At 47.8% G+C, this 60,948-nt stretch overlaps 1 protein-coding gene across 1 annotated transcript; it reads left to right on the plus strand.

The window, feature by feature from the left end:
• The first annotated feature begins 22,092 nt into the window (after nt 1-22,092).
• LOC137317675 (NACHT, LRR and PYD domains-containing protein 3-like) lies at nt 22,093-44,401 on the plus strand. Its single transcript, XM_067980844.1, has 14 exons — nt 22,093-22,125; nt 24,734-24,836; nt 26,956-27,051; nt 32,093-32,259; nt 32,576-32,747; nt 32,853-32,918; nt 37,582-39,319; nt 40,864-40,950; nt 41,107-41,277; nt 41,441-41,611; nt 41,764-41,934; nt 42,087-42,257; nt 42,399-42,566; nt 42,739-44,401. The coding sequence occupies exons 1-14, from the start codon at nt 22,093-22,095 to the stop codon at nt 42,824-42,826; spliced, it is 3,402 nt and encodes a 1,133-aa protein (XP_067836945.1). The 3' UTR covers nt 42,827-44,401.
• Nucleotides 44,402-60,948: the final 16,547 nt, after the last annotated feature.

Below are 60,948 nucleotides of genomic sequence, written 5' to 3' on the forward strand. Positions count from 1 at the left end.
CCTTCATCTAAGTCATATAATCATAGAATGGTTACAATACAGAGGGAGGCCATTCGGCCCGTCGACTCCGCGCCGACTCTCTGCAAGAGCAATCCAGCTCGTCCCACTCCCCTGCCCTATCCCCGTAGCCCTGCAATTTTTTTCCCTTCAAGTATTTATCCAATTCCCTTTTGAAGGCCATGATTGAACGGGGACGGGCCCAGAGAGAGAAGTGTGAGTGAGAGTGGAGGGCGGAGGATGTGAGTGATGATGAAGGGAGTGGGGTGTAAGTGACTGTGGTGGGAGCAGGATGTGAATGATGGTAGAGGGAGTGGGATATGTGAGTGAGGGTAGAGGGTGGAGGATGTGTGAGTGACGGTGGAAGGAGGGGGGTGTATGAGAGAAGGTGGAGGCAGGGGAATGTGTGAATGAGGATGAAGGGAGGGGGATGAGTGATTTAGGTTGGGGGTTGGGGATGTGAGTGAGGGTGGAGGGAGGGCGATGGGAGTGAGGGTGGAGTGAGAGGATGTTTGAGTGAGGGTGGAGGGAGGGGATATGTCTGAGTGAGGGTGGAGTAAGAGGTATTTGCGAGTGAGGGTGGAGGGAGGGCCTATATGAGTGAGGATTGAGGGAGGGGGATGTGTGAGTGAGGGCGGTGGGAGGGGGATGAGTGAGTGAGGGTGGAGGAGGGTGTGCTGAGTGAGTGTGAAGGAAGGGGAATATGTTTGAGTTAGGGTGGAGTGATGGGGCGATGTGAGTGAGGATGGCAGGAGGGGGATGTTTGTGAGGGTGGAGGGAGGGGGATGTGTGAGTGAGGGTGGAGGGAGGGGAATGTGTGAGTGAGGGCTTGGGGAGGGGAAGAGTGAGTGAGGGTGGGGGGGCATGAATGAGTTTGGATGGAGGGTGATGTGTGAGTGGCGGTGCGTTGAGGGTAATGTGTGATTGAGTGTGGAGAGATCAGGATTTTAGAATGAGTGTAGCGGGAGGGGAATGCTTTAGTGAAAGTGACTTGAGGGTGATGTGTGAGTGAAGGTGGAGGGAGGGGGTCTGAGTGCAGGTGGAGTTTGAGGGATGTGAATGAGGGTGGACGAAATGGAATGTGAGAGTGAGGGTGGATGTTGGGAGATGTGTGTGAGGGTGGCGGGTGGAGAATGTGAGTGAGGGTGGTGGGAGGAGGATGTGTGTGTGAGGGTGGAGGGAATGGGAGCTGTGAGTGAGCGTGGAGGTCGGGGTAGATGTGAGTGAGGATGGAGGGATGGTGTGTGAGTGAGGGTGGATGGAGGGGGATGTGAATGATGTTGAAGGGAGGGGGGTGTGAGTGACGGTGTTGGGATATTGATGTGAATGATGGTTGTGGGAGTGGGACGTGTGAGTGAGAGCGGAGGGAGGGGATGTGTCAGTGAGGGTGGGGTTGTGGGATGTGAGTGCGGATGTAGGGGTGTGCGATGTGAGTGGGAGTGCGGGGAGGGTGATATGTGAGTGCGGATGGAGGGAGGGGAATGTGTGATTGTAGGTGGAGGGAGAGGGAGGTGTGAGTAAGGGTGGAAGGCGTGGGATATGTGAATGAGGTTGGATGGATGGTGTGTGAGTGAAGGTGGAGGGAAACGAATGTGAATGAGGGTGGAGGGAAGAAGTGTGAGTGAGCTTGGTGTGTGAGGGTGTTAATGGGGACGGGGGAGGGTGATGTGCGTGAGGGTGGAGGGAAGGAGTCTGAGTGAGTGTGATGTGTTTCGTTGTTAACGATGATGGGGGAGGGTGTGATTGACGTTTGAGGGTGGGAGATATGTGAGTGAGGGTGGGTGACGTGAGTGAGGGCGGAGGGAGGAGTCTGTGTGAGTGACGTAGGAGGGAGGGGTTGTGTGAGTGAGGCTGGAGGGAGGGGGATGTGAGTGAGGGTGGAGGGAGTTGGTTGTGTTAGTGACGGTGGAGCTAGAGGTATGTGTGAGTCAGGGTGGTGGGAGGGCATGTTACTGCGGATGTAGGGGGATGTGTGTGAGGCTGGAGGGATAGGGATGTGTGTGAGGCTGGAGGAAGGGGTTGTGGGTGAGGTTGGAGGGAGGGAAATGTGTGAGTGACGGTGGAGCGAGGCGGATGTATGAGTGAAGGTGGTGGGAGGGTGTGTGAGTGAGGGTAGAAGGGTGGATGTGAGTGAGGCTGGATGGAAGGGGTTGTGAGTGAGTTTGGAGGGAGGGGATGTGAGTGAGTGTGGTGAGAGGAGGATGTTTTAATGATGGCGGAGTGTGGAGATGTGTAAGTGAGGGTGGAGTGTGGGGTATGATTGTTAGAGGGTGAAGGGAGGAGGATGTGAGTGACAGTGGAGGCAGGGTGATGTGTGAGTGACGGTGGAGCGAGCTGGATGTGTGAGTGAGGATGGTGTGAGGGGAATGTTTGATTGAAAGTGGAGTGAGGGTGATGTGTGAGTGAAAGTGGAGGGAGGGTGATGTGAGTGAGTGTAGAGGTAGGGCGATGGAAGTGAGGTTGGAGGGTGTGGGTTTTGAGTGAGGGTGGATGGAGGGGGATGCGAGTGAGTTTGGAGGGAGGGGGATGTGAGTGATGTTGGAGGGAGAGGGAGGTGAGTGACGCTGGTTGGGATGCCGATGTGAATGATGGTTTTTGGAGTGGGATGTGTGTGAGGGTGGAGGGAGGGTGATGTGTGTGAGGGTGGAGGGAGTGTGATGTGTGAGTGAGGATGGAGGGAGGGGTATGTGTGATTGTTGGTGGAGGGAGCGGGAGGTGTGAGTGAGGGTGGAGGACGTGGGATGTGTGAGTGAGTTTGGAGGGATCGTGTGTGCGTGAAGGTGGATGTAGAGGGATGTGAGTGAGGGTGGATGGAGGGGGATGTGAGTGAGCGTGGAGGGAAGGGGTTGTGCGTGAGGGCAAGGGAGTGGGTTGTGTGAATGTGGGTTTTGGGAGCGGGGTGCATGAGTGACGATTGAGGATGGGTGACGTGAGTGAGTGTTAAGGGAGGAGGCTATGCGAGTGAAGGAGAATGGAGGGGGATGTGTGAGAGAGGCTGGAGGGAGGCATGTGAGTTAGTTTGGGTGGAGCTTGATATGTGTGAGTGAGGGTAGAGAGAGTGGGATGTGTGAGTGAGTCAGGAGGGGGAGGGGTGTGAGTTACTCTGGAGGGAGGGGGATGTGTGGGTGACAGTGGCTGGAGGTGGATGTGTGATTGATGGTGGAGGGTGGGCTGTGTGTGAGTGAGGGTGAGGTGAAGGGATGTGAGTGCGGGCGGAGGCAGAGGATATGTGAGTGAAGTTGGAGGGAGGTGGATGTGTGATTGACTCAGGATGGATGGGTGGTGGGAGTGGATTTGTGAGTGAGGATGGAGGGAGGGGTATGAGTGAGTGATGGTAGAGAAAGGAGGATGTGTGAGTGAAGGTGGAGGGCGGGGAATGAGTGAATAAGGTTGGAGGAATGGTGTGTGTTTGATGGTGAGTTAGTGGGTATGAGGGTGGAGGGATGGGATGTATGAGTGAGGGTGGATGGGGATGTGTCAGTGAGGGTGGATGGAGGGGGATGTGAGTGAGGTTGGTGGTAGGTCAATGGGAGTGAGGTTGGAGGGAAGGGGATGTGAATAATGGTGGAAGGAGGGTGAAGTATGTGTGCAGGCGGACGGAGGGGATGTGAGTTAGGGCAGGGTGTGGTAGTTAGGGAGGAGGGCGGAGAATGTGAATGAGCGTGGAGGGTGTGGGATGTGTGAATTAGGGTGGAAGGAGCTTGATGTGTGAGTGAGGGTCGAGTGAGGGGGGTGTGTGAGTGAGGATGGAAGGAGAGGGATGTGTCAATGAGTGTGGCAGGAGTGGAATGTGAATGACTCTGAGGGGATGTGAGTGAGTTTGAAAGTAGGGGATGTGTGAGTGAGGCTGGAGAGAGGATGACGTGATTGAGCGTAGAGGGAGGTGAATATGTGATTGATGGAGGAGGGACGGGGAAGTATGTGTGAGGGTAGAGGGAGGGGGATGTGGGTGAGGGTGGGCTGTGTGAGTTACGGTGAAGGGAGGGGAATGTGTGAGTCAGCGTGGAATGAGGGGGATGTCTGAGTGAGCGTGGAGCGAAGAGGTTGTGTGAGTGAGGGTGGTGGGAGTGGGATTTGAATGAGGGTGGAGGCAGGGAGATGGAATGAGGGTGTAGGGAGGTAGATATGTGAGTGAGTGTTGTGGAAGGGGGTTGTGTGTGGGTGGTGGCTTAGGGGGGATTGTGTGTGGGGGGTGGCGTAGGGGGGGAAATGTGTGAGTGTGGGTGAAGAGAGGGGGTTATGTGAGTCAGGGTGGAGGGAGGGGGACGTGAATGAGGGTGCACTAACGGTGATGTGAGTGAGAAGGGAGGGAAGGGAATGTGAGTGAGGGTAGAGACAGGAGGATATATGATTGAGTGTGGAGGGAGGGGAATATGAGTGAGGGTAGAGGGAGGCGAATGTGAGTGAGAAGGGAAGGAGGTGGATGTGAATGAGGTTGATAGGAACGATGTGAGTGAGTGTGGATGGAGGAGTTTGTGTATGATGGTGGAGGGAGGGGGTTGTGAGTGAGGATGCAGGGAGGCGGATGTGTTAGTGAGAGTGGAGGGAGGGGATTGTGTGTGATGGTGGAGGGAGGGGGATGTGTGAGTGAGAGTGGAGGGAGGGTGTTATGAGTCAGGGTGGAGGGAGTGGGATGTGTGTGAGGATGGAGGGAGTGGGGTGTGTGTGAGGGTGGAGGGAGGGTTATGTGAGTGAGGCTGGACGGAAGTGGATGTGAATGAAAGTGGGTTGAGGGTTATCTGAGTGAGAGTGGAGCGAGGGGGTGTGAAAGAGGATGGAGGGATCGGGATATGAGTGAGTTTTGAAGGAGGGTGATGTGAGTGAGAGTGGAGTGAGGGGCATATGCGTGAGGCTGGACGGAAGTGGATGTGAGTGAGAGTGGAAGTAGTGGGATGTGAATGAGTGTTGTGGGAGGGTGAGGTGAGTGAGAGCGGAGGGAGGGGATCTGAAAGAGGGTGGACGGATGGGGATGTGGGTGAGGGTGAGGGTGGGGGATGTGAGAGACGGTGGAGGGATAGGGATGTGGGTGACTGTAGAGGGTGAGGCACGTGAATGAGGGTGCACGGAGGGCCATGTGAGTGACTGTGTTGCTCCTCTCTCTGGGCCCGGGAACGTGTGGCAGCTCCGGGGAATGTGCTTGTGGCTCAGATAAATCTCCCCCTCCTTGAACCCCGGGCCTCAGTCAGTGAGGAGCTGCACTACCGCACTCCCCGCCCGGTCTCACTGCCTGGTCTCACAGCCCGGTCCATCCCCTGGGTCACCTCATTAGAACATAAGAAATAGGAGCAGGGCTGGGCCATACGGCCCCTCGCTCCTGCTCCGCCATTCAATGGCTGATCATCGACCTCAACTCCACTTTCCCGTCTGATCCCCATATCCCTTGAGTCAATTTCAGTCCAAAATTCTCTCAACCTCAATCTTGAATATACTCAACGACTGACCATCACAGCCCACTGGGGAAAAAGAAATCCAAAGGTTCACAACCCTCTGAATGAAGAAATTTATCCTCATCTTATTCCTAGAAGTCCGACCCCGTATCCTGAGACCATGCCCCCTTGTTCTAGACTCTCCAGCCAGGGGAAACAACCTCTCAGCATCGACCCTGTCAAAACCCCTCAGAATCTTATATGATTCAATAATATCACCTCTCATTCTTCTAAACTCCAGAGAGTATCGGCCCATTCTACTCAATCTCTCCTCATAGGACAACCCTCTCATCCCAGGAATCAATCCAGTGAACCCATCTTGCACTGCCTGTAAGACAAGTATATCCTTCCATAGATAAAGAGACCAAAAGTGTACACAGTACTCCAGGTGAGGTCTCACCAAAGCCCGATACAATTCTCGGAAGAATTCCTTACTCTTGAACTCCAACCCCTTGCAATAAAGGCCAAAATGCTATTTGCCTTCATGATTGTTTGCTGTACCTGCATGTTAACTTTCTTTGTTTCTTGTACGAGGACACCTCTGAACGCTAAAATGTAACAGTTTCTCACCATTTAAAAAATATTCTGTTTTTCTTTGCTTCGGACAAAAGTGAATAACCTCACATTTCCCCACATTATACTCTATCTGCCATATTTTTGCCCACTCACTGAAGCTGTCTATATCCCTTTGCAGACTCTTTGTGTCATCCTCATTGCTTACTTTCCCACCTAGCTTTATATCGTCAGCAAACTTGGATACACAGCACTCGGTGCCTTCATCTAAGTCATTAATATAGATTGTAAATAGCTGAGGACCCAGCACTGATCCTTGTGGCACCCCACTAGTTACAGCCTGCCAACCTGAAAATGACTCGTTTATCCCGACTCTCTGTTTTCTGTTCGTGAACCAATTCTCAATCCTCAATATTAGCCCAACCCAATGAGCCCTTCTCTTGTGTAACAAACTATTGTGTGGCAATTCATTGACTGCCTTTTGAAAATCGAAATAAGCAACATCCGCTAGTTTCCCTTTATCGACCCTGCTCGTGACATCCTCAAAAAACTCCGATAGAGATTCGCATAGGCGAGTGACTTCCGCCCGTTCTATTATTTTTTTATTCATTCATGGGATGTGGGCATCGCTGGCGAGGCCAGCATTTATTGCCCAGCCCTAATTGCCCTTGAGAAGGTGGTGGTGAGCCGCCTTCTTCAACCGCTGCAGTCCGTGTGGTGAAGGTTCTCCCACAGTGCTGATCGGAAGGGAGGTTCTATTCTATTGGTTCATAACAAGCGGGCGTGGGGCTGTGTGTGGGACCAGGCCCTGATTGGCGGGTGGGGTTATCAATCACTTGTTTTGAACCAAAGGATGGGGCGGACTCTATGAGCGGCATTAATTTCTGCAGCGAGGGAAAGTGCAGATTAGATTCTCCTTCACACCGTCAATATTGGTCTCATTTTCTATCCTGCCATCATTAGATCTCCCGGTGAATGACGGAGTGATTGAGAAAAGTCCACAGCTGGAAGTAAACAGGGATTGTCGACTGAGGAACAACAGCAGGTGAATCAGCACAGCATTGTGAGAGCAGCAACCAGAGAGAACCCTTCCGATTCAAAGAGCTTCCATAGATCGACTGGGGAGAAAGGGAAGAGAAAGTCCCATTTGCTCAGATAAACACTGGTCCTGTAGACAGTCCACAAAGGTTACAAGGTAAGGAGGGAAATGGTGAGAATGAGACTGGGAGAGTCTGATCACCGAGTACAATTATCCAGCATGAGGCCGTGCAATGAAATGTGAAATGAGATCAGTTTCTGTCTCAAAACACACAGTCACAAATGAATCTTGCGTGTGTTTTAGAGAAAAGGGGTTTGATCGAAGAGGTGACTCCAGTCTGAGGCAGAGCCCATCAGGTTTACAGTGTCTCCCCGCCCCCAGCACCAACTTGGAAAGAACCCACCTTTCTTGCCTCCATAATATCGATATTATACTGTGTATTAATGTAATGCCAGACAGTGTTACTGAATTCAAATATATTTCATATCCATCAAAATCAACCATCTTACAATTCTGAACTAGATACTGGGTTTTGCTTAATATTATTTCTCATTGGTAAATTTATTTCCGGACTTCACACTTGCAGTTGAATTAAATGATTATCATTTAAATATAAACTGGTGATAAAATGATACGCAAATCTTATTTAATGGATTGTAAAAATTCTTCCAATTGATTATTTTGTGTGTTGTCAGAATAATGTTCTGGGTGATCACCTGATCCAGCCTCGGCCGAGGGTTCTTTTTAATGAACTGAGAGCGATGTTTGTCCCCATACAATCCAGATTCATTTCCGTGCTCTTTGATTCGATAGAAGTGTTCAAAATCATGGCGATTTAGATTAAGTAGATAAAGTGAAACGGTTCCCATTGGTGGAAGGGTCACGAACCAGATGACACACATTTAAGTTACTTGGCGAAAGAACCAAATGCAGTGAGTTTAATGATCTGGAATGCGCTGCCTGACAGGATGGTGGAAGCAGTTTCAAAAGCGAATTGGATAAATTGTGCAAGGGAAAATATTTGCAGGTCTACGTGGAAAGAGCGGGTGAATGGGATTAACATGAATGCTCTGACAAAGAGCCGGCACAGGCTCGATGGCCTGAATGGCCTCCTTCATAGAATCATAGAATCATAGAAGTTTACAACATGGAAACAGGCCCTTCGGCCCGACATGTCCATGTCGCCCAGTTTATACCACTAAGCTAGTCCCAATTGCCTGCACTTGGCCCATATCCCTCTATACCCATCTTGCCCATGTAACTGTCCAAATGCTTTTTAAAAGAAAAAATTGTACCCGCTCTAATACTGCCTCTGGCAGCTCGTTTCAGACACTCACCACCCTTTGAGTGAAAAAATTGCCCCTCTGGACCCTTTTGTATCTCTCCCCTCTCACCTTAAATCTTTGCCCCCTCGTTATAGACTCCCCTACCTTTGGGAAAAGATTTTGACTATCGACCTTATCTATGCCCCTCATTATTTTATAGACTTCTATAAGATCTCCCCTTAACCTCCTACTCTCCAGGGAAAAAAGTCTCAGTCTATCCAACCTCTCCCTATAAGTCAAACCATCAAGTCCCGGTAGCATCCTAGTAAATCTTTTCTGCACTCTTTCTAGTTTAATAATATCCTTTCTATAATAGGGTGACCAGAACTGTACACAGTATTCCAAGTGTGGCCTTACTAATGTCTTGTACAACTTCTACAAGACATCCCAACTCCTGTATTCAATGTTCTGACCAATGAAACCAAGCATGCTGAATGCCTTCTTCACCACCCTATCCACCTGTGACTCTACTTTCAAGGAGCTATGAACCTGTACTCCTAGATCTCTTTGTTCTATAACTCTCCCCAACGCCCTACCATTAACAGAGTAGGTCCTGGCCCGATTCGATCCACCAAAATGCATCACCTCACATTTATCTAAATTGAACTCCATCTGCCATTCATCGGCCCACTGGCCCAATTTATCAAGATCCCGTTGCAATCCTAGATAACCTTCGTCACTGTCCACAATGCCACCAATCTTGGTGTCATCTGCAAACTTACTAACCATGCCTCCTAAATTCTCATCCAAATCATTAATATAAATAACAATTAACAGCGGACCCAGCACCGATCCCTGAGGCACACCGCTGGTCACAGGCCTCCAGTTTGAAAAACAACCCTCTACAACCACCCTCTGTCTTCTGTCGTCAATCCAATTTTCTATCCAATTGGCTACCTCACCTTGGATCCCGTGAGATTTAACCTTATGTAACAACCTACCATGCGGTACTTTGTCTAAAGTCCATGTAGACCACGTTCCTCCTTACTTTAATCTGAGATATTTATCTATTTACTCTTTTAAGTGAATTTTGTGCTCATCCAGGTGCGGGAATATTTGTGCTTGGGATTTCCATTCTGGACATTGAATATCAACATCAAGCATTCCCAAGCCAGGTATAAAGTTTCTTTACCCTGCCCAGACAACTTGGACCTGAAATCCTGGGAGTCCCACTCCACCGTAGGAAATGCAGCTACCGCTGTAGACCCCATCCAAAATCACAGAGAAAGGGTCATTTAAATAATCAGGGTGCGTGGTACACACTTATACAGGCACAACAGGGCCACCTGCCCCGATAGCTGGCAGGAAAATTGGAGTGCCGCCATGCTGTTTTAATTGTGATAACGATTCATATATTTCATTGTATCCCAAGTAATTAATATTAAACCAATTATGTAACTTGGATAGAATCATAGAATCGATGCTGTAATCATTCCGTTATTCTATCTAATTCCTTTTTCAAGTTACTATTGAATCTGCTTCCACCACCCGTTCATAGTGCATTCCAGATCATAATATCTGGCCACATCAAAATGAAAATCTCTCCATCTCCCCCCGCCTGCTTCTTTGTCAATTGTCTTAAATCTGTCTCCCCTGGTTATCGACACATGTTAATCTTAAAAGCCTTTTTTCTAACCATCCGTTTATCGATTTATAATTATATTTAATCCAACTTAACAGGTATAAATAGAGGACCGTGTTTTCAAAACATCAGTGAGTGACAGGCCCTTTAGATTAATGTACAATCTGACGTGTCATGTAACTTTCATATTACAAATTGATCATTATAAGTAATACAGTTGTTAAGAAATGGCGGGTTTATAAAATGTTCTATGAAAAACAAGCATAATTGCAGCGACACAAAGTTCAAAACACTTTTTTCCATTTGGCAGCTGTAAGTTGTCAGCGAGCTCAAGGAACGGAAACGAGATCTGTTGCATTGCCCGCCTCTGCTGATAAAGGTTTGTAACCTGGAGGCTGGGGGGTAAAGTAGATCTGTTGCATCGCCCCCCCCCCCCCCCTCTGCTGTCAGCGGTTTGTAACATGGAGACTGGGGGGTAAAGTAGATCTGTTGCATCTCACGCCTCTGCTGACTGAGGCTTGTAACCTGGAGACTGGGGTTAATGTAGATCTGTTGCATCGCCCGCCTCTGCTGACTGCGGTTTGTAACCTGGAGAATGGGGGGTAAAGTAAATCTGTTGCATCGCCCCCCTCTGCTGACTGTGGTTTGTAACCTGGAGACTGGGGGGTAAAGTAGATCTGTTGCATCACCCCCCTCTGCTGAATGGGTCAATATGAGGAAGAGGTTTGTGATCCTTTGTCCCGAGACACCACTTGCTGTGTCTGATCCAACCTGTGTTATGGACACGTGTCTTCTGGGAATTTAACTTGTTCAGTCCCAGTCTGTGTCGGATTTTACAAGTTGTTGATGGTTTAAGGTCGGGTTGCATCATCCTGCCACTTATACCCAACACAAAATACACACACATACTCACTCGCTCACTGACATACAGAGGCATCCTCTCTCTCACACACTCACTGAAATACAGAGGCATCCTCTCTCTCACACACTCACTGATATGCAGAGGCATCCTCTCTCTCACACACTCACTCCGAGTCACTCACTGATATACAGAGGCATCCTCTCTCTCTCACACACTCACTCATTCACTGATATACAGAGGCACCCTCGCTCACACTCACTCATTCACTGATATACAGAAGCATCCTCTCTCTCACACACTCACTGATATACAGAGGCATCTTCTCTCACACACTCACTGATATACAGAGGCATCCTCTCTCTCACACACTCACTGATATACAGAGGCATCCTCTCTCTCACACACTCACTGATATACAGAGGCATCCTCTCTCTCACACACTCACTGATATACAGAGGCATCCTCTCTCTCACACACTCACTGATATACACAGGCATCCTCTCTCTCACACACACTCACTCATTCACTGATATACAGAGGCATCCTCTCTCTCACACACTCACTGATATACAGAGGCATCCTCTCTCTCACACACTCACTGATATGCAGAGGCATCCTCTCTCTCACACACTCACTCCGAGTCACTCACTGATATACAGAGGCATCCTCTCTCTCTCACACACTCACTCATTCACTGATATACAGAGGCACCCTCGCTCACACTCACTCAATCACTGATATACAGAAGCATCCTCTCTCTCACACACTCACTGATATGCAGAGGCATCTTGTCTCACACACTCACTGATATACAGAGGCATCCTCTCTCTCACACACTCACTGATATACAGAGGCATCCTCTCTCTCACACACTCACTGATATACAGAGGCATCCTCTCTCTCACACACTCACTGATATACAGAGGCATCCTCTCTCTCACACACTCACTGATATACAGAGGCATCCTCTGTCTCACACACACTCACTCATTCACTGATATACAGAGGCATCCTCTCTCTCACACACTCACTGATATACAGAGGCATCCTCTTTCTCTCACTCTCACTCACTGATACACACACACATCCTTTCACACTGTGTCTCTCACACGGTACCCTGCCATTGTGTGGTGACCCAGTGCCTTCCACAAAGTGTTTGATACTGTATCATTAACCGTGTGTTTCACAACCCAACCAATGACATTATATAGGAACAGGAGGAGCCTATTCAGCCCCTCGAGCCTTTTACACAGGAACAGGAGGAGGCCGTTCAGCCCCTCGAGCCTGTTACACCGGAACAGGGGGAGGCCGTTCAGCTCCCCGAGGTTGTTACACAGGAACAGGAGGAGGCCATTCATCCCCTCGACCCTGTCCCCCATTTTATTAGATCGTAGCCGAACTGTACCTCAACTTCCTATCACCTCGATCCAGCTAATAAAAGGGTAGATTTGATTCCCTGTTACTTTGTACTGAAAACAGAATCGGACCCTATTGGGAAACTGGAAACCAGGGACACACAGACCAACTAAGTGAGTGAGGAAAACTGTGGGAGATGGTGTTTAATGAGGTCATCCACTTTCGATCAGAAAAAGACAAATCGGAATATTTTCTGAATGGGAAGAGTGTGGGAACTGTGGATGAGCAGAGAAATTTAGGGGTCCAAGTACACAAATCTCTAAAAGCTAGTGGGCAGGTACAGAAAGTAATCAAAAAGGCAAATGTAATGTTGGCCTTTATCTCATGGGCTGGAATATCAAGGGGAGGACGTTATGTTGCAGCTGTACAGAGCTCTGTTCAGAGCCCGTCCAGAGCTCGGTCAATGAGATAGGTTTTAAGGAGCGTCTTAAAGGAGGAGAGAGAGAGAGGTGGAGAGGTTTCGGGAGCGAATTCCAGAGCTTTGGGCCCCAGCAGCTGAAGGCACTTCCGCCAATGGTGGAGCGATGGAAATCGGGGGATAGGCAGGAGGCCAGAATTGAAGGAGCGCAGAGATCTCGGAGGGTTGTAGGGCTGGAGGAGGTTACAGAAATGGGAAGAGGGGCGAGGGTCGGAGAGGGATTTGAAAATCAGGATGAGAATTTTAAAATGGAGGCGTTCCCGGATCGTGAGCCAATGCAGGTCAGTGAGCACAGTGGGTGATGGGTGAACGGGACTTGGTGCGAGTTCTGTCATGGGCAGCAGAGTTTTGGATGTTTATGGAGGATGGAAGATGGGAGGCCGGGCAGGAGAGTATTGGAATAGTGGAGTCTGGAGGTGATAAAGGGATGGATGAGTCAGATTAACCACCTGATTCACACTTCCGCCCAGAGGTGAATGGTGGTGGATTGAGATGATGGCGGTGGATGGGGACCGGTTGATCTTCTCCAGGGGGAGGATGGCGGTGGATTGAGATGATGGCGGTGGATGGAGACTGGTTGATCCTCTCCAGGGGGAGGATGGCGGTGGATTGAGATGATGGCGGTGGATGGGGACCGGTTGATCTTCTCCAGGGGGAGGATCGAGGTGGATTGAGATGATGGCGGTGGATAGGGACCGTTTGATCTTGTCCAGGGGGAGGATCGCGGTGGATTGAGATGATGGCGGTGGATGGGGACCGGTTGATCCTCTCGAGGGGGATGATGGCGGTGGATGGGGACCGGTTGATCTTCTCCAGGGGGAGGATGGCCTTGGAGTGAGATGATGGCGGTGGATGGGGACAGGTTGATCTTCTCCAGGGGGAGGATGGCGGTGGATTGAGATGATGGCGGTGGATGGGGACCGGTTGATCTTCTCCAGGGGGAGGATGGCGGTGGATTGAGATGATGGTGGTGGATGGGGACCGGTTGATCCTCTCCAGTCCCCTGGACTCTCCAATCAGTCAGGTCGCGACCCCACCCGATTGCTGACATCACACAAGCGCGCTGCATCCGGGCCCGCGCTGAGTCGGTGAAACGGCCGAAAGGGTTTAAAAATCTGGAGACACGTGACCCTTTCTGCGGTCGATCAAGTGAAAGAGGGCGGTGTATGTGGGTTCGGCGTTCATTTGTCCCGAGCACGCAGTGCGCAGATCCCGCCCCGGATGGGCCCAGGGGGAGGAGTCGGTTAGGGAGGAAATGGGGACGGACTTGTCAATCGGGATTGATCCAAAAGGGACCAAATCTATGGGGGGAGTTGGAGAATGAGAGAGAGCCCCTTACTTTAATCAGTGATGGGTGGGGGGAGGGGGGAGAGGGAGAATGAGAGAGAGCCCCTTACTTTAATCAGTGATGGGTGGGGGGAGGGGGAGAATGACAGGGAGCCCCTTACTTTAATGAGTGATGGGTGGCGGAGGGGAGAGAGGGAGAATGAGAGAGTGCCCCTTACTTTATTCAGTGATGAGCGGGGGGAGGGGGGAGAGGGAGAATGAGAGAGTGCCCCTTACTTTAATCAGTGATGGGTGGGGGGAGGGGGAGAGGGAGAATGACAGTGAGCCCCTTACTGTAATCAGTGATGGGCGGGGGGAGGGGGAGAGGGAGAATGAGAGAGAGCCCCTTAATTTATTCGGTGATGGGTGGGGGGAGGGGGAGAATGACAGTGAGCTCCTTACTTTAATCTGTGATGGGCAGGGGGAGGGGGAGAGGGGGAATGACAGGGAGCACCTTACTTTAATCAGTGATGGGTGGGGGAGGGGGAGAGGGAGAATGGCAGAGAGGCACGGAATTTAATCAGTAATGGGCGGGGGAGGGGAGAATGAGACAGAGCCCCTTACTTTAATCAGTGATAGGAGGGGGAGGGGGAGAGGGAGAATGACAGAGAGCTCCTTACTTTAATCAGTGATAGGAAGGGGGAGGGGGAGGGAGGGGAGGGGGAGGGAGGGGGAGGGGGAGGGAGGGGGAGGGGGGACGGGGGGGGGGAGGGGGAGGGAGGGGGAGGGGGGACGGGGGGGAGGGAGGGGGAGGGGGGAGAGGGAGGGGGAGGGGGGCAGGGGGAGGGGGGGAGGGGGAGGGGGGGGAGAGGGGGGAGGGGGAGGGGGGAGGGCGAGGGGAGAGGGAGGAGGAGCGGGGGAGGGCGAGGGGAGGGGGAGGGGGAGGAGGGGGAGGGGGGGGAGCGGGAGGGGGGAGGGGGAGGGAGAGGGGAGGGGGAGGTGGAGGGGGGAGGGGGGAGGTGGAGGGGGGAGGGGGAGGGGGTCGGGGGAGAGTGTGAATGACAGTGAGCCCCTTACTTTAATCAGTGATGGGTGGGGGGAGGGGGAGAATGACAGAGAGCCCCTTACTTTAATCAGTGATGGGTGGGGGGTGGGGGAGAGGGAGAATGAAAGAGAGCCCCGTACTTTAATCAGTGATCGGAGGGGTGAGGGGGAGAATGACAGAGAGCCCCTTTCTTTAATCAGTGAAGGGTGGAGGATGGGGAGAGGGATAATGAAGGATTTCCCCTATATTTTAGCAGTGATGTGTGGGGGGAGAGGGAGAATGACAGAGAACCCCTTACTTTAATCAGTGATGGGCGGGGGGTGCGGGAGAGGGAGAATGACAGAGAACCCCTTACTTTAATCAGTGATGGGCGGGGGGTGCGGGAGAGGGAGAATGACAGATTGCCCTTTAATTAATCAGTGATTTGTTGGGGTGGGGGAAAGGCAGAATGACCGACAGCCCCTTACCGAAATCAGTGATGGGTGGAGGGAGGGGGCGAGGGAGAATGACAGAGAGACTCTTACTTTAATCAGTGATGGGCGGGGGGAGGGGGAGACGGAAATGACAGAGAGCCTCTTACTTTAATCAGTAATGGGCAGGCGGGGGGAGAGGGAGACTGACAGGAAGCCCCTTCCTAAAATCAATGATGGGTGGAGGAGGGGGAACGGGAGAATGACCGAGAGCCCCTTACTTTAATCAGTGATGGGTGGAGGAGGGGAGAGGGCGAAAGACAAAGAGCCCCTTTCTTTATTCAGTAATGGGCGGGGGGAGGGGGGCGAGGGAGAATGACAGTGAGCTCCTTTCGTTAATCAGTGATGGGTGGGGTGGGGTGGGGGGAGAGGGAGAATGACAGAGAGCCCCTTCTTTAATCTGTGATGGGTTAGGTGGAGGTGGGAGAGTGAGAAGGTCAGGGAGGCCCTTACGATAATCAGTGATGGGCGGGGTTCGAGGGAGAATGACAGAAAGCACCTTACTTTAATCAGTGATGTTTCGGGTCGGGGTTGGAGGGAGAATGACAGAGAGCAACTTATGTTAATCATTGATGGGCGGGTGAGGTAGAATGAGAGAGAGCCCCATACTTGAAACAGTGATGGGTGGAGGAGGGGGAGAGGGAGAATGATCGAGAACCCCTTACATTAAACAGTGATGGGTGGAGGAGGGGAGAGGGAGAATGTTATAGAACCCCTTACTTTAATAAGTGATGGGTGGGGGGCGGGGGAGAGCGAGAATGACAGAGAGCCCCTTACTTTAATCAGTGATGGGCGGGGAGAGGGGGAGAGGGAGAATGAGAGAGAGCCCCTTACTTCAATCAGTGATGGGGCGGGGGAGGGGGAGAGGGAGGATGACAGGTTACCCCTTAAATTAATCAATGATGCGTGGGGGGAGGGGGAGTGGGTGGATGAAAGAGAGCCCCTTACTTTAATCAGTGCTGGCCAGGGAGAAGGGGAGAGGTAAAATGACAGAGAGCCCCTTGCTTTAATCAGTGATGGGCGGGGGGAGGGTGAGAGTGAGAATGACAGAGAGCCGCTTACTTTAATCAGTGATGGATGGAGGAGGGGGAGAGGGAGAATGACAGAGAGCCGCTTACTTTAAACAGTGATGTTTCGGGGAGGGGTTCGAGGGAGAATGAGAGGGAGCCCCTTACTTTAATCATTGATGGGCGGGGGGAGGGGGAGAGGGAGAATGAAAGAGAGCACCTTATATTAATCAGTGATGGGTGGGGGAGGGGGTGAGGGAGGATGACAGAGAGCCCCTTACTTTAATCAGTGATGGGCGGGGGATGGGGGTGAGGGAGAATGACAGAGACCGCCTTATTCAAACAGTGATGGCCGGTGGGTGGGGGGAGAGGGAAAATGACACAGAGCCTCTTAATTCAATCAGTGATGGGCGGGGGGAGGGGTGAGACTTAGAATGACGGAGAGCCCTTAACTTTAATCAGTGATGGGCGGGGGAAGGGGGAGAGGTAATATGACAGAGAGCCTCTTACTTTGATCAGTGAGAGTCAGTGGGAGGGGGAGAGAGGCAGAATGAGAGGGAGCCCCTTACTTTAATCAATGATGGGCGGGGGGAGCGGGAGGGTGAGAATGAGAGAGAGCCCCTTATTTAATCAATGATGGGAGGGGGGAGAGGGTGAATGACAGAGAGCCCCTTACTTTAATCAATGATGGGCGGGGTTGGGGCAGAGGGAGAATGAGAGAGATCCCCTTACTTTAATCAATGATGGGCTGGGGGAGCGGGAGAGGGAGAATGGGAGATAGCCCCTTACTTTAATCAATGATGGGCGGGGGGAGCGGGAGAGGGAGAATGAGAGAGAGCCCCTTACTTTAATCAGAGGGGGGAGGGGGTGAGGGAGAATGAGAGAGAGCCCCTTCATTTAAACAATGATGGGCGGGGGGAACGGGAGAGGGAGAATGACAGATTGCCCTTTAATTCAATCAGTGATTTGTTGGGGTGGGTGAAAGTCAGAATGACCGACAGCCCCTTACAGAAATCAGTGATGGGTGGAGGGAGGGGGAGAGGGAGAATGATAGAAAGCCCCTTTCCGAAATCAGTGATGGGTGGAGGGAGGGGGAGAGTGAGAATGACAGAGAGCACCTTACTTTATTCAGTGATGGGTGGGGGAGAGGGCGAAAGACAAAGAGCCCCTTTCTTTATTCAATGATGGGCGGGGTGAGCGGGAGAGGTGAAATGACAGAGAGCCCCTTACTTTAATCAGTGATGGGCGGGTTGAGGGGGGCGAGGGAGAATGACAGAGAGCTCCTTTCGTTAATCAGTGATGGGTGGGTTGGGGGGAGAGGGAGAATGATAGAGAGCCCCTTACTTTAATCAGTGATGGGTGAGGTTGAGGTGGGAGAGGGAGAAGGACAGGGAGCCCCTTACGATAAACAGTGATGGGCGGGGTTGGAGGGAGAATGAAAGAAAGCACCTTACTTTAATCAGTGATGTTTCGGGGAGGGGTTAGAGGGAGAATGACAGAGAGCAACTTATATAATTCATTGATGGGCGGGTGAGGGGGGAGAGGGAGAATGACAGAGAGCCCCTTACTTTAATCAGTGATGGGTGGGGGAAGCTGGAGAATGACAGAGAGCCCCTTAATTTAATCAGTGATGGGCGGGGGGAGGGGGAATGACAGAGAGCCCCTTAATTTAATCAGTGATGGGCGGGGGGAGGGGGAATGACAGAGAGCCCCTTAATTTAATCAGTGATGGGCGGGGGGAGGGGAGAGAGATAGAATGACTGAGAGCCCCTTACTTTAATCAATGACGGGTGGAGGAGGGGCAGAGGGAGAATGGCAGAGAGCCCCTTACTTTTAATCAGTGATGGGCGGGGGAGCGGGAGAGGTGAAATGACAGAGAGACTCTGACTTTAATCAGTGATGGGCGGGGGAAGGCGGAGAATGGGAGAATGACAGAGAGCCTCTTACTTTGATCAGTGATGGGCGGGGGGAGGCTGAGAGAGGGAGAATGAGAGAGAGCCCCTTACTTTAATCAGTGATGTTTCGGGGAGGGGTTCGAGGGAGAATGAGAGAAAGCCCCTTACTTTAATCATTGATGAGCGGGGGGAGAGGGAGAATGAGAGAGAGCCCCTTTCTTGAATCAGTGATGGCGGGGGACGGGTAGAAGGAGAATGACCAAGAGCCACTTACTTTAAACAATGATGTTTCGGGGAGGGGTTCGAGGGAGAATGAGAGAGAGCCCCTTACTTTAATCAGTGATGGTCGGGGGGTGGGTGTGAGGGAGAATGACAGAGACCCCCTTATTCAAACAATGATGGTCGGGTGGTGGGGGGAGAGGGAAAATGACATAGAGCCTCTTACTTCAATCAGAGATGGGCGGGGGGGAGGGGTGAGAATTAGAATGACAGAGAGCCCTTAACTTTATTCAGTGATGGGCGGGGGAAGGGGGAGAGGTGGTATGACAGAGAGCCTCTTACTTTGATCACTGTTAGTCAGGGGGAGGCTGAGAGAGGCAGAACGAGAGGGAGCCCCTTACTTTAATCAATGATGGGCGGGGGGAGCGGGAGAGGGAGAATGAGAGAGAGCCCCTTACTTTAATCAGTGATGGTCGGGGGGAGGGGGAGAGGGAGAATGAGAGAGAGCACCTTATATTAATCAGTGTTGGGTGGTGGAGGGGGTGAGGGAGGATGACAGAGAGCCCCTTACTTTAATCAGTGATGGGCGGGGGGTGAGTGTGAGGGAGAATGACAGACACCCCCTTATTCAAACAGTGATGGTCGGTGGGTGGGGGTAGAGGGAAAATGACATAGAGCCTCTTACTTCAATCAGTGATGGGTGGGGGGAGGGGTGAGACTTAGAATGACAGAGAGCCCTTAAATTTATTCAGTGATGGGCGGGGGAAGGGGGAGAGGTAATATGACAGAGAGCCTCATACTTTGATCAGTGATAGTCAGGGGTAGGGGGAGAGAGGCAGAATGAGAGGGAGCCCTTTACTTTAATCAATGATGGGCGGGGGGAGCGGGAGAGGGAGAATGAGAGAGAGCCCCTTACTTTAATCAATGATGGGAGGGGGAGGGGAAGAGGGAGAATGAGAGAGAGCCCCTTACTTTAATCAATGATGGGCGGGGGAGGCGGAGAGGGAGAATGACAGAGAGCCCCTTCCCAAAATCAGTGATGGGTGGAGGGAGGGGGAGAGTGAGAATGACAGAGATCCCCTTACTTTAATCAGTGATGAGTGGAGGAGGGGAGAGGGCGAAATACAAAGAGCCCCTTTCTTTATTCAGTGATGGGCGGGGGGAGCGGCAGAGGTGAAATGACAGAGAGCCCGTTACTTTATTCAGTGATGGGCAGGTTGAGGTGGGCGAGGGGGAAGGACAGGGAGCCCCTTACGATAAACAGTGATGGGCGGGGTTAGAGGGAGAATGACAGAAAGCACCTTACTTTAATCAGTGATGTTTCGGGGAGGGGTTAGAGGGAGAATGACAGAGAGCAACTTATATAATTCATTGATGGACGGGTGAGGGGGGAGAGGGAGAATGACAGAGAGCCCCTTAATTTAATCATTGATGGGTGGGAAAGGGAGAAGAGGGAGAATGACAGAGAGCCCCTTAATTTAATCGGTGATGAGCGGGGGGAGGGGTTGAGGGAGGATGACAGAGAGCCCCTTACTTTCGTCAGTGATGGGCGGGGGAGGGGGAGAGGGAAAATGACATAAAGCCCCTTACTTCAATCAGTGATGGGCGGGGGGAGGGGTTGATGGAGGATGACAGAGAGCCCCTTGCTATAATCAGTGATGGGCGGGGGGAGGTGGAGAGAGATAATGACAGAGAGCTCCTTACTTTAATCAGTGATGGGCGGGGGGAGGGGGAGAGGGAAAATGACAGAGAGCCCGTTATATAATCAGTGATGGGCGGGGGGAGGGGGAGAGGGACGATGACAGATAGTCCCATAATTTAATCAGTGATGGGCGGGGTGAGGGGAGACAGATAGAATGACAGAGAGCCCCTTACTTTAATCAGTGATGGTCGGGGAAGCGGGAGAGGTGAAATGACAGAGAGACTCTTACTTTAATCAGTGATGGGCGGGGGGAGGGGGAGAGGGAGAATGACAGAGAGCCACTTACTTTAATCAGTGATGGATGGGAGGAGGTGGGTAGAGGGAGAATGACAGAGAGCCCCTTAATTTAATCAGTGATGGGCGGGGGAAGGGGGGAGTGATGGAATGACAGGGAGGCCCTTATATTAATCAGTGATGGGCGGGGGAAGACGGGAGAGAGAGAAAGACAGAGAGCCCCTTACTTTAATCAGTGATGGGCGGGGGAAGGGGGGAGGGATAGAATGACAGGGAGGCCCTTACTTTAATCAGTGATGGGCGTGGGAAGGGGGGATAGAGAGAATGACAGAGAGCCCCTTACTTTAATCTGTACAATTTGTTTCCGTGTTTTAATGTGAATTACTGACTGCTCAGAATTCTCACATCACTGAGCTGCTTCGATTGACTTCAATAAAATTAACTTCCAGCGAATATCCTGCAATTTTCTGCGTCTGGCCCAGGGACTTCAAAGCTTGGGTTGCTCTACTTGTCGCAGATTTAATCGAGGAGTTTTGATCGGGTGGATCGGGGGAAACCGTTTCCACTGGCAGGAGGGTCGGTAACCAGAGGACGCAGATTGATGAGAATTGGAAAAATCCAGCGGGGGAGGGGAGAGATGAGTCGAATAATCTTCACGCAGCGAATTGTTCTGATCTGGAACTCAATGCCTGAAAGGGAGGTGGAAGCAGATTCGTGTTTAAAATCTACCCCAATGTCTCTGTGTATAACTGATGGTCTGTCTGTCCAGTCGCTCACGGTGAACTTTCAAAAAGGAATTGGATCAATACTTGTAAAGGAGAAAGGAGAAAGGTTGCAGGACCATTGGGAAAGTGCAGGGGAGTGTGATTAAATGGATAGCTCTTTCAAAGAACCAACACAGACACCAGGGGCCGAATGGTCTCCTTCTGTTTTGTTTGATTCAAATCAATGGGGGGATTTTTAATCGAAGCACTTACATCATTTGAGCACTTAATACGAAACTTAACTCACATCAAACCCACGTGAATTAGCTGGTAGGAAGAGTAAAGGCAACGCGAGGTTTCGGGTTATGCCCCACACGAACTTTATATGTCAGTAACATTTAGCGGAAGAGGTGACAGCGATATTGGTGTGCGCTGACACTTCCTGGAGCGCTCCACCCAAATTGTGTCGAGCAGAGAGCAAGGCGGGGAGATCAGCCGAATCCCCGAGTATCAGAGTCCTGACTGGGGACAGGGAGAGCAAGGCGGGGAGATCAGGCGAATCCCCGAGTACCAAAGTCTTCACTGGGGACAGAGAGAGCAAGGCGGGGAGATCAGCCGAATTCCCGAGTAGCAGAGTCCTGATCGGGGACAGGGAGAGCAAGGCGGGGAGATCAGCCGAATTCCCGAGTAGCAGAGTCCTGATCGGGGACAGGGAGAGCAAGGCGGGGAGATCAGCCGAATCCACGAGTACCAGGGTCCTGACTGGGGACAGGAAGAGCAAGGCGGGGAGATCAGCTGAATCCCAGAGTATCAGAGTCTTCACTGGGGACAGGAAGAGCAAGGCGGGGAGATCAACCGAATCCACGAGTACCAGAGTCTTCACTGGGGACAGGGAGAACATGGCGGGGAGATCAGCCTAATCCTTAGGTATCAAGTCCTGACTGGCGACAGGGCCCGTGCGGACCAGATCACATGTCGCTTCAGTCTTTTCAAAGGACGAATTGGGTGAGTGACTGAGAATGTCTGAGAGTGGGGGATGATATAGAAGGAAACACATTTCTACATTAAGTGCAGATCTCGTCACACACACGGTTCTGGGTGGAAACCAGATGGTGATCAGAATTAACGATAAAACCTAATGCAGAGAATTAATCAACACCAAATGCGGGTGACCCCATTATTCTCAGGTGGATGTTCGGGTCGAATTGAAACCCAAAGCTACTTTAATCAGAACTAATGGGATTGAATAAACCTCTGCTAAAAAAATCTAACTGAAGGGGGTACTGAGTGAGTCTCAAAATGTCTGCCCCTGAGTGACACAAAGTAACAGCAAAATGCTGAAACTTGCAGACACAGAGCTGAACGGTTTCCGTTTGTGGGAACTCACTTCCTCCAACTTTTAATCTATAAGAGCAAGAGGTTTTTGCACTTTGCATGTCGTCTGCCCTTGCTGTGTCTGATTGAACGTTTGATATGGACACGTGTCTTCTGGCAATTTAACTTGTTAAATACCGGTCTGTGTACGATCTTAGAAGTGGTTGATAGTTAAAGGTTATATTTCATCATCCTGCCGCTTCTCCCCCAACAGAAAATACACACAGTCAGTCACTCACTTATATACAGAGGCATCCTCTGTCTCCCTCTCTCACACACACACTCACTCAGAGTCATTCAGATATGCAGAGCTATTTTCTCTCTCTCTCTCTCTCTCTCTGCCTCTGACATACACAAACACTCAGTCAGTCCCTCACTGATACACAATGTGTCTCCCTCCGTCACGTAGACACACACCTGCTCAGAGTCACTCAGATATACAGACACATCCTCTCTCTCTCTCTCTCTCTCTCTTTCTCTCTCTGTCTCTCTCTCACACACACACACCCACTCAGTTCTTCACTGATGCACTATGTATCTGGCCCCCTCACATAAACACACATTCAGAGTCTCACAGTTAGACAGAGGCATCCATTGTCTCTCTCTCATACTCGCACAATCCTCAGTTGCCCACTGATAAAATCTGTTTCACTCTCCCTCTCTCTCATGTACACACAAACATTGAGATTCACTCACTGATATAGACACACATTCACTTCCCCTATCTCTCGCTGTCAAACACACAAAGAATCACTGACTGATATACGCACGCCTCCTCTCTATCTCATATGGTACATTGCCATCTTTTGTGGTCGGTAGCCTCGAGTGCCTGCCCAGCCCCTTGTGTAAGGAACGGTAAATTGCCATCCTGTGGTGACACGGTGCCCTCCCAGCTCCCTTGTGCCATATACGGTACACTGCCATCCTGTGGTGACAAAGTGCCCTCCCCACCCCGTTGCATCAGACACGGTACAATGTCATCGTTTGGTGACACCGTGCCCCCCCCCCACGTAAAGTGTGAGTCCTTCGATCATATCCATTGTGATTGGACAGTGGCCCCGATAAATCTTTCAACTCCAATTCCCCATCAACTACTGATATTTTTGGAGATGGTGATTTGATTTATCCTAAAACCAAGAGTGGGCCATATTTGTTCACACATTCTACTTCAAATCATTCAGTTACTGATCCTGATTTTATCTAATCAGAGATATTTTATTACAGGCATGAGAATGAGTTGTAATCTATCGTCCAGTTGTGTGCATCAATGACTATTTATAGCAAAATAGAAACAAGTTAATTGCTGAGAGCTTCTATTTTCTCTTGTTCTCTTAAATATGGTCAAATTTCCCACCACATTCCCACACTGAGGTGTTGTTATTACAGTTAATATCTATTTGATGGTTAAATATTCTAATTAAAATGTCTCACTTGTAGTTACAAACGTTCCAATCCCCACATGCCAGAACTTTTGAATTTGCAGCGAACTGGAGACACATCCAGCCTCTGAGTCAGGAACTGTCAATTCAAGACGGTCAGAAACCCGGTCCACAGTTGTTAATAGGACTTATACTCATCGGAGTGTCCACACGAAACAGTAACACTCACAGCAAGGGAAATCTCTTCTTTTTGTGATAAATCAGTCCCATGTTATGTTGTGTTTTGTAAATATTCAGTGAAGTGAACTCACTACAATAGTCACACTTCCCAGTCACGGTGTTGTGGCAGTACAGATGCCTTCTGTGGGTAGAACCATATCCCTGAGGATATTGCCCCATCAACTCTCCCTGTTTGTCGATGATGCCACTAAAATACACTTGGAAGCTGGGGGTCTCGCCCCTGGATGGAGTTCAGCCAGAAAATATAAAGGAATGGTCACTGATTCAAAAATACCAAACGTGATTCTAAAAACAGGGGCGGGGCGTGGAGAAGGAATTGTCTCTAACTGGGGCAGGAGAATGAAACGATCACATATTGGGGTCGGGGTGGTAAAGAGACATGGAATGTGAGAACAGAGTTAATCAAACATTGTGTTTATTCAATCAAATATTTGTAGTTTTTTAATTGTTTAAGTTTAAATTACTTTTGTTCCAATTAAACATTGGAGGAAAAATGTAGATTACATTCCAGTTCACATCGTCAATATTGGACTCATTTTCTGCCCTGTCATAATAGATCGCCCGGTGAATGACGGAGTGATTGAGAAAAGTCCACAGCTGGAAGTAAACAGGGATTGTAGACTGAGGAACAAAAGCAGGTGAATCAGCACAGGATTGTGAGAGCAGCAACCAGAGAGAACACTTCCGATTCAAAGAGCTTCCATAGATCGACTGGGGAGAAAGGTAAGAGAAAGTCCCATTGACTCAGATAAACACTGCTCCTGTAAATATGAATTGGTGATAAAATGATGTTTAAATCTCATTTTTAAAATAAAGATTTGTAAAATTTCTTCTATTTGATTATTTTGTGGGTTGTGTCAGAATAAAGACCATCCTAAAACCCATTTCTTTTACCAGAATTTTGACCATTTTCTGTCTGATTCGGCTTCTGTGAAACGCCTTGGGATCTTTTTTTCAATGTTAAAGGCTCTGTGGCAATGCAAGTTGTTGCTGTTGTGTGTTTATTATATGAGTGTCATTGTGAGGGAAACAGCGGTAACTCAATTTTACAAAGTCCCAAACGTGGTTATAAATTAATGCCGGAGAATAACTTCAACTACAGTTTGGAGAAATTACTGATCCGTAACTTATTCACTTTTACATTTCCACAGTGGGGAAAGGAAAGGACACTAACTGATAGTTCGATTGGACGCACGTTCGTGAGACACACGCACCACAGCGAGACACACACGTGATTGGATAACAGCAGTCAAATCTACCACTTGAATATTTATGGTGTTTATTGAGATTGTAAATTCCCTGACGACATTCTGTAAATAAATACTGTGCAAAACCTGAATGTTTAAAGTTAGACATTCACAAGTTATACATTAGTGTTAATATTAGAATAGTGGGAAATCACCTCACCTCCGACAGTGCTCATTAGTGTTAATATTAGGATAGTGGTAAATCTCCTCACCATCTACAGGGCTCATTAGTTTTAATATTAGAACAGTGGTAAATCTCCTCACCTCCTACAGTGTTCATTACTGTTAATATTAGAACAGTGGTAAATCTCCTCACCTCATACAGGGCTCATTAGTGTTAATATTAGAACAGTGGTAAATCTCCTCACCTCCTACAGTGCTCATTAGTGTTAATATTCGAACAGTGGTAAATCTGCTCACCACCAACACTGCTCATTAGTTTTAATTTTGTGACAGTGGGAAATCTCCTCTCCTCCTACTGTGCTCATTAGCGTTAATATTGCAACAGTGGTAAATCTCCTCACATCCAAGAGTGTTCATCAGTGTTAATATTAGAACAGTGGTAAATCTCCTCACCTCCTACAGTTCTCATTAGTGTTAATATTAGAACAGTAGTAAATCTCCTCACCTCCTACAGTGCTCATTACTGTTAATAATAGAAAAGTAGTAAATCTCCTCACCTCCTACAGTGCTCATTACTGTTAATATTAGAACAGTGGTAAATCTCCTCACCTCCTGCAGTGCTCATTAGTGTTAATATTAGAACAGTGGTAAATCTCCTCACCTCCTACAGTGCTCATTAGTGTTAATATTAGAACAGTGGTAAATCTCCTCACCTCCTACAGTGCCGATTCATGTTAATATTAGAACAGTGGGAAATTCTCCTCACCTCCTACAGTTCTCATTAGTGTTAATAGTAGAACAGTGGTAAATCTCCTCACCTCCTTCAGTGCTCAGTAATAATTTTGCTGACACCGTGAGGAATGTGGTAATTACATTCTAATAGAGGCATCAACCAGGACACTTCTCCATGAACACACGGACACTGTCACTGCCGATAGAGACCAGACGAATCACACCCAGCTATATATTGTATATGTGCTTGGTATCATAAAGATACCTGAAATTAAAATCAAAATTCAACAAATCCAAAATATTTCATGTAAATCTGTGAGTAAAAATAATCCAATTGCCCCAGACTGTCTAAAACCGAGTGAAGGGTCATTGAATTCATCAATTCATCCAGATTTCCTTCCAGAATATTCACTACCTCAGGAATAAAGTTATTGCTGGCATGTACTGTGAGTTAATCTTACCAATCGGCCCTCCCATTGCAGAATCTCTGCCGACAGGAGCCCGTCTGGAACTGGGTTGTGGAGATTAGTGGGACTCACTGGATTTCACTGGGCAGCTGTCTGTGTCACTTCTGATGTGGAGTGTTGATCATAACACTTGGCAAATGCTCGAGCCCAGAGCTAACAGCTGTTGTACTGATGGGGGAGGAAGGACTTGATATCATGTTTAACAAGGCAACGTTCTCCTGCACATTTTAATATTTCTGTCTAACCCTCCTATTAATATTATATTTATTACAGAGCAACAGAATCTGGGAACGTCTGTCACCACAATTGCTGATGGTTCAAACAGGGGAGAAGATCCAACATCTTCAACAAGAATGAGAATGGAAACAGGTAGGTTCAGAAAATTCTTTGAAATATTATTTCTGTCCTGACAAAGGGTTCAGATTACGAGCAGGAATCTGCAGCTCACACAGGAAGAGGTAACAGCACAGACACGGAGTAGCTAGAGGGAAGTGAGTGACCATCTAGAAGGACGTTGCAGGAACAGCTGGACGGATCTCCTGAGTACTGGAACTGTCCAATAGATACCTGGTGTTACATACGAACATGCGAACATATGAATTAAGAGCAGGAGAAGGCCATTCGGCCCATCGACACTGCTCTGCCATTTGATAAGATCATTGCTGATCTGATTGTGACCTCAAACCGACTTTCCCGTCTACCTGCTCTAAACTTTGACTCGCTTGTTAATCAGAAAACTGTCGAACTCAGCCTTAAAAATATTCGCCAACCCTGCCTCCACCGCTCTCTGGATAAAAATAATTTAATAGTACAAAGTCAGCATGGCTTTATGAAGGGGAAGTCATGTCTGACAAATTTGCTTGAGTTCTTTGAGGACATAACGTACAGGGTGGATAAAGGGCAACCAGTGGACGTAGTGTATTTAGACTTCCAGAAGGCATTCGACAAGATGCCACATAAAAGATTATTGCTCAAGATAAAGAATCACTGGATTGGGGGTAATATTCTGGCATGGGTAGAGGATTGGTTATCTAACAGGAAGCAGAGAGTTGGGATAAATGGTTCATTCTCGGACTGGCAACCAGTAGCCAGTAGTGTTCCACAGGGGTTGGTGCTGGGTCCCCAACTCTTTACAATCTATATTAATGATTTGGCGGAGGGGACCGAGTGTAACATATCAAAGTTTGCAGATGATACAAAGATGGGAGGGAAAGTAGAGAGTGAGGAGGACATAAAAACCTACAAGGGGATATAGACAGGCTGGGTGAGTGGGCGGAGATTTGGCAGATGCAATACAATATTGGAAAATGTGAGATTATGCACTTTGGCAGTAAAAATCAGAGAGCAAGTTATTATCTTAATGGCGAGAAACTGGAAAGTACTGCAGTACAAAGGGATCTGGGGGTCCTAGTGCAAGAAAATCAAAAAGTTAGTATGCAGGTGCAGCAGGTGATCAAGAAGGCCAACGGAATGTTGACTTTTATTGCAAGGGGGATAGAATATAAAAACAGGGAGGTATTGCTGCAGTGAAATAAGGTATTGGTGAGACTGCACCTGGAATACTGCATATAGTTTTACTGTCCATACTTAAGGAAAGACATAGTTGCTCTCGAGGCAGTACATAGAAGGTTCACTAGGTTAATCCCGGGGATGAGTAGGTGGACATATGAGGAGAGGTTGAGTAGATTGGGCCTCTGCTCATTGGAGTTCAGAAGAATGAGAGGCGATCTTATTGAAACATATAAGATTGTGAAGGGGCTTGATCGAGTGGATGCGGTTATGATGTTCCCAAGGATGGGTAAAACTAGAACTAGGGGGCATAACCTTAGAATAAGGGGCTGCTCTTTCAAAATTGAGATGAGGGGAAACTTCTTCACTCAGAGGGTGGTAGGTCTGTGGAATTTGCTGCCCAAGGAAGCTGTGGAAGCTACATCATTAAATAAATTTAAAACAGAAATAGACAGTTTCCTAGAAGTAAAGGGAATTTGGGGTTACAGGGATCGGGCAGGAAATTGGACATGAATTTAAATTTGAGATTAGGATCAGATCAGCCATGATCTTATTGAATGGCGGAGGAGGCTCGAGGGGCCGATTGGCCTACTCCTGCTCCTATTTCTTATGTTCTTATGTTCTTATGAAGCGAGTTCCACGGACTCACGACCCTCTGAGAGAAAAAAATTGTCATCATCTCCGTCTTAAATGGGCGATTCCTTATTTTAAACTGTGGTCCCTAGTTCTCGTCTCTCCCACAAGGTCAAACATCCCCTCAACTTCTCCCCCTTCTGGTCCCCTCAGGATCCGCTATGTTTCAAAAAGATCACCTCTCATTCTTCTAAACTCCACTGTATACAGGCCCAACTTGTCCAACTTTTACTCACAACATAATACCCTCATCCCAGGAATCAGTTGAGTGAACCTTCTCTGAACCGCCTCCAAAGCAATTATGTCCTTTCTTCAATAAGGCGACCAAAACTGCACACAGTACTCCAGTTGTGGTCTCACCAATGCCCTGTACAACTGGAGCAAAACATCTCTACTTTTATATCCCATTCCCCTTGCAATAAATGACGATATTCCATTTGCCTTCCGAACCAATTGCTGTACCTGCCTACTAACTTTTTGTGATTCATGTACTGGAACATCCAGATCCCTCTGTACCTCAGACTTCTGCAATCTCTCTCCATGTACATAACATACTGCTTTTCTATTCCTCTTGCCAAAGTGGACAAGTTCACATTTTCCCACATTATACTCCATCTGCCAAATTTTTGCCCACTCACTTAACCTATCTGTATCCCTTTGCAGACTCCTTATGTCCTCTTCACAACTTACTTTCCTACCTATTGTTTGTGACATCAACAAATTTAGCAACCATACATTCGGTCGCTTCATCCAAGTCATTGATATAGATTTTAAATAGTTAAGGCCCATGCACTGATCCCTGTGGCACTCCACTCGTTGCATCTCGCCAACCTGAAAATGACCCATTTATGCCTCCTCTCTGTTTCCTTTTAGCTGACCAATGCTTTATCCATGCTAATATGTTACCCCCCACACCATGAGCTCTTATTTTGTGTTGTAGCATTTAATGTGGCACCTTGTCAAAAGCCATCTGGAAATCCAAGTACACCACGTCCACAGGATCCCCGTCATCTATGTTGCTTGTTACTTCCTCAAAGAACTCTAATAAATTCGTCAAACTCGATTTCCCTTTCACAAAACCGTGTTAACGTTGCCTGATTGCATTGAAATTTTCTACGTGCCCTGCTTGAACCTCCTTAATAATAGGGGTTAGCGACTATAAGGTGGATAGAGACAGTGACTCAGAGGATGGTCTTCATGAGTAACAATGTGAGACTAGGGAGCAGGGGGACACCCGGAGAGGGGCGGCGGTGAGAGGCAGGTGGGACACAGGAATAGGAGAGCGATAGTGGTGGGAGACTCTATAGTCAGGGGAATGGAGAGACTCTTCTGCAGTCCTGAGCAGGTCCCGAATGGTAAGTTACCTTCCTGGTGTCAAAGTGAAGAACAACCTCGAACGTATGGGGCCATCTCTGGGAACGAAAGGAGAGCAGTGAGTAGTCGTGGTCGGGACCAATAAAACTGATAGATACACATTTATAGAGGGAATATTAAGGCAGTAGATTAAAAAAACAACGCCTCCAGGTGGTGATCTCCGGATAGTTTTGCACTGGGCCGCTGATTGAGTGAAATATGAGGCAGGTCAATTTGTGACTGCAGGGCTGGAGCAGGAAGGAAGGGTTCATGGTCTCGGGGAGTAGAGTGAGTTCAGGGAGAAGGGAAGGAACGGTGACGGTCTGAACCGACCAACAATGGTTTTACAGACTGGGTGAATGGAGCAGGAGGGAAGGGTTCACGGTCTTGGGGACTAGAGTGAGTTCAGGGAGAAGGGAAGTGACCGTCACGGTCTGAACCGAGGAACAATGGTTTTACAGACTGGGTGAATGGTGCATTGGGAGGGTTTCAGCTGATATGACTGGAGGGTGGGAAATATCCGGATCTGAGACAAGAGAGTGGAATTAATAGAACTGTTGTAACAGAACAGAAGATTTATGAAATAGTGAAAAGTTATTAGTAGTTAAAAAGGAAGGAGATTTTGAAATATTGAGAGAGAAAGTCACTTGGTATTTAAAAAAACAAGAAACGAGAATGGGTCAATATTTCAAAATTCGGAGTTTGGATTGTTTATTATGCCTGTGAATCGAAAAATCATTCCAAACACATTCGGAAAATCAGAAACATGACAGATGTGATCTGGTATCTGTAAGACAGGGCCTAAGTTTACACAGGGCTCAGAGCGAAATGCTCCTGGTTATAACATTTTGTCGGGAGAGAAAAATACCTCTGGTCGCCAGTATTAATAAAGGTTCAATGACAGAGCTGGAACAATAACAAATTGCATTTATGTCGCAAATTCAATGTGGTAAAACGACGCAGTGTGTGTAACAGGAGCGATTATCAAACAAAATTTGTCACTGAGTCAAATAAGGAGATATGAGGACGGGAGACCAAAAGCTTGGTCAAAGAGGTAGGTTTTAAGGAGAGTCTAAAAGGAGAACAGAGGGATGGAGAGGAGGAGAGGTGTAGAAAATAAGGCTGTTCCAGGGAGCTGTGATAAGATAGAATCCATATGTACACAGTTAAGTAATAGGAAGGGAAATAGCACAATTCTCGGTGGGTTTTGCAGGCCAGCAATCAGTGGAGGTGAGATAGAGGGGGAAGTGGGGGAAACTAGTTGAGGATGAAGGTTTGGGGAGATAAAAATTATTTCCTTCAATTTCTAAAAATGATGGAGGCAGTGAAAATGTTGGTGCACTGGAGGAGGATGTGGGACCATAGTTAGAGAAGGATTTGGATATGAGAAACATCGCCGAGGTGGATAAATCACTGGGCCCAGAGATAACACACCCGAGGCTGTTAAAGGAAGTTAGAGAGGAGAGAGGAGGGACTCTGACCATAATTTCTCAATCCTCGTTTGTTATTAAAAATATCCAAGTGGACTGAAGGAGCCCAAGTAATGTCTCTGTTAAAATAGGGAGAGAGGGTCAACGGGTAAGTGGAGACCAATTAGTCTCCGTCAGTAGTGGGCAAACTCCTCGAATCTGTAATTCTAGGTCGAATTAGTGAATATTTAGAGATACAGGGGATGATGAGGGGAGGATGGAACTTATTCGCTGCAGACAAGCCGTATTTGACAAATTTAATACAGCTTTGTTGAGAGGTGACCATACAGGTCGATGGGATGTAGCACAGTTGGTGTATATGGGTTTTCAGAAGGTATTCCATAATGTGACTCACAGGAGGCTTCATCCGTTTGGTGTAAGAGGAAATGTAGCCGCCCGGATAGAAAGTCGATAATGTGTTTAGTTTTCTCCATTTTTGTTCACAGATCCGAACACTGCAATCACTGAGTTCCTGACAAAGTGCGACCATTACCAACTGTTCCAGTTGACGAAATTCTACCGGGACAGACTAGAACAGGCGATTGAAGAAGGGGTGGACGGAGTCAGCTCGTTGTTAACGTACGAGAGGCATTTCAGTGGACAGGAACATCGGGTAAGTGGGAGGGACACAGAATAAGTTTGGATTATTTAAATATCACAGAACTAAAATGATATCAGATCTTTGAATTATAGAATGTGAGTGAACAGAAACAGGGCAAATAGGAAAGAAATGGATCAAACTGAAAATACAGTGAATCTGAAACAATGATAGGAAAAGGTGAAAATCCCCAGCGGATCGATCAGTATCTGTATAAAGGGCAGGGGAACGGTTCGGGAATAACTCTTCTGTTGTCTGAAAACAAAATGGAAACAGTTTTTGTGGGACTGGGAAAAGGAGGGACCAATATATTAATTATTATTCTTTACAGAAAGTCGTTGATCTTGTGGAGAAGGGAAACAGGGCGGACAGTTCCAAACTTCTCCTAAATCTGGTGATGGAGAAAGGCTCTCGGGCCCGAAGGGTGATGTGGGAATCCTTTGTGAAAATGCACCATGCGGTACCAAAGTTGGACAAAATACTTAAAGAGATGCAGGAAATTGGTACGGTAAAATCATACACTGAATTCAATTTCAGATTGAAACACTACAGAATTTACTATAATATTACACAGATCAGATTTCATGAAAGCTCATTGATTTAAACAGGTCCTGATCCATTTGATTATATGAACATCGGACGAGGTTTATATGAAATACCCAATCACCTGAAAGGTAAGTGGTGAAATAGGGATTTCAAACTGTTTATTTCACTTCTGAGAATAAGAATGTTTGACTGTTGTCATTTATTAGAGATTGTCACAATCTGGGAATCAGAAATTCAAGGGCTGGGAAACAGAAATTAAGCTCGTTCAGATTTGTGATTAATACTCAACTATTCTGAATAGATTCAAATTACAGATCATAAGATTTCTGAATTATCCATAAATATGTGGAGGTTGCATTATTTCACTTTATCCAGCTGCTGATCGTTGTCACTTTTGAAATCCCCATGCACACCTGGCAGGATCCTGATACACTGTGAATCCCCATGCACACCTGGCAGGATCCTGATACACTGTGAATCCCCATACACACCTGGCAGGATCCTGATACACTGTGAATCCCCATACACACCTGGCAGGATACTGATACACTGTGAATCCCCATACACACCTGGCAGGATCCTGATACATTGTGAATCCCCATACACACCTGGCAGGATACTGATACACTGTGAATCCCCATACACATCTGGCAGGATCCTGAGACACAGTGAATCCCCATGCACACCTGGCAGGATCCTGATACACTGTGAATCCCCATACACACCTGGCAGGATACTGATACACTGTGAATCCCCATACACATCTGGCAGGATCCTGAGACACTGTGAATCCCCATACACACCTGGCAGGATCCTGAGACACTATGAATCTCCATACACACCTGGCAGTTCCTGATACACTGTGAAATCCGCATACACACCTGGCAGGATACCTAAATGCCGCCATGACATTCTGGACTCACAAGTAAAGAGCAGTGCCTTGAGACGGATGCTGTGGGTCACCTGCTCCCCGAGATATCTGAACCACCATCAACTGTCGGGAAATTGGTGGAGAAATGCAAAACATTAAAAATGATTTCATTTCACAGCACAGAATGAGACATCAAAGTGTTCGGTCTGATCTGAGAAGATGCGCAGATGTTCACACAATAGATCATTAATCCGTGGAGAAATGTGAGGGAAAGACAATGTTCAGGGTAATTAGGAAGTTTTGAGCTGGCTTCCTAATGGCAGTGAAAGAGAGAACATATTCTACTCAAGGAATAGTCCTTTGACTCAGGGTCTTTTTTGAACCCAATGGAATGACTGATTACAGTGAAAGAGAGAACTTATTCTACTCAAAGAATAGTCCTTTAACTCAGGGGTCTTTTTATACCCAATGGAATGACTGATGGCAGTGAAAGAGAGAACTTATTCTACTCAAAGAATAGTCCTTTAACTCAGGGGTCTTTTTAGACCCAATGGAATGACTGATGGCAGTGAAAGAGAGAACTTATTCTACTCAAAGAATAGTCCTTTAACTCACCGGTCTTTTTATACCCAATATAATGACTGATGGCAGTGAAAGAGAGAACTTATTCTATTCAATCATTCATTCCATTGAGTCCAAAAAGACCCTGAGTTAAAGGACTATTCTTTGAGCAGAATAAGTTCTCTATTTCACTGCCATCAGTCATTCCATTGGGTCTAAAAAGATCTTGAGTTAAAAGACTATTCTTTGCAGTGAAAGAGAGAACTTATTCTACTCAAAGAATAGTCCTTTAACTTCGGGTCTTTTTCGACCCAATGGAATGACTAATGGCAGTGCAAGATAGAACTTATTCTACTCACAGAATGGTCCTTTATCTCAGGGTCTTTTTAGACCCAATGGAATGACTAATGGAAACAGATTTGTAATTTCCCAAACCTGCATTGTTGGAAATTCAGACCAAAATGAAACAACGGAGTTTAATTATTGTGAGAACAGTTGAAATGAACTGTGAATGATCACTACTCTAACATTACACGGAGTGATGTGGGCAGTAGTCCTAATTCTAATTCTAATCGGTGATATGACAGGACTATTCGAAAAACACATTCAATGTAGGTGCAAAACTGCTGCAAAATTATTCGCAATTTCCGAGACAAAATAAAACAGGAGAATGATGAGGGACAGGAAAAGGTCATTTGGCGCAAATAAGACTGTCCCTGTTAGAGAGATGACTCAAACTACCGCTCCTCTCAGTGTATTCACAGAAACACGTTCAATTATCTCGTCACCCCACTTACACTGACCCTTTAGTGTCCTTCGTTGGTAATAGGTCACTACCCTCTTACCCTTTGGGTGAGAAAATTACCCTGACTTCCCTTCTCCGATATTAATTATTTTGTTGATTGAGCCTGTTTCCTGTTTCCGATGTGTATATTCAAGAATCAGATCGACATATTTTTTGGACACCAAGGGAATCAATGGATATGTGATACGGCGGGAAAGTGGATTTGATGTAGATCAGCCATGATCTAAATGAATGGCGCAGCAGGCTCGAGGGTCCGTATGTTCCACTCCTGCTCCTGTTTCTTATGTTCTTGTATCCTTACTAATATTGCAACATTGAAACATTTCAATACCGAAGTCTCTTGCACAAACAAAACACATGATACCCTCTCACCATTTTCTAGATCTAAATTCCTAATACCTTACATCATCTTTCTCATTCCCCTCTGTACCTTCAGAATGGCAGTGACCTTTATCTGTCAACAGGTGACTATAGAAGTGCAGGTAATACTTCAGATAACATACCCGAGTCCTGAAACAATAAGAATTTAACTACTCAGTCTGTACCTCTCCCAGTGCAAACAACACCCCAGATAAACTGCCCGAGGTCTGATACAATTACAGTGGAACTCCTGTCCATTCAGAATCTGTCCCTCTCCCAATGCCCACAATATCCCAGATAACCTGCCCCAGGTCTGATACAATAACAGTGGAACTTCGGTCCATTCACAGTCTGTCCCTCTCACAGTGCCCACAATATCCCAGATAACCTTCCCGAGGTCTGATACAATAATATTGGGACTTCTGTCCATTCACATTCTGTCCCTATCCCAAAACCGTATTTCCCACTTCCACAAAAGGTGAGCAACACTGAGAGTTTCATAGATTGATACATTACAGAATCATAGAATCACAGAAGTTACAACATGGAAACAGGCCCTTCGGCCCAACATGTCCATGTCGCCCAGTTTATACCACTAAGCTAGTCCCAATTGCCTGCACTTGGCCCATATCCCTCTATACCCATCTTCCCCATGTAACTGTCCAAATGCTTTTTAAAAGACAAAATTGTACCCGCCTCTACTACTGCCTCTGGCAGCTCGTTCCAGACACTCACCACCCTTTGAGTGAAAAAATTGCCCCTCTGGACCCTTTTGTATCTCTGCCCTCTCACCTTAAATCTATGCCCCCTCGTTATAGACTCCCCTACCTTTGGGAAAAGATTTTGACTATCGACCTTATCGATGCCCCTCATTATTTTATAGACTTCAATAAGATCACCCCTTAACCTCCTTATCTCCAGGGAAAAAAGTCCCAGTCTATCTAATCTCTCCCTATAAGTCAAACCATCAAGTCCCGGTAGCATCCTAGTAAATCTGATCTGCACTCTTTCTAGTTTAATAATATCCTTTCTATAATAGGGTGACCAGAACTGTACACAGCTTTCCAAGTGTGGCCTTACTAATGTCTTGTACAACTTCAACAAGACATCCCAACTCCTGTATTCAATGTTCTGACCAATGAAACCAAGCATGCCGAATGCCTTCTTCACCATCCTATACACCTGTGACTCCACTTTCAAGGAGCTATGAACCTGTACTCCTAGATCTCTTTGTTCTATAACTCTCCCCAACGCTCTACCATTAACGGAGTAGGTCCTGGCCCGATTCGATCTACCAAAATGCATCACCTCACATTTATCTAAATTAAACTCCATCTGCCAATCATCGATCCACTGGCCCAATTTATCAAGATCCCGTTGCAATCCTAGATAACCTTCTTCACTGTCCACAATGCCACCAATCTTGGTGTCATCTGCAAACTTACTAACCATGCCTCCTAAATTCTCATCCAAATCATTAATATAAATAACAAATATAAGCGGACCCAGCACCGATCCCAGAGGCACACCGCTGGTCACAGGCCTCCAGTTTGATAACAACCCTCTACACCCACCCTCTGTCTTCTGTCTTCAAGCCAATCTTGTATCCAATTGGCTACCTCACCTTGGATCCCGTGAGATTTAAACTTATGTAACAACCTACCATGGGGTACCTTGTCAAAGGCTTTGCTGAAGTCCATGTAGACCACGTCTACTGCACAGCCCTCATCTATCTTCTTAGTTACCCCTTCAAAAAACTCAATCAAATTCGTGAGACATGATTTTCCTCTCACAAAACCATGCTGACTGTTCCTAATCATTCCCTGCCTCTCCAAATGAAAATTAGAACCTCAATTTTCATATAACCAGGACGATGTGATGATTTGCAATGAGATTTCTGTAGTACAGGGCAGGGCTGACAGTATTAACCATTGGACGGAAAATATCACCTTCATAGAAATCTCCATGTTCAATAAATATTACAATCAAGTGAGGATTTGAAACTTGTCTCTGCCGTTGTTCAATTTCAAGCGAGATTTTCAGTAACTGAGATTAATTTCCTGCTCGCACCTCTATTGAAGCTGTGAATTAACTCTCGGAACATTTTACTGAATAGTAAAGTGATATTGAGAACGTTTTTTTTATGTCAATACAACTAACATTAAGAACCACTTTCTGTCTGTTCTAATTGAAGATGTTCAACAGAAACACAAGGAAACACTCCGGGTCCAAACTGAAACACTGAGAGTGAACACGATCCTAATAAAGGAGAAGGTTAAGATTTTCCAGCTGGTCACTCTATACACTGAGCTAACGGTCATTTCTACTGTTCGAGATCGGACACTTGTAGAACATGAACTGCTGGCAAGAGGCCGAGACCACGAAGAGTGGAGAGAGAAACATCTCCGGAGAGAACTGGAAAAAATCCGAACTGATCAATTGTTCCAGAGCAGTTTTTCCAGGAGAAAATCCAAATCAGGGAGTTCAGCAGCAGTGAGCGGAGTCGCGGGGATTGGAAAAACAACAATGGTACAAAAGATTGTTTATGACTGGGCCACTGGGAAAATATACCCACACTTTCAATTTCTGTTCAGTTTTAAATTCCGGGATTTGAACGCTATTAACTGTAGAATAAACCTGAGAAATCTGATCCTGGATCTGCATCCTTACTTTGTGAATATTCTGGGAGAGCTCTGGAAGAACCCAGAGAGATTACTGTTTATATTCGATGGTTTAGATGAATTCAATGACAGCATCGATTTTGCTGACAAACGGAGAAATACAGAAAGTCAGTACATGTGCACAGATCCTGAAGACCAGTGTGAAGTGTCTGACATTGTGTACAGTTTAATACAGCACAGGCTGCTCCCAGGATGTTCAGTGCTCGTGACCAGCCGCCCCACTGCATTACATTTATTGGAAAAGGCTGAGATCAGTGTCTGGGCTGAAATCCTGGGATTTGTTGGTGAAGAACGGAAGGAATATTTCAACAAGTTTTTTGAAGATCAGACGGTGGCAGCAGCTGTTTTCAAACATGTGGAGGAGAACGAGATCCTGTACACCATGTGTTACAACCCTTCCTACTGCTGGATCCTCGGTCTGTCACTGGGTCCCTTCTTCACACAAAGAGACAGGAAACAGCAGCGAGTTCCCAAGACCATCACCCAACTATATTCCTACTATATTTACAACATTCTGAAAAACCATGGCCGAGAGATTGAATCCCCCCGTGATGTGTTACTGAAGATCGGTGAAATGGCCTTCACAGGAGTCTCCGAGAAGAAGATTGTGTTTAGAAATGGAGATTTGATCAAGTACAATCTGCAACCTTCCCAGTTCCTGTCTGGGTTCATGATGGAACTTTTGGAGAGAGATGATTCTGCCCAGAGTGTGGTTTACACATTCCCGCACCTCACAATCCAAGAGTTTGTAGCCGCACTCGCACAATTCCTGACTCCAGATCCAGGGGACATCCGGAAACTCCTCACTGAAGCCCACAGCAAGGAAGATGGGCGATTTGAGATATTTCTCCGTTTTGTTGTTGGTCTCTCCTCCTCACAGTCAGCTCGGCCCCTGGAGGAGTTTCTCGGTCCATTTCTTCATCAAACAATCTGCGGAGTGATTGACTGGGTGAAGGAGAAGGTTGAAGTCCAGATTGGAAACATAGCGAGTGAAACTGGTAAAAGGGACCTCCTGAACACATTCCACTACCTGTTTGAGTCTCAGAATCAAACACTGGCTCGGGTAACAGTGGGATCTGTGGAAACACTTACATTTATGGAATTGGGACTGACTCCGATTGACTGTGCGGTGCTGTCTCATGTCATTGGACTCTGTGACACAATAAAAGTCCTCGATCTGGAGAACTGCTTCATTCTGTGTGAAGGACTCCAGCGGCTGGGACCCGCACTGCACAAATGTCAGGTGTTGAGGTAACTGTTTATTTGTCTCTTACTGTTCGGCCAATTGTAAAACAGTCACGGATTGTATTGTTGCTCCGTAATGAAGGGAAACAAACAGTTCAGTTAAACCAGAGAGAAGAAGATTCAACACAAATATGACAAATGATAAGAGGATCGGTTAGTGATTCCCTGAGGACTGGAGAATCTAAAATGGATCCTTGTGATCAAGTCGGGATTTTACAGTCTTTATCGGATCAGTAAATACAGGTCACTGAAAGAGTCTGATAATTTAATTGTAATAAATGATATTTATTGCTGTTTTTCTCACTGCCTGAGATACGTCCATTGAAGAGGCTCCTTCTCACTGTTACTTACACGTAGACCGACACAAACTGCAGCAGTCTGTGTGTCTGGGCATCCCACCCTCTTACCGAGGTGTGTGGACAAGTAACAGTCACCGGACTGTGATCGTGTGTGGGAGAGGGAAGCAGAAACACCAAACATTTAGTAACAAAGAGCAAAACACAGCTTTCGGGCAGTCAACCGCCAGTGGGTGGGCTGAGCTATCCCCGCAGGACGTCGGTCCGTTATCTTAACTCATCAATGACACAGCCCTTCACACTCTCCAATACATCCATCATCTCTTCACCCAGCTGGCAGCACTCGTGCCTCTGAGTCAGAATGTCGTGGATTCAGGCCCCTCGCTCATTAATCCAGGCCGACACTTCAGTGGGATTTGGGAACTAAAATCTGCCGGTAAAAAGCTTCCAATCTAACAGGTTTTGAAAGTCCATGAGTACAGACACACACCGGTCAGCGGTGGGGCCTCAGACACAGCGGGAGGCTCCTGGGTTAACCAGGAGCAGTGAACCCGGGAATTACTCGTAATCTGTTACGTGTGTGAGGCCCCGCTCGAGGAGGGAACTTCAGAAAATTCCCCAAAAACTGTCGGGCCCGTTACACCTGAAATAAATGTAGAGACAGTTTAATGGGAATAAAGTGAGAGACTCCCCTCCCCGATAAACTAGGAGTACAGGGACATTTAAAACTTGTAACAGGACAGAATAAACTTTCCTTGTTACATAAAATCCTGGGGGACGGATTTTGCACCAGCAGTTCACGCCGTTTCACAATATATCCCTAACCCCGAGATATTATATAGATTAATATAATACTACATAAAGTACAGGTAATCACCGCTTTATCATTTAATTAAGTGAAAATCGCCCCATTCCCATAAAATCTCGGATTTGAGAAACAGCAGAAAGTTTCCCCAAACATGACGGGACCGGTCACTGACCTCCAGGAGGGTGATTCTGATCATCAGGGAATGAGACCGAACTGAGGGACATTTAAAGGTTTCACACAGTCAGCACTTTATTTAGTAAATACATTTACTGACAATGGCTGAATACATGGATCATTGGACAGAATGAGATTCATTGTCAGTGACAGGGAAATCTGGTTATTAATTTCCTGAAGATTTTTCAGTGTTTCCTGTAATATCAGAGAGAAATTGTGAGATCGGGGATTGGATTCAGTTTGTTTCTCACTCTCTGTCTGTTTGTGTTTAGACTGGGGAGAAATGAACTGGGAGATTCAGGAATGAAACTACTGTCTGCGGCTCTGAGGAACCCGGACTGTGAAATACAGAAACTGGAGTAAGTATCAGACTGTGTGAGATTGTGTTTATAATAACTGGATGTCTAACACGGTACATTAATGTCAGTATAAGTAATAATAATACATATAAATACTGGAAATTTACTCTGATTTCTATTATCTCTGCTCGTCTCTCTCCTCTCTCTGATCTCCAGGTTATGTGATAATGATCTCACAGCTTCTTGTACCGAGGATCTCTCCTCCGCTCTAAGTACAAACCGGTCACTGACGGTTCTGGACCTGGGTTATAATAAACTGGGAGATTCAGGAGTGAAACTACTGTCTGAGGCTCTGAGGAACCCGGACTGTAAAATACACGAACTGGAGTAAGTATCAGACTGTGTGAGATTGTATTTATAATAACTGGATGTCTAACACTGTACATTAATGTCAGTATAAGTAATAATAATACAAATAAATACTTGGGATTTACTCTGATTTCTATTATCTCTGCTCGTCTCTCTCTTTTTCTCTCTCGCTGATCTCCAGGTTACGCGCTAACGATCTCACAATTTCTTGTACCGAGGATCTCGTCTCCGCTCTCAGTACAAACCGGTCACTGATGGTTCTGGACCTGAGTAATAATAAACTGGGAGATTCAGGAGTGAAACTGCTGTCTGCGGCTCTGAGGAACCCGGACTGTAAAATACAGGAACTGGGGTAAGTATCAGACTGTGTGAGATTGTGTTCAAAATAACTGGATGTCGAACACGGTACATTAATATCAGTATAAGATATAATACTACAAAAAACACTGGGAATTGACTCTGATTCCTCTATTTCTCTCTCTCTCCTCTCTTTGTGATCACCAGGTTATGTGATAACGATCTCACAGTTTCTTGTACCGACGTTCTCTCCTCCGCTCTCAGTACAAACCGGTCACTGACGGGTCTGGACCTGAGTGATAATAAACTGGGAGATTCAGGAGTGAAACTATTGTCTGCGGCTCTGAGGAACCCGGACTGTAAAATACAGGAACTGCGGTAAGTATCAGACTGTGTGAGATTGTGTTTATAATAACTGGATGTCTAACACTGTACATTAATGTCAGTGCAAGTAATAATAATTCAATAAACACTGGGAATTTACTCTGATTCCTCTGTCTCCCCCTCTCTCCTCTCTCTCTGATCTCCAGGTTATGTGATAACGATCTTACAGATTCTTGTACCGAGGATTTCGTCTCCGCTCTCAGTACAAACCGGTCACTGATGGTTCTGGACCTGGGTAATAATAAACTGGGAGATTCAGGAGTGAAACTACTGTCTGCGGCTCTGAGGAACCCAGACTGTAAAATACAGACACTCGGGTAAGTATCAGACTGTGAGATTGTGTTTATAATAACTGAATGTCTAACACTGTATATTAATATCAGTATCAGCAATAATAATACAAATAAATACTGGGAATTCACCCTGATTCCTGTTATTTCTCTCTCTCTGATCCCCAGTCTGTACAATGTCGGTCTCTCAGATTCTTGTACCGAGGATCTCGTCTCCGCTCTCAGTACAAACCGGTCATTGACGGGTCTGAACCTGGGATTAAACTCCTTCACAGACCGATCTGTCCCCACTCTCCGCTCCCTTATACTGACCTGCAGGAGTCTGGAGCGGATCTGGTGAGTGTTTGTGTGAATGTTTAATGCAATAAATAAAATATCACTGGGATTCAGTCCCTTTTATGGGGAATATTTGTGTGTAATTATCATTGAAATATTAACCCCAGTCTCCCTGTTATTTACACTGTTGTTCAATCTGTTTATTTCCTGTTTAATCTTTAATCTGTTTCAGGCTGGGGGGGAATCAGTTCGGTTCAAACGGAAAGAATCAGCTGAAGTCACTGCGGGAATCCAGACCCGGACTGAAAGTGGGAGTGTGAACATTTCAATTTATAACCATTCCTGATCTCATTATATGAATATTTCAATTTATAACCATTCCTGGTCTCATTATATGAACATGTCAATTTATAACCATTCCTGGTCTCATTATATGAACATTTCAATTTATAACCATTCCTGGTCTCATTATATGAACATTTCAATTTATAACCATTCCTGGTCTCATTATATGAACATTTCAATTTATAACCATTCCTGGTCTCATTAACTGGACATTTCGGCCGATTCTCTGTCCCTCCCCTTTAACCGGCCGCGCTCCAGGTTTAAATCCTAACTGCCCTTTAACGATTTCCAGCTCGAGCTGAGCGAGCGTCGTCTCCCATTGTGACGTCAGAGGCCCAGCGACAGGGTCACGAGACTCAGTCACCCGGTCCCACAGCGCTGATTCTGCAGGATATCCGGGGCTGGATGGTCACCAATGGGGCACTGGGTCAATGGACAGACAGGAAGGGCCCAGGGTGGGGCTCAGTCTAGGCTGCAGTGGGAAACTGGGTCAATGTACAGACAGGAAGTGCCCAGAGTGGAGCTCAGTCTGGGCTGCAGTGGGACACTGGGTCAATGTACAGACAGGAAGGGCCCAGGGTGGGGCTCAGTCTGGGCTGTAGTGGGACACTGGGTCAATGTACAGACAGGAAGGGCCCAGGGTGGGGCTCAGTCTGGGCTGCAGTGGGGCACTGTGTCAATGTACTGACAGGAAGGGCCCAGGGTGGGGCTCAGTCTGGGCTGTAGTGGGACACTGGATAAATGTACAGACAGGAAGGGCCCAGGGTGGGGCTCAGTCTGGGCTGCAGTGAGACACTGGGTCAATGTACAGACAGGAAGGGCCTAGGGTGGGGCTCAGTCTGGGGTGCAGTGGGACACTGGGTCAATATACAGACAGGAAGGGCCTAGGGTGGGGCTCAGTCTGGGCTGCAGTGAGACACGGGGTCAAGGTACAGACAGGAAGAGACCAGGGTGGGGCTTAGTCTGGACTGCAGTGAGACACTAGGTCAATGTACAGACAGGAAGGGCCCAGGGTGGGGCTCAGTCTGGGCTTCAGTGGGACACTGGATCAATGTACAGACAGGAAGGGCCCAGGGTGGGGCTCAGTCTGGGCTGCAGTGGGACACTGGGTGAATGATCAAACGAGAAGTTTCCAGTGCAACAAGTGTCCCTCTGTACGGTGTAAGTCCCCCCCAGTGATGAGTCGGACTCTGTAACAAGTATCCCTGCAACCCTCCATAACCTCTGTGATCCTCCAATTTTGGCCTCTTGTACATCCCACACTCCCTTTGCTCCACCATTGGCGGTCGTACCTTTAGCCGTCTCGGCCCTAATCTCTGGAATTCCCTCCCTAAACCTCTCCGCCTCTCTCTCCTCCTTTAAAAGCCTTCTTAAAACCTACCTCTTTGCCCAAGCTTTTGGTCATCTGTCCGAATACCTCCTTGTGTGGCTCGGTGTCACAGGATTCGCTCCTGTGATGCGCCCTGTGACGTTTTACTACTATAAAGGTGCAATATAAATGTAAGTTGTTGTTTGTGTGCTGTTTTAATAAAACTCCACCGCTTACTTCAGCTCAGGCCTGACCTCGTTATTTTTCTTAATGGTGTTCGTGTTTTAAAATATTGAATAAGGGATCCTTGAAATTACATCCCTCCTCCTCCAAGAGGCATCGCAGACGTGACTGTTTGGTCGAGTGAAACGTGTGTGTGTGAGCGGGGCGGACGGCGGGGGAGTCTTATTCGGGAGGCTGGATGTGCTGTTTACACGAAATGATGAGATGGACTGTGAGCAAAAGAACTCAGCAGGGACCCCACAAAATGGCCTGCCGACATGCAACGCAAAATGGCCGCCAGACACCTGCCCCAAAATGGCCGACGTGGACCCGCTGCAAAATCACAGAATGATCGATCACAAAAGGAAGCCATTCGGCCCATCGTGCCGGTGTCGGCTCTTTTAAAAAGCCATCCAGATAGTCCCATTACCCTGATATTTCCTCGTGGCCAACACACTTTTCCTTTTCCAGTAATTATCTAATTCCCTTTTGAAAGTTACTATTGAATCTGCTTCCACCTCCCTTTCAGGCAGTGAATTGCAGATCATTACAACTCGCTGCAGAAAAAATAATCCTTCCTCATCTCACCTCTGGCTCTTCTGATAATTATTTTGAATCTGTGTCCTCTGGTTACCGACCCTCTGCCACTGGAAACAGTTTCTCCTCATTTACTCCATCAAAACACCTCAAATGGCCGCTCTGTCCCCTCAAAGTTGTCCCATCTCCCCGAAACACAATCATCATTTTGAAATTATAACAAACCCTCGAAGCCCGTACAGGAGTTCATTTTCCGATGTTATTCTCCTCTCGGCCCCTGTTTGTCTCACACTGGATTAACGTGTTTGTATAACATTGCAGGCCGGGCTACTTTAACCTGATTAATTCACAACGGTCACAATCGAACAGGAACATGTTAAACCGAGGCCCCAAAACCAGGGCTCAGAGAGGAAATTAAACCCCAGGGCAATAAACAGATTGAACTCACTTGGGCCCTACTTGGATGCAGCCTTTGGAGGAGGTCTCGGCCGTTCCCCTGTCAGGGAGGCAATGGGCACCCCAGTGTGATCAAAGAGTGGCAGCCTTTAGATTTGGAACACGACCAGAACAACAACTACAGACGGCCAGCAAGGCGACATCTTAGACAAATGGCGGAAATTTCGGCGGCCATATTGGATAAAAACAGTGGCAAGTACGGCGGCCATCTGGGACAAATGTCACGAGTATGGCAGCCATCTTGGACGAAATGGCGGGAAAGTACCGCACAGCGTATCCCCAGTGATACAACAGTGACCCCAGAGTGCAGCAGGGATCCCATATTGCACGCAGTTACCTCAGAGTGATCGCAGATTGGCAATCTTTATATTTAGATCACCACCACAACAATTACTACTACTACAACGACAACTCGTATTTATAATATATATATACATGTATATACTGTATATGTCTATTTGCAAACGGCCAGCATGTCGGCATTTTGGACAAAATGGCGACAAGTACGGTGGCCATCTTGTACAAAACGGAGGCAAGTACTGCGCACAGATTGCTCAGTGATCACACAGTGACCCCAGAGTTCACCCAGGAAGACCAGAGTGATTCCTGAGTGAAACGAGTGAAACCAGGGTGCACCAAGTCAACAAAGATTAATCCCAGAGTGCATCCAGTGATCTCGGAGTGCACCCAGTCACCCCAGAGTGATCCCTGAATGCACCCAGCGATCCCAGAGTGGCAGTCTTTATATTTAGCCCAACACCACTACTACTACTGCAACAACAACAATTTGTATTTATAATACATATATATTCCATGTCCATATATATTTACACACGGCCAGCATGGCGGCATCTTGGACAAAATGGCGGCCATCTTGGACCAAATGCCGGCAAGTACCGTGCAAAGTTTCCCCAGTGATCCCACAGTGACCCCGAATGCACCAGTGACCCCAAATTGACCCCGGAGTGCATCCTCTCACCCCAGAGAGATCCCAAGTGGCTGTCTTTGTATTTCAAACATCACAACAACTACTACTACAACAAAAACAACTTGTATTTATAATATATATTATATATGAGATGTATATGTGTATTTACACGAGGGCCAGCAAGTACGGTGAACATCTTGGACAAGATGGCGGCAAGTAGTTAGAGTCATAGAGTCATACAGCACGGATAGAGGCCCTTCGGCCCATCGTGTCCGCGCCGGCCATCAGCCCTGTCTACTCTAATCCCATATTCCAGCATTTGGTCCGTAGCCTTGTATGCTATGGCATTTCAAGTGCTCATCCAAATGCTTCTTGAATGTTGTGAGGGTTTCTGCCTCCACAACCCTTTCAGGCAGTGAGTTCCAGACTCCAACCACCCTCTGGGTGAAAAAGTTCTTTCTCAAATCCCCTCTAAACCTCCCGCCTTTTACCTTGAATCTATGTCCCCTTGTTATAGAACCCTCAACGAAGGGAAAAAGCTCCTTAGTATCCATCCTATCTGTGCCCCTCATAATTTTGTACACCTCAATCATGTCCCCCCTCAGCCTCCTCTGCTCCAAGGAAAACAAACCCAATCTTCCCAGTCTCTCTTCATAGCTGAAGCGCTCCAGCCCTGGTAACATCCTGGTGAATCTCCAAAGCGATCACATCCTTCCTGTAGTGTGGCGACCAGAACTGCACACAGTACTCCAGCTGTGGCCTAACCAGTGTTTTATACAGCTCCATCATAACCTCCTTGCTCTTATATTCTATGCCTCGGCTAATAAAGGCAAGTATCCCATATGCCTTCTTTACCACCTTATCTACCTGTTCCGCCGCCTTCAGGGATCTGTGAACTTGCACACCAAGATCCCTCTGACCCTCTGTCTTGCCTAGGGTCCTCCCATTCATTGTGTATTCCCTTGCCTTGTTAGTCCCTCCAAAGTGCATCACCTCGCACTTTTCCGGGTTAAATTCCATTTGCCACTGTTCCGCCCATCTGACCAACCCATCTATATCGTCCTGCAGACTGAGGCTATCCTCCTCACTATTTACCACCCTACCAATCTTTGTATCATCAGCGAACTTACTGATCATACCTTTTACATTCATATCCAAGTCATTAATGTAGACCACAAACAGCAAGGGACCCAGCACCGATCCCTGTGGTACCCCACTGGCCACAGGCTTCCAGTCACAAAAACAACCTTCGACCATCACCCTCTGCCTTCTGCCACTAAGCCAGTTTTGTATCCAAAGTGCCAAGGCACCCTGGATTCCATGGGCTCGTACCTTCTTGACCAGTCTCCTGTGGGGGACTTTATCGAAGGCCTTACTGAAATCCATGTATACCACATCCACTGCGTTACCCTCATCCACACGCCTAGTCACCCCCTCAAAAAATTCAATCAAATTAGTCAGACATGATCTTCCCTTGACAAAGCCATGTTGACTATCCCTGATTAATCCTTGCTTCTCCAAGTGGAGACTAATTTTGTCCTTCAGAATTTTTTCCAATAATTTTCCTACCACTGATGTTAGGCTCACTGGCCTGTAGTTCCCCGGTTTTTCCCTACTCCCCTTCTTGAATAATGGTATTACATTAGCAGTTCTCCAGTCCTCTGGCACATCCCCTGTGGCCAGAGAGGTTCTGAATATATGTGTCAGAGCCCCCGCAATCTCCTCCTTTGCCTCACACAGTAGCCTGGGATACATTTCGTCCGGGCTTGGGGATTTATCCATTTTTAGGCCTGTTAAAACCGCCAATACCACCTCCCGCTCGATGTTAATATGTTCGAGTATATCACAGTCCCCCTGCCGTATTTCTATGTCTACATCGTCCTTCTCCATAGTGAAAACAGATGCAAAAAATTCATTTAGAACCCCTCCTACATCTGCCGGCTCCACACACAGATTGCCATTTTTGTCCCTAATGGGCCCTATTTTTTCCCTAGTCATCCTCTTACCCTTAATATACTTATAAAACATCTTAGGATTTTCCTTTATTTTGCTCGCCAGTGTTATTTCATGGCCCCTCCTTGATCTCCTAATTTCTTTTTTATGTATCCCCCTGCACTTTTTGTACTCCTCTCGGGCTTCCTCCGTCTTTAGCCTTTTGTATCTGCCAAAAGCCCTCATTTTTTTCCTAATCCATTCTCGTATATCCCCTGACATCCAAGTTTCCCTGGAGTTCTTGGAACCACCCTTGACCTTTACGGGAACATGTTGCCATTGTATGGTCTCAATCTCCCTTCTGAAAGACTCCCATTGCTCCGATGCGGATTTTCCTACAAGCAGCTGATCCCAGTCCATTTTGGCCAGATCCTGCCTTATCCTATTAAAATCGGCCTTCCCCCAATTTAGAACCTTTATTTCCGGCCGCTCCCTGTCCTTTTCCATGACCACCTTAAATCTCACCGAATTATGGTCACTGTCACCAAAGTGCTCACCTACGAGCACTTCTTCCACTTGGCCGGCCACATTCCCTAGAATTAGGTCCAGTACCGCCCCCTCTCTTGTCGGACTTTCTGCATGCTGGCTCAAAAAGCTCTCCTGGATGCACGTTAAGAATTTTGTACCCTCTAAGCCTTTTACACTCTGAGTATCCCAGTTAATATTGGGGAAGTTGAAATCCCCCACTATTATTACCCTATTATTTGCACAATTTTCTGAGATTTGCCTACATATCTGTTCCTCGATCTCCCCCTGACTGTTTGGGGGCCTATAGTACACTCCCATCAAAGTGCTTGCCCCCTTTTTGTTTTTAAGCTCCACCCATATGGCCTCATTAGAGGAACCTGCTAATATATCATCCCTCCTTATGGCAGTAATTGATTCTTTAATTAATATTGCGACCCCCCCTCCTATTATACCTCCCCCTCTGTCTCGCCTGAAGATTCTGTACCCCGGAATATTGAGCTGCCAGTCTTGCCCCTCCCTCAACCATTTTCGGCCATCTTGGACAAAGCGACGACAATTACAGCAGCCATCATGGACAAGAGTGATTCCTGAGTGCACACTGGGATCCCAGAGTGCACCCACTGATCTGAGAGTGGACCCAGTCACCCCAATATTTTCCCAGAGTATTTACACAGTGCCAGCGTGGCGGCAAGTACGGCGGCCATCTCGGACAAAATGGCGGAAAGTAGGCAGACATGTTGGACAAAATGGCGGCAAGTAGAGCTGCCATCTTGGACAAAATAGCGGCATGTGTGGAGGCCATATTGGACAAAATGGAGGCGAGTACGGCAGCCAGCTTAATCAAAGTGGCGGCAAGTACCGCACAGAGTGTCCCCAGTGAGCCCACAGTGACCACACAATATCCCTGTGACACCAGAGTTAAACCAGAGTGCACACAGGGATCCCAGAGTGCAGCCAGTCACCCCAGAGAGATCTCAGATTGCACTCAGGGATCGTAGGGTGCACCTCGTCTCCCCAGAGTAATTCCAGAAAGCACCCTGTGATCCCAGAATGCACCCAGTCACCCTAGATGATACCAGATTGCACCTGGGGATCCCAGAGTAAACCCAGTCACTCCACAGTGGTCCCAGAGTGGCGGAAAATATGACGGCGCTCTAGGACAAAATGTCAGCAAGTTCAGCGGCCATCTTGGACAAAACGGCCGTGCGTTCAGCGGCCATTTATTGCCGAAAGTATGGCGGCCATCTTGGTCAATATGGCGGAAAGCACCTCAAGGCTATTGGACAGGAGCAGGAGGAGGCCATTGAGCCCTTCCAACCTGTTACACAGTAACAGGAGGAGGTCATTCAACCCCTCGAGCCTATTGGATAGGAACAGGATGAGGCTTTTCAGCCATTGGAGCCTGTTATACAGGAACTGAAGGTCATGCAGTCCCTTCGGCCGATGACACTGGAACAGGACGAGGCCATTTAGCCCCTCGGTCCTGTTACACACGAACAGGAGGAGGTCATTCAGCCCCACGAGCCTGTTATATAAGAACAGGAGTGGACCATTCAATTCCTTGAGCCTGTTCCGCCATTCAATTAGATGATGACTGATCTGTATCTTAATTCCATCTACCCGCCTTGGTTCCTTGATCCTTAATAACCTTGCCTAACAAAAATCTATCAATCTCCGTTTTAAAATTTCATATTGACCCTCCAGCCTCAACAGACTTTTGGGAGAGAGAGTTCCAGATTTCCACTACCCTTAGTGTGAAGAAGTGCTTCCTGACATCAACCCTGGACGGCCCAACTCTAATTTTAAGGTTATGCTCCCTTGTTCTGGACTCCCCCATAAGAGGAAGTAGTTTCTCTCTATCCACCCTATCAACTCCTTCAATCATCTTAAACACTTCAATTAGATCACCCCTTATTCTTCCATATTAAGGGGAATACAAGCCTTGTCGATGCAGCCTGTCCTCATAATATAAACTTTTTAGCCCGGCTATAATTCTGGTGAATCTGAGCTGCACCCCTCCAAGGCCAATATATCCTTCCTGAGGGTCAGTGCCCAGAACTGAATGCAGTCATCCAGATGGGCTCTAACCAGAGTTCTGTACTTCTGTAACATAACTTCCACCCCTTTATATTATTTGAAATAGAAAGTTTCCTAGAAGGAAAGGGAACTAGGGGTTACGGGGAGCGGGCAGGAAGTTGGACATCAATTTAGATTTGAGGTTAGGATCAGATCAGCCATGATCTTATTGAATGGCGGAGCAGGCTCGAGGGGCCGATTGGCCTACTCCTGCTCCTATTTCTTATGTTCTCATGTTCTTATATTCCAGCCCTCTTGAAATAAAGGCCGACATTCTATTAGCCTTTTTAATTATTTTTGAAACTGTCGACTAGCTTTTAATGATTTCTGTACTTGGACCCCGAAATCGCTCTGCTCCCCACAGTTCCGAGCTCCTCACCATTTAGAAAACTCTCTGATCTATCTTTCTTAGATCCGAAGTGGATGACCTCACATTTCCCCACATTGCATTCCATTTGCCACAGTTTTGCCCACTCACATTATCTCTCAATGTCCTGGGGATGCTTGGTGCTTTTGTTTCGTTGGGGAATGCATTCTATCAGGTCTTTATTATAAAACGATTGCAACCGATTTTTATTTTGTACTTTTTGAACGAGATCATTATTCCCCGATCAGTAAAATGTCCGTGTTTTTCAGATAGTGGAGACAGTTCAGAGATAGTTGCCTTTTTGTCTAGTTTAATAAAGTTAAATTTTGCTGATTTAAAATCAGCTGTATTTCTAAGCTTGAAGAATCAGCTCCTCTGTTAGGTGAGGCTTCACTCCCAATGTCTCAGTGTTTCCGCTTGTCCTGATATCAATGTAACATTTGAAGGGCTCCAGGTAATGAACAGTGAAACCCCTTCAGATTATCTCAGCCCACTCGTTCTATCCAGTAACTAATAGTGCCTGCTCTTCAGAGGGTGACAGATTCACACTACACTCGACCTTGTTTTAGACTTTAACTGCCAAACAAATTGATGAAACAGGAAGAGAACAAACAGAATAGTAGCAGTAAGACAACAGTTTTACTGTAAAGCTCAACCAGATCCTTATTGGAAAAGAAAATAATGAATAATTCACAAATACTATACGAAACTGTGACCGAACTTTCGAACATCCTGGTTCTATGTTGTCTTTTTCTCACAAACTATGGAAGCTGTCGACTTGATGAACATTCTCAGAGATTCCAAACAGACTCACCAGTTTGAAAAAGACAGGCTGGTAAATGGCTTCAAAACAGTGACTGGGAGCCAGTCATTTTAAACAATGGTCTGTTTAATTGAAAAGAAACTGCCAATCAAAACTGTACGAGAAGAAATGACCCCGGAGGTTTGTATCTGAACCAAATGTTTGACTTTGTGAGGTACAGCCTGCCTTTAAGAGGTGCGGCCTACCTTTAAGAGGTGTTAACCACTCACGCAATATCGTGGCCACCCTGGTCGCAGGAATCAGGTAAATCACCAGGCAGCACCAATCTCACGGGCTGTATGCATCTCAACGACCGGGTGCAGGTTAACCACGTGGGGGTTCATCGCCCCCTGCACCCGGATTCGGGGGTTATCGAATTTAACCCCGTACATATCTTTATATATATTTTGCATGTAATACAGCACGACACAGAAACAGGCCATTCAGCCCATCTGGGTAAAGAAGTTCCCCTGAATTTCTTATTTGACAACAACTTCTGGAGTAGAAAATATAATACAATATATATTTAAAATCGAATGCACAGTACAGCACAGTGCAGTGTCCATTCGGCCGGACTAATATGTATGTTTTACGACAGCTACTTCTTTTATATAAAAGACAATACAATATATCTTTATATAAATATTACATAGAATTCAGCACGTCACAGAAACAGGCCATTCCGCCCGTCTGGGTAAATAAATATCCCACTGTGTTCCCACAGTGACCAAGTGATCCCACAGTGCACCCAGTGATAGTGCCCCATTGATCCACAGTGTCCCAGTGATCTAAAGTGCACCAAGTGATCCCAATGTGATTGCAGAGTGATCCATTGATACCACAGTGCATTCATGATATTGCCTCAGTCATGCACAGTGTCCCAATGATCCACAGTGCACCCAGTGATCCCACAGTGAATGCAGCGTGACCCAGTGATCCTACAGTGCACCCAGTGATCCCACAGTGATCGCAGCGTGACCCAGTGATCCTACAGTGCATCTAGTGATCCCACAGTGATCGCAGCGTGACCCAGTGATCCTACAGTGCACCCAGTGATCCCACAGTGATCGCAGCGTGACCCAGTGACCCGACAGTGCACCCAGTGATATTGCCGCAGTGATCCAAAGTGTCTCAGTGATCCCAAAGTGCCCCAGTTCTCTCAAAGTGATCCCACTGATCCCACAGTGTCCCAGTGATCCCAAAATATCCTAGTGAACCTGCAGTGTCCCAGTTATCCCACAGCAACCTGTGACCCCACAGTGACCCAGACAAAACTCACGTGAGTCCCATTGGGTGCAGCCTGTGTTAAAGGCCTCGGTCAGTGCCCTGTGGAGAGAAAGCCTGTAGTTTGTGGTCAACTTATAGTTTGTGGCTCTTTCCAATCAGCCAACGAGTTCAAACAAATTCATGACATTGAAAACAGCCAAAGCAAAACGTTTTTGAAAAAACCTAACACACAGCATGATCCCTCACTCAGTTACAGGGACAATCTCTCAGCAACATTCATTAACACAAAAAGAAAGCCCAGTTTATAAAGGAGAAGAATCGAAGCAGTAAAAGATTGAGAAACAATATTTATCGACAACAACTTGTATTTATATATTACAGCAACGACTACAACATAAATTTGCATATATACATACATATGTATTTGCATAATACAACTACGATTACAAAGCCTCCATAAAGTATGTGGGGAAAGAGCAGAAGGGGAAATGTGAAGAATTCCTCTGCCCTTTCAAAGAGCTGACACAGCCACAGTGGGCCAAAAGGCCTCCTCTTTTGCAATAGTTACCATGAAACCTTAAAACGATGAACAACAACTTCAATGTCATGAACCTGCAACACAATGGACACCACGAAGGCAGTCATCTTAATGAGGGGCAAGCTGCACATCTTAGTGAGGGGCAAGGCTGCCATTCAACTGAGGGGCAAGCTGGACATCTTACTGAGGGGCAAGGCTGCCATTTAACTGAGGGGCAAGGCTGCCATTTAACTGAGGGGCAAGCTGGACATCTGACTGAGGGGCAAGGCTGCCATTTAACTGAGGGGCAAGGCGGACATTTAACTGAGGTGCAAGGCGGCCATTTAACTGAGGGGCAAGGCGGCCATTTAACTGAGGGGGAAGGCGGCCATTTAACTGAGGGGCAATGCGGCCATTTAACTGAGGGGCAAGGCGGCCATTTAACTGAGGGGCAAGGCTGCCATTTAACTGAGGGACAAGGCTGACATTGAACTGAGGCGCAAGGCGGCCATTTAACTGAGGGGCAAGGCGGCCATTTAACTGAGGGCAAGTCGGACATTGAACTGAGGGGCAAGGCGGCCATTTAACTGAGGGGCAAGGCGGCCATTTAACTGAGGGGCAAGGCTGCCATTTAACTGAGGGACAAGGCTGACATGCAACTGAGGGGCAAGGTGGCCATTTAACTGAGGGGCAAGGCGGCCATTTAATTGAGGGGCAAGACGGCCATTTAACTGAGGGGTAAGGCGGCCAATCAACAGAGGGGGAAGGCGGCCATTTAACTGAGGGGCAAGGCGGCCATTCAACTGTGAGGCAAGACGGCCATTTAACTGAGGGGCAAGGCTGCCATTTAACTGAGGGGCAAGGCGGCCATTTAACTGAGGGGCAAGGCGGCCATTTAACTGAGGGTCAAGGCGGCCATTTAACTGAGGGTCAAGGCGGCCATTTAACTGAGGGTCAAGGCGGCCATTTAACTGAGGGGCAAGTCGGCCATTTAACTGAGGGGCAAGGCGGCCATTTAAGTGAGGGGCAAGGCGTCCATTTAACTGAGGGGCAAGGCGGCCATTTAACTGTGGGACAAGGCGGCCATTTAACTGAGGGGCAAGGCTGACAATTAATTGAGGTGCAAGGCGGCCATTTAACTGAGGGGCAAGGTTGCCATTTAACTGAGGGGCAAGTAGGCCACTTAACTGAAGGGCAAGGCGGCCATTTAACTGAGGGGCAAGGCGGCCATTTAACTGAGGGGCAAGGCGGCCATTTAACTGAGGGGCAAGGCGGCCAATTAACTGTGGGGCAAGTCGGCCATTTAACTGAGGGGCAATGAGGCCATTTAACTGAGGGGCAAGGCGGCCATTTAACTGAGGGGCACGGCTGCCATTTAACTGAGGGACAAGGCTGAAATTTAACTGAGGCGCAAGGCGGCCATTTAACTGAGGGGCAAGGCGGCCATTTAACTGAGGGCAAGTCGGACATTCAACTGAGGGGCAAAGCGGCCATTTAACTGAGGGGCAAGGCGGCCATTTAACTGAGGGGCAAGGCTGCCATTTAACTGAGGGACAAGGCTGACATGTAACTGAGGGGCAAGGTGGCCATTTAACTGAGGGGCAAGGCGGCCATTTAATTGAGGGGCAAGGCGGCCATTTAACTGAGGGGTAAGGCGGCCAATTAACAGAGGGGCAAGGCGGCCATTTAACTGAGGGGCAAGGCGGCCATTTAACTGAGGGGCAAGGCGGCCATTCAAGTGCGGGGCAAGGCGTCCAATTAACTGAGGGGCAAGGCGGCCATTTAACTGAGGGGCAAGGCGGCCATTTAACTGTGAGGCAAGGCGGCCATTTAACTGAGGGGCAAGGCGGCCATTCAACTGTGAGGCAAGACGGCCATTTAACTGAGGAGCAAGGCTGCCATTTAACTGAGGGGCAATGCGGTCATTTAACTGAGGGGCAAGTCGGCCATTTAACTGAGGGGCAAGGCGGCCATTTAAGTGAGGGGCAAGGCGGCCATTTAAATGAGGGGCAAGGAAGCCAATTAACTGAGGGGCAAGGCGGCCATTTAACTGAGGGGCAAGGCGGCCATTTAACTGTGAGGCAAGGCGGCCATTTAACTGAGGGGCAAGGCGGCCATTCAACTGTGAGGCAAGACGGCCATTTAACTGAGGAGCAAGGCTGTCATTTTACTGATGGGCAATGCGGCCATTTAACTGAGGGGCAAGTCGGCCATTTAACTGAGGGGCAAGGCGGCCATTTAAGTGAGGGGCAAGGCGTCCATTTAACTGAGGGGCAAGGCGGCCATTTAACTGAGGGGCAAGGCGGCCATTCAACTGTGAGGCAAGACGGCCATTTAACTGAGGAGCAAGGCTGCCATTTAACTGAGGGGCAATGCGGCCATTTAACTGAGTGGCAAGTCGGACATTTAACTGAGGGGCAAGGCGGCCATTTAACTGAGGGGCAAGTCGGCCATTTAACTGAGGGGCAAGGCGGCCATTTAACTGAGGGGCAAGGCGGTCATTTAACTGAGGGGCAAGGCGGCCATTTAACTGAGGGTCAAGGCGGCCATTTAACTGAGGGTCAAGGCGGCCATTTAACTGAGGGTCAAGGCGGCCATTTAACTGAGGGTCAAGGCGGCCATTTAACTGAGGGGCAAGGCGGTCATTTAACTGAGGGGCAAGGCTGCCATTTAACTGAGGGGAAAGGCGGCCATTTAACTGAGGGGCAAGGCGGCCATTTAACTGAGGGGCAAGGCGGCCATTTAAATGAGAGGCAAGGCGGTCATTTAACTGAGGGGCAAGGCTGCCATTTAACTGAGGGGCAAGGCGGCCATTTAACTGAGGGGCAAGGCGGCCATTTAACTGAGGGTCAAGGCGGCCATTTAACTGAGGGTCAAGGCGGCCATTTAACTGAGGGTCAAGGCGGCCATTTAACTGAGGGGCAAGTCGGCCATTTAACTGAGGGGCAAGGCGGCCATTTAAGTGAGGGGCAAGGCGTCCATTTAACTGAGGGGCAAGGCGGCCATTTAACTGTGGGACAAGGCGGCCATTTAACTGAGGGGCAAGGCTGACAATTAATTGAGGTGCAAGGCGGCCATTTAACTGAGGGGCAAGGTTGCCATTTAACTGAGGGGCAAGTAGGCCACTTAACTGAAGGGCAAGGCGGCCATTTAACTGAGGGGCAAGGCGGCCATTTAACTGAGGGGCAAGGCGGCCATTTAACTGAGGGGCAAGGCGGCCATTTAACTGTGGGGCAAGTCGGCCATTTAACTGAGGGGCAATGCGGCCATTTAACTGAGGGGCAAGGCGGCCATTTAACTGAGGGGCACGGCTGCCATTTAACTGAGGGACAAGGCTGACATTTAACTGAGGCGCAAGGCGGCCATTTAACTGAGGGGCAAGGCGGCCATTTAACTGAGGGCAAGTCGGACATTCAACTGAGGGGCAAAGCGGCCATTTAACTGAGGGGCAAGGCGGCCATTTAACTGAGGGGCAAGGCGGCCATTTAACTGAGGGGCAAGGCGGCCATTTAAGTGCGGGGCAAGGCGTCCAATTAACTGAGGGGCAAGGCGGCCATTTAACTGAGGGGCAAGGCGGCCATTTAACTGTGAGGCAAGGCGGCCATTTAACTGAGGGGCAAGGCGGCCATTCAACTGTGAGGCAAGACGGCCATTTAACTGAGGAGCAAGGCTGCCATTTAACTGAGGGGCAATGCGGCCATTTAACTGAGGGGCAAGTCGGCCATTTAACTGAGGGGCAAGGCGGCCATTTAAGTGAGGGGCAAGGCGTCCATTTAACAGAGGGGCAAGGCGTCCATTTAACTGAGGGGCAAGGCGGCCATTTAACTGAGCGGCAAGGCGGCCATTTAAATGAGGGGCAAGGAAGCCAATTAACTGAGGGGCAAGGCGGCCATTTAACTGAGGGGCAAGGCGGCCATTTAACTGTGAGGCAAGGCGGCCATTTAACTGAGGGGCAAGGCGGCCATTAAACTGTGAGGCAAGACGGCCATTTAACTGAGGAGCAAGGCTGTCATTTTACTGATGGGCAATGCGGCCATTTAACTGAGGGGCAAGTCGGCCATTTAACTGAGGGGCAAGGCGGCCATTTAAGTGAGGGTCAAGGCGTCCATTTAACTGAGGGGCAAGGCGGCCATTCAACTGTGAGGCAAGACGGCTATTTAAATGAGGAGCAAGGCTGCCATTTAACTGAGGGGCAATGCGGCCATTTAACTGAGTGGCAAGTCGGACATTTAACTGAGGGGCAAGGCGGCCATTTAACTGAGGGGCAAGGCGGCCATTTAACTGAGGGGCAAGGCGGCCATTTAACTGAGGGGCAAGGCGGTCATTTAACTGAGGGGCAAGGCGGCCATTTAACTGAGGGTCAAGGCGGCCATTTAACTGAGGGTCAAGGCGGCCATTTAACTGAGGGGCAAGTCGGCCATTTAACTGAGGGGCAAGGCGGCCATTTAAGTGAGGGGCAAGGCGTCCATTTAACTGAGGGGCAAGGCGGCCATTTAACTGTGGGACAAGGCGGCCATTTAACTGAGGGGCAAGGCTGCCAATTAATTGAGCGGCAAGGCGACCATTTAACTGAGGGGCAATGTTGCCATTTAACTGAGGGGCAGGGCGGCCATTTAACTGAGGGGCAAGGCGGCCATTTAACTGAGGGGCAAGGCGGCCATTTAACTGAGGGGCAAGTCGGCCATTTAACTGAGGGACAAGGCGGCCATTTAACTGAGGGTCAAGGCGGCCATTCAACTGAGCAGCAAGGCGGCCATTTAACTGAGCGGCAAGGCGGCCATTTAACTGAGGGGCAAGGCGGCCATATACAGAGGGGCAAGGCGGCCAATTAACTGAGTTGCAAGGCGGCCATTTAACTGAGGGGCAAGGCGGCCATTTAACTGAGGGGCAAGGCGGCCATTTAAATGAGGGGCAAGACGGCCATTTAACTGACGGGCAAGGCGCCCATTTAATTGAGGGGCAAGGCCGCCATTTAACTGAGGGGCAAGGTGGACATTTAACTGAGGGTCAAGGCGGCCATTTAACTGTAATGCAAGGCGGCCATTTAAATGAGGGGCAAGGCGGCCATTTAACTGAGGGGCAAGGCGGCCATTTAACTGTAAGGCAAGGCGGCCATTTAACGGTGCGGCAAGGCGGACATTTAACTGAGGGGCAAGGTGGACATTTAACTGAGGGTCAAGGCGGCCATTTAACTGTAAGGCAAGGCGGCCATTTAACGGTGCGGCAAGGCGGACATTTAACTGAGTGGCAAGGGGCCATTTAACTGAGGGGCAAGGCGGCTATTAACCTGATGTGTACGGCGGCCATTCAACTGAGCAGCAAGGCGGCCATTTAACTGAGGGGCAAGGCGGCCATTTAACTGAGGGGCAAGGCGGCCATTTAATTGAGAAGTAAGGCGGCCAATTAACAGAGGGGCAAGGCGGCAATGTAACTGAGGGGCAAGGCGGCCATTTAACAGAGGGGCAAGGCGGCCATTTAACTGAGGGGCAAGGCGGCCATTTAACTGAGGGGCAAAGCGGCCATTTAAATGAGGGGCAAGGCGGCCATTTAACTGAGGAGCAAGGTGGACATTTAACTGAGGGGCAAGGCGGCCATTTAAATGTGAGGCATGGCGGCCATTTAACTGAGGGGCAAGTCGGCCATTTAAATGTGAGGCAAGACGGCCATTTAACTGAGGGGCAATGCGGCCATTTAACTGAGGAGCAAGTCGGCCATTTAACTGAGGGGCAAGGCGGCCATTCAACTGAGGGGCAAGGCGGCCATTTCACTGAGGGGCAAGGCGGCCATTTAAATGAGGGGCAAGGCGGCCATTTAACTGAGAGGCAAGGCGGCCATTTAATTGAGGGGCAAGGCGGCCATTTAACTGAGGGGCAAGGCGGCCATTTAACTGAGGTGCAAGTCTGCATTTTACTGAGGGGAAAGGCGGCCATTTAACTGAGGGCAAAGCGGCCATTTAACTGAGGGGCAAGGCGGCCATTTAACTGAGGGGCAAGGCGGCCATTTAACTGATGTGCAAGGCTGCCATTTATCTGAGGGGCAAGACGGCCATTTAACTGAGGGGCAAGGCTGCCCTTTAAATGAGGGGCAAGGTGGCCATTTAACTGAGGGGCAAGGCTGCCATTTAACTGATGGGCAAAGCGGCCATTTAACTGAGGGGCAAGGCGGCCAGTTAACTGAGGGGCAAGGCGGCCATTTAACTGAGGGGCAAGGCGGCCATTTAACGGAGGGGCAAGTCGGCCATTTAACTGAGGGGCAAGGCGGCCATTTAACTGAGGGGCAAGGCGGCCATTTAACTGTGAGGCATGGCGGCCATTTAACTGAGGGGCAAGATGGTCATATTGATCAAATTTGCCGCCATGAAGTTTAAACAAGTTGGGCGCCTTGATCCTGAAACCTAATGGCCACCAATAAGGCAGCCATCTTACTGAGGGGCAAGATGAAGCTCGTTGTGTTGTGAGACACGGAGAGGGTTCATTTGCTGGTCCTGTTAAATCACTGTTGAACTATCGTTAAAGATACAAACTGAGTGAGACTTGCACTAGCTGGTGTTTAACACAAAGACAGCAGAGCAGTGAGGAAATCAAGGTCCAAAATGTGAACTTCTGCAAAAAAATGGATTCACATTTGGTTATTTTGACGTAATGCTTCTGGAGAAGGAAAGACCAGACATTGGGAGTGAAGGTCAAATGAGCCATTTTTGTGTAGAGAATGTAATTCTAGCTTCTATTAAATAAATCAGAGTAAAATTGGACTCAATCTGAATGTAGTTCTGATCTGGGATTTGGTTCATTTCTCCATTATTCATATTTTTCTTTAATCTGAAACAAAAACAGTATTTGTAACAGTAACAGATCAGGAGAGAGCTGCAGGACCCTGTCCAGTTTAGTAACACAGCAGAAGGGGTAAGAGTACATTGTGATTTATTACAGAATCCAGCAGCTCAATGGGAAAGTTACACATGGTCCAGATGGAGGAATAAAAAGGTGCAAAGTGATTTTACACTTTAATTTGGGGCAGTGCCTTTTTATCTCCAAAAGTTTAAAATTTATATTTAAATAATTGGCTCTTTATCCTAAAGAAACTTCAGGCACAAACCATGGCTTTATGAACAAAACAATCATTTATTATTCTTAACACACTCGAAAAATTCAAATTAGAATTTCATCAAAATCTTGCGATTATAACCGATTTAGAAT

This window comes from Heptranchias perlo, unplaced genomic scaffold, assembly GCF_035084215.1.
Source record: "Heptranchias perlo isolate sHepPer1 unplaced genomic scaffold, sHepPer1.hap1 HAP1_SCAFFOLD_63, whole genome shotgun sequence".
Taxonomy (NCBI): domain Eukaryota; kingdom Metazoa; phylum Chordata; class Chondrichthyes; order Hexanchiformes; family Hexanchidae; genus Heptranchias; species Heptranchias perlo.

What these genes read in the sequence shown, in the direction of transcription:
- LOC137317675 (XM_067980844.1), top strand. Translation starts at nt 22,093, where the DNA reads ATGTCGCTTCAGTCTTTTCAAAGGACGAATTGG. An exon ending in CTTTTCAAAGGACGAATTGG is followed by an intron (nt 22,126 to 24,733) that starts GTGAGTGACTGA and finishes CAGGGATTGTAG; the next exon opens with ACTGAGGAACAAAAGCAGGT. An exon ending in TGTAAAATACAGGAACTGGG is followed by an intron (nt 41,612 to 41,763) that starts GTAAGTATCAGA and finishes TGTGATCACCAG; the next exon opens with GTTATGTGATAACGATCTCA.